Source organism: Bidens hawaiensis, unplaced genomic scaffold (assembly GCF_021521415.1).
Source record: "Bidens hawaiensis isolate Kalapana, Puna unplaced genomic scaffold, B.hawaiensis_p1.1 tig00014730_1, whole genome shotgun sequence".
NCBI lineage: Eukaryota > Viridiplantae > Streptophyta > Magnoliopsida > Asterales > Asteraceae > Bidens > Bidens hawaiensis.
Window position 1 is genome coordinate 592567 of NW_027492295.1, and position 72089 is coordinate 664655.

General features: G+C 35.9%; 3 protein-coding genes and 1 pseudogene across 3 annotated transcripts; 2 read left to right on the forward strand and 2 right to left on the reverse strand.

Moving 5' to 3' along the window:
* The first annotated feature begins 9437 nt into the window (after positions 1 to 9437).
* LOC143547548 (ras-related protein RABB1c-like) lies at positions 9438 to 13417 on the forward strand. The gene is made up of 6 exons (XM_077038948.1): positions 9438 to 9493; positions 11365 to 11504; positions 11743 to 11825; positions 11891 to 12095; positions 12970 to 13038; positions 13137 to 13417. Exons 1-6 carry the CDS (start codon positions 9448 to 9450, stop codon positions 13224 to 13226), a joined length of 633 nt encoding a protein of 210 aa, XP_076895063.1. The 5' UTR covers positions 9438 to 9447; the 3' UTR covers positions 13227 to 13417.
* A 13655-nt stretch (positions 13418 to 27072) lies between these two features.
* LOC143547565 (glucose-1-phosphate adenylyltransferase small subunit, chloroplastic/amyloplastic-like) lies at positions 27073 to 32214 on the forward strand. The gene is made up of 8 exons (XM_077038962.1): positions 27073 to 27291; positions 29225 to 29521; positions 29592 to 30041; positions 30784 to 30887; positions 30997 to 31108; positions 31172 to 31270; positions 31347 to 31466; positions 32006 to 32214. The coding sequence occupies exons 1-8, from the start codon at positions 27073 to 27075 to the stop codon at positions 32120 to 32122; spliced, it is 1518 nt and encodes a 505-aa protein (XP_076895077.1). The 3' UTR covers positions 32123 to 32214.
* A 466-nt stretch (positions 32215 to 32680) lies between these two features.
* On the reverse strand, positions 32681 to 35981 carry LOC143547555 (receptor-like protein 7; annotated as a pseudogene).
* A 32754-nt stretch (positions 35982 to 68735) lies between these two features.
* On the reverse strand, positions 68736 to 69929 carry LOC143547556 (uncharacterized). Its single transcript, XM_077038954.1, has one exon. It carries the CDS (start codon positions 69927 to 69929, stop codon positions 68736 to 68738), a length of 1194 nt encoding a protein of 397 aa, XP_076895069.1.
* Positions 69930 to 72089: the final 2160 nt, after the last annotated feature.

Genomic DNA, 72089 nt, shown 5'->3' on the forward strand with positions numbered 1-72089 from the left:
TTCTTGAAATAAAAATGCGATCTCGGATATTGATTCCAGATATTACTTAAGCTTCAATAACACGATTAAAAAGTCTTTTACATGTAGTATTGTTCCATTACATAAACCACTTTTTTTTCAACATTTCTAAAAAGCATGAAAGGAACTCCAATTTTTAATACTAACTTATGATTTGACAATCCCAAAATTTTCAAAGTCAATTAGATTATAATGGTTTCATCATTCATACACGGATGCAACCTTGTTTAACCATCATTACAAAACAACTTTTATTAGATCATGATTAAGTATTTAAATCTGCATTTTTCATAGATTATTATTTCATAGTATTACATTTTTAAAATAAATGAATAAAGATATTGAAACAGAATGCCAATCAAAAGGAAAGCAACATTTAAAAAAATTCACCACTACTAAAAATATTTTGGTATAATCCATATAAACATGGACCTTAAATCTTTCATATTCATATTTCTTGTTAATCTTGTCATCCATTGGTTTTTTATATAGCAAAAATCGTAAGTTTTCTAATTAAGATCAGAAACTCCACAGGTGTTCAAAAAGTTACTAACCCATTGTCATGTGCTTCGGGTCAATTCTAGCATTCCAATTTTGCTTAATTTCATGAAACACTAAAAATATCTTAGCTAACCACATCAACAATCACATCCAAATGATGAGTTAAGTAGCCAAAAAGGCAACAGTTCGAACCATTATTATCATGACCCATCAATTCTGCTCTAGTTCAACTAATAGTTAAGAAGTCAAGCATGCTTCTTTTAAATGTTGCAAATATTATGTTCAAAGAACCTATCTGCATATTAATGAATAATGAAATTTGTTTGAGAGGTGAAGCTCACAAAAGAGGGGCTAACTTGCTATAAATGTGTTTTAATTCAACAAAAAGAAATAACACTTAGCTGCATGACTTTTACAACCAATCATACTCCCAAATCTTCATTAATTTCATTGTGTGTCCACAATGACACCAAAAAAGAACTCCATTTTCAAAACCTAAACTCTAATTACTACAAGACTTAAAAATACACCACAGGCACAAACCAAACAAACTTATAAAAAAACATGTTTAAACTTACAAAATGAGACTAAAAGAGTTGTTTTTCTCCTTTTTTTCGAAATGGAGTAGGAGAAAAAACTATTTACTAAAATAGGTAGTTCTAAAATTATTTACGAAAATAAGGTTTTCTTTTTACTTTTATTTGTAACAGTCTATTTATAAGTCATTTTCTTTTATTTTTATTCAATCAACCTATAAACATTTTTTCAATAGTTTCTTCTTCGATCAACTTATTATAGTTAATTTTTATGTTTTTTTTATCTCACTATTATAATGATTTTCTTTTTATATTTTTTTAAAACCATATAGGATACAATTAAAAGTAATAGAAATTATTAAATGAGATAAGAAGCATAAAAAAAGTTAAACAAACGTTAAAACTAAAAGGTCTCAATATCAAACTAATTCGTTCATAAACCGAAACCAAACTTAACCATATTTAGTAAGTTTAAACCGAACCAAATAACCGAATTCGCAGGTTACGAACAATGATTCGTTCGTAAACGAAAACCAGACCAAATTCAGTAAGTTTAAGCTGAGTTTGGTTTTTGGCACTATTTATCAAAATTTCAAATGACATACGGTAAAAACTCTATAAAATAATACACTTGAGACCACCAAAATTTATTAATTAAAAGAGTTATTAATTAATCGATAAATTAATAATTATTAATTTATATATTAATTAATATTTTATTAATTTATAGTAGAATACTTAGTTTACAAACACCTTTCAAGCTTCCACTTAATTATTGTATACAATGCATGTATATCAAATGAACGGCCCAATTTGAAAGAAACCTTCAATCTCCCACCTTATTATGCTTCTTGTGTTCAATGTATCACTTTATGGACATTAAAAATATTTTCTATATAAATACAAGATCAAAATAGGTTAACACAAACAAATCATACACACAACATGACTTCCTATCTTAAAGGTGTGAAAAAAACAACAATGACAGACGAGATTCGAAGAGCATTATGCAAGCACAACAAGGATAATCCAAGTCTCATTCAAAAGCAATTGCAAGAATGGGTTCATAGTAACTATGGTTTGTAGGTGAAATTGATTTCAACAAAAAAACAAAAGACAATTGAGTCATTTTTCAAGAAACCTTCATAAATCATTCATGTAATATGCTATATATAAGGAATTATTAATTAATATTTTATATAGGGTCTAAAGAAATTATCAAAAATGTATTATCTTATAATTTTAGCGAATTATTAATTTAGCACCCTATCCCCGAGTCGGGACCGGCAAAAAATATTATCTTAGAGAGTTTATTAAATAATCGAGTATTAATTTATCGAGTTTCTACTGTAATCAGTTTAAGCAAAAGTAATCTGCAATACCATTTTCCAATCTGAACTAATCAATGTAACTTCATTATAGAAAAGTATATAGCTGTGTTGATTTCTCAAGAAAATACAAACCAACTTTAGCTGTGTTGACATAATTAGATTAACCCACTGTGAGAAGCAATACTTCCACAATCCACACTTCAAATAATATGTCCGGTCTACGAACACAAACGGAGGACCATACAAAGAAATTTTAAGATTTGATGAATCAGCCAATTGAAGAAACGGATGTTTCCCTAACAGACGATGTCATCAGGGAGGCACGAAAATAGTTTTTTCTTTTTTTTTTTTGGGGTTTACACCGGTTAGTATGAAAACTGGATTCGGCAACATTAAGTAAAATTTGGTCAGATACTCAGATCCATGAATCCATGCGACTGTAAAGGCAGACGAATGTAAATGGATACAAAAATAGGAAGAAACGAAAATTCAGGGAGTTTGTTACGAAATATATGGAAAGAAATTAATTATATTCCAAACTGATATCCGATCTAGCAATTTCGGCTTTTTTAATACATAAAATTGATTTAATGATCAAACAAAAAATGTTGCCAAGTGGCACATAGTGACATAGATGGTCTAAATAGGTGCCATGTGGCATAACATCATTTTTATTTATTATAATAGTAGATTTTTGAGGGACATTGACATTACTGTTTATTGCGTGCATTTTGATGAAAGGTTTATTAATCTAAATCTTTATATTCTTTATGATCTTTATACTCTTTATCTATTATATTTTATGGTTTATTTATTTAGTCTGAAATGGATGGTTGTATTTTTAGGCGGCGTCTGATTTTTCGAATGTTAAAGTTTGATAATATAGGCATCTTTAATGTTCGTCGTCTTGATATGCAAATTTCTATCTTTACTTTTTCACTACAATACGACTTTGTGGTTCATCAAGGATTAGGTCCTAACTTCGACTTTCATTTGATGCTATATGGCCTAACTCTTGTGGTTTGTAAGGGCATTGGATTAGTCGTATTCATAGGTCAAAAGGTGCCATACAACATTTGGGGGGTGTTTGGGATTGATTATTTTCATCAACTTATAACTTATTAACTTTTTGAAAAGTAATAAAGTGTTTAGGATTGCTTATATTGTGAGATGAAAAGTTTCATAAGTTACACTTTTGTAACTTATTAACCTAATGAAAGTGATAAGGGGGTAAAATAAGGAATCCCAAACACACCCTTGGTATAAATTCTTTTGTATATAACAATCTATTTTATATGAATCTATTTTAATAAAAGTATGCAACTCTATATATATATATTAATAATTTTAATAAAAGTATCTAGGTGTTGCCTTTTCTTTTAGCAAGCCCTCTCCTCATTTGACGTTTTATCATTAACCAAATGAGAAATTCAAGACTCGACCAGATCGGTGGAGTTTCTGTTATACACATCTCAATTTTTTTAAAGGTTTATTTTTGCTTTAGTTAAACACATACAAGCATAGTAACCACAAGCTAACTTAAACTCCAAATCTGCAACCATAAACATACATATCTCAATCCAAGAGCCCAGCTATAAACTCCAATTCAAACAAACTATAAACCTATTAATCTCAGTTGAAATAGTCCAAATGCTAAAAAATAAATTAATGTAACAAACTAATATATACATATTAAATCAAAACAAAACTCGAGTGAAAAATAAAACAAATAGTTACAAAATAATTATAAAAAAAAATTTAATTAAACCTGCGTAATATGCGGACTAAAAGCTAGTTATTGATATAATTATTTAACTATTATACTTCCTTAATCAAATGAGTGATTCATGTTCTCTTGGAGGTAATGCTAAATAGGCTATATATTATGCAAAATCTGAGCAGCAAATCTTCAATTATTATTATTATTATTATTATTATTATTATTATTATTATTTATTAATTTCTTAAGTTTGATTAACTTGCATCACTTATTTGTCAAGTCTAAGACTAAGTAGTTAAGGTAAGAGAATGAGACAGTGTTTTAAAAACTGAAATTTTATTTGTATCGGATTTGATTTAAAAATAGTATAACTGGTTGAACTGTCACACCCTAACCTACCGCGGAATATGCCGGGACGCGACATAATTGTATCATAGCTCAAAAGACACTAAAATAAATCCACGTGTCAATATCTAAATTATTAAATTCATATTATTCAATTACGCAAAAGCACAAACATTGTCTAATAGAAATAAACATAACAATTTAATATAAAGAAATAAATAGACTTTGATTGATCATGCATCCTAAGGTCTAACTACTCTTTAATCTTTTGATTCTTCATCCAATGTAGCTACCTCCGTCATGCGGGAAAATACATAGTTTGTCAACATAAAGTTAAGCAAGTAATCACGGTTTTTGAATACATATAATATAAAAATGACAATTCCTTGCGATAATATGAAATACTACAACTAGCATAACAACAATATAACGATAATATAAACATTGTCTTTTCACTCGAATCTCATGGATAACGAGCTACTCCGACGGCGTACGATCATACTAATGAGGATGAGGATGAGGATGAAATACCAACCACCAATACATAAAATAAACACATAGTCGCATTTGCACGTATAACTAATTGAGCAATATCATACAACGCAAATAGTGGCATTGTAGTGAAAATGATTTAACGCATAACGCCCCCAAAATATAAAACGGTAAAAAGGAGGATGTGAATTACTTACCTTTAGTGAGCGGATTAATGAGGATGAGATAATAATAAATGAGGATAAACACGTTCAAGCCTTTGAGATACGTCAACAAATATGCCCTAATTGTTTAACGATACTATAATTAATAACGAGGAAAATAATTAATAGGACATAACGATTTGATTTTGATGGGATATTATTAGTTTCAATGTCATCATTTTGATTTTAATTGGTTTGAATGATTTGGCGTCTTTTAGGTTTTATAACATTATATTATTATTAATTATTATTATCATTGTTATTACTATTTATTACTATTTATTATTATTATTATTATTATTATTATTATTATTATTATTATTATTATTAACGTTAACGATATATTTCATCTATGCTCAATTACATGGATTTTAAATAACTAATAGCCGATCTTAAGTGTTAATAACATTAGATATATAAATGAAACATTAATTATTAAAATTTCATATGAATATATATATATATATATATATATATATATATATATATATATTGTCGAAAAGTAAATACTAGTTTTGATGACAAGTTACGTAATAGATGGATTAAGCAATTTACTACTTGAACGTCAATAAGTTATTAGATCGGTGTACTTAAACGAGTGGTAAAACATTTTAAGTATATTTATTATAAAATTATATTTATACTCATTATATATATATATATGTATATATAAAAGAACGTTGTGAAACTAGGGCCGAGATGAGGGGAAATAGTCATCCCGAGGTTCGGTTTATTAAAATATCATTTAACTAATATTATATATACATAATATTAATAGAAAAACATTTAAAAATGCATTTTAAAGATAAATACAAAAACCGAGCCTGGGGAGGCTCGAACCCGCGCCCCAGGCCGGTTCTGGCACATACACGAGCACACAAACCACCAGGCCAGACTGCCTATCTGTTAACAACATGAAAACCATTAATTATAAACACCCAACATGTTCATCCCCAAATCCATTATAAACCCTAGACCTTAAATCCGTTTAATTAATTGATTTCGATTAGAATTAGGTTAGGGTTTTGGTTAACGATCAAAAACGAACTGAATGCATGTTATTAATACCTTGTATGACAACGGATTGAAGGATAATGGCCACTTAGGGTTACGTTCCAAGTTGAACACGAATTGGATCTTAGCAGCGATGAAGGAACCAATTAGCTTAGGGCTTATGGTTGTGATGTTGTAGGGATTTTGTGTGCACGATTAATTGAATTATTATTGCTTTTATATAGCAGTTTAGAGGTCGGTCAATCGCGATTCGTTTAGGCCGTAATTAGTTATGATTTTTTTGATTCGTTTTCTATAATTACAGTGTCGGTGTGAAGCGTTTTGGTTAACGAAAGATTTGGTGAGATCAATTTTGTATTAACAAGCCCGAGAATTGAGGTTCAAGAAAGGGGGGTATTAACGATGGGGGATAGAGAAGGGAAGGAAAGAGGAATATTGGATTATAATAGTATTTGCACTTAGGTCCCTGTTCTTTGATATTGGATACAAAAATCAGATTTTTGTTGTTTAAGGGTTAGTTTTGCATATCTTGGATAGTTAAACAAATATAAAAGGAATAATTAAAATAAAAAAAATCCTTTATTAATAATTCTACGAATCGGGTCGGGTACAGAACATGAAACGGAAAAAAAAACCGAAATGTTACATGAACCGTGCTTAATGGTTTACCCTATATTTCCATACATATACAAATTCAACTTAAAAAGTTACAAAAAGTACATTAATAAACATCACACATGAATAATGATCGAGTTAAATAAAAAGTTTGTACTTTGTATACGAGCATAATCAATTACAAAAGATTTAAAGAAACAAGCCTTGGGTTTGCATAATACAAAATTGGTTGATTAGTCAACCGTCGTCTGTGTTTACTCGTTTCAATTGTATCTGCTAGGTTAAAAGTTATTTAAAAAATAAAAATTGGCAGCAAAAAAATTTCAAAAATCTCTTATGTTTTAAACCGGTTTAAACCAGTATTTAAAAAAATAGTGGTACAATGTTCAAGAAATCCATCCAAAAATACCGAGCTCTAAATACCGATTGCTTTACCAAAAGCTGGTGTATCCGGTTCAACCGCCGGTACGTACCGATTTTTAAAACAAGAGAAAATTATGAAAATAATCTTTTTTTAAGAGAGAGAGAGTTTGAAAATAGTCATTGAAAATTGCAACTTCCATTAATGGTCCCTTCAAACTCATCGGAGCCGACGCATAGGGAATCCATCCGATGGATTTCATTACCCACTAATAAATTGCTAAGTGTCCCACAACCCACCTACCAAGATGCTTTTCCCTCCAAATTAATCGGTCCAGATAATGTTAGGTTGAAACCCAACTCCTCTAAAACCATCTCCCAAGCTACCTTTCATGTTGTTTTTATCTCTTACGTGAGATTTCAAAAAAGTTGATTTTTTTGGTTTTTGAAATTCATCTTCTCGGATGAATTTCAAGTGAATTTTAGTCTTTTGACATAAAACTCATATTCATCTTCATCTTTCGACCATGAATGTAAAACCCACTTTCCGGCTACCGCCACTACCACCGTCACTCCACTGCCGGCAAAAACCCACCTCAAAAACCAACACCACTTCACCTGCCGGCAAAAACCCACCACCACCACTCCACCGCCTGGTGGTTTTTGCCAGCGGGTGGAGTGGTGGTGGGTTTTTGCCGGCAGGTGGAGTGATGGTGGTTTTTGAGGTGGGTTTTTGCTAGTGGTGGTGCAGTTGGCCGGAAAGTGGGTTTTACGTTCATGGTCGGAAGATGAAGATGAAGATGAAGATGAATATGGTTTTATGTCAAAAAAACCAAATTCACTTGAAATTCATCTGAGAAGATGAATTTCAAAAAACAAAAAAAATCAACTTTTTTGAAATCTCACGTAAGAGATAAAAACAACATGAAAGGTAGCTTGGGAGATGGTTTTAGAGGAGATGGTTTTCAACCTAACATTATCTGGACCGATTAATTTGAAAGGAAAAGCATCTTGGTAAATGGGTTGTTGGACAGTTGTCATTATATTACCGGGTAATGAAATCCATCGGATGGATTCCCTATGCGTCAGCTTCGATGAGTTCGAAGGAACCATTAATGGAAGTTGTAATTTTCAAGACCTGTTGTTAGACTCTCTCTCTTAAAAAAGACTATTTTCAGAATTTTTCTTTAAAACAATGAGTGAGACATTCAAAGATTATATATATTAAAAACCAAAATTTACTTCTCATACTAGATTTACAATTCATAAAATCATCAACTTTCAACCACTCATTTTGATGCTAAAAAAGTTTTCAATTGATAGCTAAGCTGTTAAAGTTGACCTAACAAATAAGTACAACAAAATTAATTTTTGATTGTATGCTGTAAATTTGCATGATCTATTTTTCATGACATTTTAAGTTATCAGTTTCTTGGTGTAAAATTGTATTAATAATGCCTTTTTACACCTTTCGTTGGTATTTTAAGATTGTAGGTATTAATTTTTTTAAACTTAAATTGCTACTCTAACGTTACGACTTTTTTGTAAGATTACAAAAAACTTTTGGCAGCAGCACTCTTTGAAAATACTTAAGAAGACTATAAATTTTGGGCCAGGGCGTGTAACAAGTCGGTTTGGCTACAATAGTATCCATTCTGCATGTCGTAGACATCGTAAAACCAAACCATAACACTCGCATGCAGCAACGCGTGGGTAAAAATCTTGTTTCATATAAAAAGGAAGAGATATTAGGTTTAAGCCGTATCTGTAACAAAATAGAGATTCCAGGTTGGGCTTAGGGTCTTCTCACCTATGTTGTGTTTCCTTCCAACGGTGGCTCTTGTAGAGGTGCACAAACCGGTTCCAAATCTTAAACTAGTTCGGTTTGGTCAACAAAAGTCAAACTATTTATGATCAGTTTCAATTCGGGTTAAAACCGATTTCTTGACCAGTTCGCGATTGGTTTTGACTCACTCTTGACCGATTTTGACCAGTTTTCAGTTCGTTAACCGTTTTGAAACCGATTTCGGCAGTGAGAGTTATAAGCCGGTTCTAAACCCACGGCTTCAATTGGTTTTGTTTTGATAAACCGATTTTTTGGAACCTCTGGTGTCTGATACTTATGGAATAAAGATGATCGTGTGGGTCGCTAGCCCGTAAACAAAGAAAACTTAACTACATACATATTGTTATATTCTCTCTCTGGAACATATACGAAGGAAGGAGGACCTAAAATAAAATCCCCAAATCGGTGCAGCTTATATCGATCTTAAACTATTTATTATTCAAGGGTCTGTGAAGTAGCCATCATCATGTCATATGCTTACCTGTTCAAGTACATCATCATCGGAGATACTGGTAATCACTTCTGTTCTCTTTCAATTTCATCTTTCACTTGTGTTGAGTTTGGTGTTAATCGAGTTGTTTATGTGTTTTTAGATCTTAATTATTATGAAATTGATATGGGTTTTAGTTGGTTGGTTTTATTATTAGTAAATGCTGCGAATTGATGTTTGAATTGTTTATTTTTATTTATTAAAGTTGGAGTCTTGATGACCTATTTTTGAACTTTACTTGGCTCGATTAGGCTCGAGGTTGGCTCGTTATGACTTTCGAGAGCTCGAGCTCAGCTCGTTTACTATTTGTTGATTGATATACGTTTTTAGTTATTTTTATGTATTTTGAGAAAAACGTTATCACGACCCACCCGTAAAAGGTTCAGTCCGTGACACTAAGTTTGGATCAAGCTCGTGTAGTACCTTAAACGAGCCAAAGCACGGTTGTGCGGTGTGAAATTAATGCATAAAAGTCTAAAAGATGTAAAACTTAAAAATACACAGCTCGGGCTTGATAAGCAAACGAGCTTTATTTGAGTCTCGGGCTTGGCTCGAGCTTGGCTGTTCAGTGTGAACCTAATACATAGAAGTCCAAAAGAGGTGAAACTTAAAAGTACGCAAAGCTCGTTAAGGATGAATGAGCCTAAGGGAGCTTCTCATGCAAGGCTCGAGCTTCGGGTCAATAGAAAAACGAGCTTTGTTTGAGGCTCAAGCTCGAAAAAGCTTGAATTGTTTCAGCTTTTTTATCAATTTGAGCTTGAGTAGCTCACAAGCAGCTCGGTTCGTTTGTATTCCTAAACACAATTAGTATTTCAATATAAGCAATAAATCTAAAATTGAAAAATAATATTGAAGTGTTGATTTTATTTATCAAGCCTAAAATTTTGATGACCTAATTTTGAAGGTGTAAACAAACCGAGCTGAGCCCGAGCTCGACTCATTTTGACTTATGAGAGCTTGAGCTTGGCTTGTTTATTATTTATTAATAATTTTGTATACTTTTTTTTAATTGTTTTTATATACTTTTGAGAAAAACTTTAAACTTTCCTGAACTCAGCTCAAGCTCGTGGTAGTACCTTAAACGGGCTAGAGCCAAAGCTTGGCTTGAGCTCGGTTATGTATTATGAAATTATACATAGAATAGAAGTCCATAAGAGGCCAAACGTAAAAAATACGGAAGGCTCATTAAGGTTTGACGAGCCTAAACAAGCTTCCCATACAAGGCTCGACTCTCAAGCTCCATAACTAAACGAGCTTTTTATCGATCCGAGCTCGAGTAGCTCGTGAGCAGCGTGGCTTCTTCACACAATTAGTATTTCAATATAAGCAATGTATCTGGAAATTGAACAATAATTTCTTCGAAAACTTGACTTAAATCTGTGTCATGATTCATGATATTGTTAAACCAAATATGCTTGTAAAACAAATCTAGGACTTCAATGATCTACATTTATTTGCATTTGGGGTAGGTTAGTATTTTTGATTAGTTTTATCATTGCTTTAGGATAATTTTTACTTGTTCAAGTTATATTCAAGGAAAATAATATAATTTGAGTGAAAGAAGTTTATTTACTGTATTAAATGATGTGATCAACCTTTTGGTGGATCGATTTAGGTTAACGTTGTGTAAATTGATGCTCATTAAATTATAGATTTTATATATGAAGCTTAAGATCCTTGTTCTATTTGGATGGTTTCCAGAATCTGCTAATTTTAAAACTTATAGTTGATACAAATTTCTATTTGGATATAACCGTTAAAACAAAATCTTGAACAATACATAAATGTATGCCACTTCACTGTGATGAGCTAACAAACACATATTCTTGATAGCTTTGATCTTGCCTTGATGATAAAAAATCAACTAATGTGAATGGTTTTATTATTATTCAGGGGTTGGAAAATCATGCCTGCTTTTACAGTTCACAGACAAGCGTTTTCAACCCGTTCATGATTTGACAATTGGTGTTGAATTTGGGGCGAGAATGATCACAATTGATAACAAACCAATAAAACTTCAGATCTGGGACACGGTTTGTTTGTTACATCTTTCTTGATAACATGTTTAAATTAAAAATGAGTTAAATTCCATTTCCGTATCTGAGGTTTGCCCATTGTAAAATGACTGTAATGCCCCTAAACTTAACAAAAAAATTTAACTGAGTTAGTGAAAAGGACGAAAAGGGTTAAAATGGGCAAACCTCAGAGATTAAAACCGAACTTAAAGGAATAGAGTATTTAAATATATTTTATTTATTAATTTTCTATCAGGCGGGTCAAGAATCATTTAGATCTATTACGAGATCTTACTACCGAGGTGCTGCTGGTGCACTTCTGGTTTATGATATCACCAGGTATGAATTTATGATCGTTTTTTTTAAGAAAGTAAGAAAGTGCTTATAATTATTTTAAAATGCAGGAGGGAAACTTTTAATCACCTTGCTAGCTGGTTAGAGGACGCGAGACAGCATGCAAATGCAAACATGACTATAATGCTAATTGGTAACAAGTGCGATCTGGCACATAGAAGAGCGGTTAGCACAGAAGAAGGAGAACAGTTTGCAAAGGAACATGGTTTAATATTCATGGAAGCTTCTGCAAAAACTGCTCAGAATGTTGAAGAGGTAAGGCTCGTGTTTTGCTATGTTACTAAATACTAAACTAATAAAAAGTTAAATGTATGATGAAACAATACTTGACGGTTAAGTAATAATAAATTTAAGTTTAAAAGTTTTGGTTAGTTTACTAGATAAGGGTTGTAAATTATATTTAAATTTGGTTTTTAATATTATTCCGATTTATATATTTAAGTCAATACGCATAGAAAACTATAAAATACTAGATTTAACTGAACAATACAAGTGAAACTATTAAGATCTTGTTATTAATCAAAATTGACTCGAATTAGAGCTCAAGCAATCAATAAGAATGTCTGGGCGTGCGGCTAAATTATTGATTTAAAATTTTTAGTAATACTGAAATGATGATTATTTTTGTTTGTTATGTATAATATATAATATGTATATATAAAGGGGCGTTCGTTTTAGAACCAATAATATGTTGAAAACTGCATAATGCATTTGTACCCATTGCTTTGAAATTAATATAACCAACTTTGTTTCTCTCTTCCATCATGTGTAATAATCATTTTTGCATTATTATGTACAAGTGCGTTATGCGGTTCTCAGCATATTATTAGCTCTTAAAAAAAAAGTGAATATGTTTTGTATATGAATATCATTTGAGGGTAGCTTTGTCATTTACTTAATTCTATAATTACTTATATGCAATCACAAAATTACTTGTAAATAAATTACAAAACTACCCTCAAATAATATTAAATATATAAAATAAATAAATCGAATGATTGGTTGTTAAGAGTCGTAAAACCCTTAAATTATTTGCAAATTCTGACATGATCCTGATTATACATATGATAAACTAAAATAATGTGGCTAGTTGTATTTTTGTCTTCTAATGTTTGGTAATATTTTTCAGGCATTCATTAACACAGCTGGAACAATCTATAAAAAGATTCAGGATGGGGTTTTTGATGTATCAAATGAGGCAAGTGTTACTAATTTTTTTTATTTTATTTTTTGTCATTTTATATTAGAAAAATGATCATTTACTAATATATTTTATACTATGGGTATGGATGGCAGTCTTATGGAATCAAAGTTGGATATGGTGGCATTCCCGGGCCTTCCGGTTCCAGCGGATCGGCTTCTCAATCTGGTGGTTGCTGCAGTTAAATCATTCTTTGGTTGTGGCTACATGAACAACTCTTTTCTGATTAATATTTAAGACGCGCGCAAAAGTTATAGACATTGGTAAATATTTGTGTTTGGGTCTTTTTGTAATTGTGTTTCAACTATTTGTGTTAATATGTGGTTTGTTTTATCACATTTGGAGCTTTGAATATGCATCACTGTTTTTGTGTGGGGTTGTCTTTGGAAACTTTAAATTCAAATTCTTATAGGCTGTTTTTTTAAGAGTCTTGAGACCAGAATATTTGTTGTCTTTGGTGGCTATAGCGGTGCACGAAAGCGCTTTTTAGGTTAAACCGAAACGATTTTTTTTGTATTGGGTTGGATTGAACCGCAACCGGTTTTAGGGTTGGTTCCGGATCCGATTTGGTTGTGCACAAACCGGGTATTCTCAGGAACCGGAACCAGTTTCGGGTATAGTTGGGTATTTGATCGGGTTTCGGGTAGGGTTGAGTCGGGTTTTGACCGGGTATTGGTAGAACCGGTTCCACTGGGTCGGTTCTGGTTCCGGGTACAGTTCTGGGGTAAACCCAAAGCCCCGTCCATATCTGCGGGTAGGGTAGGGTCGGGTCCGGTTCCGGGTAAGAACCGCTGGGTTGAGTCCGGAACCGGTTTTTGTTGCACCTCTACTAATGGGCATTGTTTGGTCTTGACTTGTTTGTATCATGTTTTGTTTTTAGTTGTTTTTTCCCTTGAAATTGTTAGTTTCGTCTTGACTTGTTTGTATCAATGTTTTGATAACTAGATTCGTAATTGGCCTGACTGATTTTTAAAACCTTATGATGTAAAACTTGGTTCGAAAAAGTACGTAAATCTTACGAAAAAAATGAGTATTTCTTTTAACAACGTTTGGAACTACTTTTAATACCTTTGTTAGTATTGGTTAAAATCTACTATAAGTGACTCATTGAATTAATGAAATGAATAGGTCACAAGTAAGCCTTCCTGAGATAGGATGTCAACTACTTGACTGTTAATATTGATTTTGACGTTCCAAACCTGACTTATATATAAACACCATCAAAGAAAATACCCATTGATATGGAATAACCACCTTGAGTAGAGTTTTGAATCTTCAATCCTTAACCATCACCTCATGCAATGTTGTAAATTAACTATATTAATGACTGTTAGTTGAAAGTTACATATCAATAATCATTCAAACAGAAAAAAAAAATAGAAACTAATAATGCCGATATATTTGTAAAATTTAAATGATTATATATATTATTTTTAGAAGGAAAATAAAAGAGAAACAAAAATGAAGAGAATTCCGTTTGTGGAAGAGAGCAAAAAGAAGATTTGAGAATCCTTAATTTAGTTATCAAAGGAATATAAACACTTACACAAGCATAGTTTAGTCAACAAAGTAATTAAGACAATTAAATATATTTTTACTGAAAAACTTGTATTTAGTTAAAGTATAATAATGTTATTCTTAAAAAAATCTAATCTTCTATCTTCTATTTCTACACGACAATGTTGTAAAAATCGTTAATCCCTAGACGGTCGGTGGGGTGAGGACTAGCGATTAATCGTATCAGATTTAAATGTATAATTTTCAGCTTTATACACACACAATTTTATACATACACAAATACATTTTGGCTGGAAATTGACAGGAATCTTACTGGATACCGTTGGTTTTGGCTGGAATCTCGCCAGAAACCGTTGATTTTTGTCGGAATCTACCCGGAAATCGCTGATTTTGGTCGGAATCTCGCCGGAAACCGTCGATTTTGGCCGGATTGACCATTAACCGATTAGCAAATCAGAGATTAATCGGCATAGTCGGGATTTTTGCAACACTGTCTATATCTAATAAATAAAAATAGTGGGACACGTGTTAGCTTTATATAACACCTGAAATTTGGTTTTCCTTATTTCTCCTCAGTTAAAATATTAGATGCCACGTATCAACTTCCCTTTCAGTCATTTCAATTTCTCGCATCTCTTTCTTATTAAAAAATCATGATTTTTTTTAATTTGATAAATAATACGAATACACCATAAAACATATTTTTAATTGGCTGTAAAATGTATTTAAAAAATATATGATATATTATTAAACCAATTATTTAACCGAGATAAAATAATATTCTTATCCCTTGAATTCAGAGATGCATGTCTCGTTATAACGGAACAGGACAGTTCCCCTTCATTATAATAATATATTCTCGAATATACCTTTTCCGTGTCGTTAGTCGTTACCCTCACTCAAAAGTAACGAGGTCATGGATCACATTAATTAATATAGAAGTAGTAATATTAATATATATGACGGCGTTACAATAATAATAATAATTTAAATGCCTAACTAAAAAAAAAGTGTATCCAATTAACTTTTAAATCCCCGTATTGCCCTCCATTAATCACATGCGACGTTTAAAGCATAAATAATGTTACAGTTGATTAAAAAATGGATCATTTGGTAAACACGTTTCATAGATTTGATAATCAGTTTGAAAGTTATAGAATTTTTATTTAATATTTGTTATACTGTAACGACTTTAGTGTTTATCAACTATCACTTAAAAGTTGGTTAAATTAATGTTAAAGAACTTTAAGTATCACTCTTAGTAAAAGGTTTCCTTAAGTTGGAGGCCTAAAACGAAACGAGAATTTGGGACCTTTTCCGAATGTTATTGTTACAAAGCAAAACAAATAACCACTAATATGTTTGTCTTTTCAAGTAACTTAAGAGTCATTCGGTATAACTGCGGTCTAAATTGAAGGCCCTATCCAAATGGTGGCCTAAAGCTCTAGCTTGAGTTTACTCGCCGTAAAGTTAACCCTGAACAAAAGTACAAATCTAGTGGTATAGGAACATAAACTATAGTGTACACATCACCTATCATGGTTGAAGGTATGAACCAGTTTAAGAATAGACCGAATCAATCTGGAGGTCAAAAGTGAGATGAAATGCAAACCCAGAGTTAGCGTGTTAGCAGTCAATAGGATTATGAATGATCCAAGTTTCGATCAAGAAATTAAAACCGGACAAGACCTATTCGGTTGAGAATGAGAAAGTAACTTACGTATCTCTAACCATTAAATACATCATTAATTGATTTACCAATTTTTATACAAGAATAGTGTGCTTAAACCCACCATTACATGCCTTATAGTAATTTTAAGGCTATCTTTGAGAGTTTTGTAGCCTTGTAGGTGAAAAAGGACTTGTTTAACATATCTCAAATCAATCTAAGTCAACCTAGTATTACTCATTCTTTAATTTTGAACCACACTAAACCAGACCAATAAAGCAAATTTATCCAAAAAGAAAGGCCGAACACCCATCACTGCTCACCGTTTACCGCTCGTTTGGAACTTGCTCGAAAAATCCTTTCGATTTCGGCGCGGTTCAGTTTAAAAACAAGCCAAGCATGAGCAAAGCCTCGCTCAGTTTGGTTTGGTTTGTTTTGCTCGAATTATTTTTATTTATTTGTTATATATATATAAATAGGAAAGTTAACGTACAATGAAATTAGCATGCTAATCATGAGAATCAAGTAAAGTAATTATCATAGAGTAATTATGTAATTACACTATGATGTAATTACATAATTATCTACTTGTATATATAATTGCTCGACTTGATTTTCATGATTAGCACGCTAATTTCATTTGTATTTGATCCAAACCCCTCTTTTATAAAGTTATATATATATATATATATATATATATATATAGTATACTATTTTTGTAAAGCTTTTAAAATTCTCCTCTTTTGTATTGACTTCACAGTTCAAATTTAAACCCTAGCCGCTTGCTTTATATATGTATTCTTGTTAAGTTTGTGATTTATACATTTTAAAGTTGGAAGTTTATACATTTGTAGAGTTGAAAGTCTTGAATTAATAATATTTTAGAGTTTTAGAAATTTAAATTTGAAAACTTTGTACAAACTCAAAACCAAGCCAAGCCAAGCCAAGCCAAGTCACTCGTTTCTTCAAATTCAATCCGTTCAGTTTAACTCGCTGAAGAGCTAGGTCCCAGCAGAGCCCAGTTGGACCCGCAAGACTCACCTTGAAGTAGGACGTCTGCGCAAGGACCAACTGCTTCCGCAGGACCCACCATGCCCAGAGATGAAGACCTTACGCGCAGTACGCCAGCTGTTCCCGCAGGGAAAGCCTCCCAATGGTGAAGTACCCCGCCTGTTCCCGTAGCTGCGGATACAAGCCATCAGGGAAGGCTACCCGCACTAATAGCAAGGCTACACGCACAAGGCACTAACTCTTGATACTTCAGTAATGTCACCTGAAGGAATGAGCAAGGCGGGAATACTCCCGCCCAAATGAGCCAGTCCGTATGCTTCTGGAAGATCTTTTGTACTATACCTGCCAAGGTATGGGCAAAATAGACAAGATCTGACCAAAACAGCCAATGAACCAATCACAGGGTGACATCTCACCTACAACAGTACGAGGAGCACCCTCTAGTACTGTTTGTCACTATTAGCCGCTGCCTACTCACCAACCCTCACTGTGGGACGTGCGTAGCCTACAGTTGGTGGAACAGTGCATAGCCGGCAGTAAAGGAACAGTATACAGCCGGCCTTGTCACTATCAGCCGCAGCCTATCCACCAACCAGCATGGCTTGTGCGTAGCCCACTGTTGGTAGAACAGGAATACTATTCAGCCGGCTGTACCTTCTTGGAAACCTACCTTCGGCTATAAATACTCCAACACCTTGGAATGGTAAGGACATTATCTGATATCTCATTATCTTATCTTCTCTAGCAATATCTTAATATACACTTATATTCAGAGCAATCTAGTCTGATTCTCACACCGGAGGGTGGTCACAAGGAGGAACCCCCCCCCCCTTCTCAGTGACGAGCTTACGGTGTCTGTTTTGCAGGTCACCTGAAGAACAACTTTCCTTGCTGGACCTCATCCTCGTGGGAAACATCTATTTAACCCCCAGATTATCCGTAATCTGCCCGGGGTCGATTAGTGTTTCTTCATTGGCGCCATCCTTGCATAAAAGCTAGAACTAATTCTTAGTTTTTTCAAAATTTCTGAAGAAATGGTTAACGTTACTCCGGTCCCAAGGCCAGTAAGTGACCAAGAAACCCCGGTAACCACAACCCCAGCAACTGGGGGGAACACCGGCGGTTATACAAATTTTACGAACACTACCCCAGTTACCCAAGCCGGGACAAGTGCAGTAAACAATATTTCACTGGGGTTCACTGATGCCCAGTTGGAGAAACGGGCGAGGCTCCCTCGCCAAACACTCGATCAAGTTAAGGCGTGGGCCGAAGCACGTCAGAAAGAGTTCCAAGCTGAGTTGGATGAACGCTTGCGTTCACTTCAACAGGCTGACGAATTCGGCAGTACTCGCCAACATCTCAACATGAACAGTGAGTGCGAGTACTCGGACGATGAGCGGGAAGAATCCGATACCGACGCAAACCCTCGCCATAAGGCGAAAGGGAAGCGTAAGGAAACGGATTTCCAACCAACAAGGAATTTTGGAGAAACCTTTAAACCAACGAACGCGGGGAGAAACCCACGTGACTTCTCCAAAACCTTTAGACCAACTGCTGCAAATGCAGGAAAGTCCAAGTTTGCAAGGGACATTGCGGAAGCAATCGCCCCGAGAAGTGCCAAACAAATGTCCAACATCGGCACTTATGATGGTCTATCCGACCCAGACGATCACTTGAACAGATTCATTGCGGGGGCAACCGTCAGCAACTGGACGGAACCCACGTGGTGTTATATGTTCCAGATGACACTGGTTGGAGCGGCCAGGGCATGGTTCGATCGTTTACCGGTCCACCACATCTATGATTGGGCGGACTTTCAGAACAAGTTCAGCCAACACTTCAGCCAACAGAGGAAATATACTGAAGAACAGTGGACGATCCTCAACTGCGTTAGAGAGGAGGATGAATCTTTACTAGACTTCATCACTCGCTTCAACTCCAAAAAGCTGAGTCTGGGCAACATAAGTGAAGATCTTGTTCGCGCCGCTTTCATCCAGGGCGCCGAATACCCAGAGCTTATCCGCACGTTGACGGGTAAGGACGGCATGCCATCCACATGGGATGCCATCATGACGGCGGCCAAGCGCTTTGCCGAGACAGAGAAGCAACTGGGTAGGGATCTTCCCCAGGGTACACACCTCTACACGCAGAAGACCAGAGAAAACAATGTTCGGATCGCCCGGCAGAACAAAAAGAGGAAGCTAGGTATTTGGCAGTCAAGGGTAAACTTTGACACCTCATCTAGCTCTCGCCCTCTTGTTGGCGGAAGGGATAACACACACCCTTCAAGCCGAAAACACCAGTGGACGCCACTCACCAAAAGCGTCACGGAGATATTTGCCACCGAAAAACTACCATGGCCAAAAGCTCCAATGATCCGGCAGCGACCTAATGCGGATCAAAGCAAATCCTGTGACTTCCACGGGACAAAGGGTCATAGTACGGAGGAGTGTACATCCTTGAAGGATATTGTTGAAACATTCGTCAAGGATGGAAGATTTGCACACCTTGTGGCATCAATCAAGAAGGGAGGAAGGAATGATAACCGGTACAGAGTCAACGGACGAAAGCCCGTTGACATCAGCATCAACATGGTTCATGGCAACATCAGAGGAAGAAAAAGGCGAACGACAGAACCATGCGCGTGGAAGGAAGCTGAGGTGCACTTCCCGCGAGTGCCAGGAGGACCCAGCAAAGAAGGCCCTATCGTCATCAAAAGCCAGCTGGGGCACTACATCACTTCCCGCACTCTTGCTGACAACGGCGCCTCGTCAATGGTGATATACAGGCAGTTCTTCGACAAGCTAGATGACGAAGACAAGGAACGCCTGGAAACGGTCTACGCCTCGATGGAAGGGTTCGACGGCAGCACAAACACCCCCCTGGGTATCCTATCTTTCCCCGTCACTCTTACGGACGGGAAACACTCCCGCACAGAAGATGTGGACTTTGTCGTGATGAGGAAGCCACACCACACATGCGACATTCTCTTCGGGAGAGACGGGATGGCAAGATTCAACGCCGTGGTATCTTCAGTCCACGGCATGATGGGATGGCCAACAGCTGAGGGTGTAGCGATGATCACCGGCATTCCCCAGAATTTGGTGAGCGATAACGGCACCAACTTTGCTGACAATAAGCTACAAAAGTGGCTGGAAGAACTTCAAATCACTCACACCTTTACCTCAGTGGCGCACCCGCAGGGTAATGGTGAGGTAGAAAGAGCAAATAAGAGCATCGTCGAAGGCATAAAGAAAAGACTCTTGGAACACAGATCCGGCTGGGTGGACGAGCTTCCGCACGTCCTTTGGGCAAACAGAACGCTGAAAAAGGCCAGTAAGGGAGAAACCCCGTTCAGCCTCACTTATGGCACTGAAGCCATGGTCCCGGTCGAAATTGGTTTACCCTCACCAAGGGTCTTGATTCAGCCAGAAGACAATGATGCGGAAAGACGGTTAGACCTTATGCTAACCGAGGAACCCAGAGACTTAGCCGCAGCGCGTGAAGAGAACTACAAGCGGCAAATGCAAAAGTACTACGACACGCGGGTAAAACTCTGCAACTTCAATGTAGGAGACTACATACTGCGTAACAACGAGGCTTCGAACCAACAATGCCCAGGAAAACTGGCCCCGGTCTGGGAAGGGACATACATTATCAAAGAAGTTCTGAGAAAGGGCGCATACCGGCTCGAAAGGCTCGATGGCACTCCCATCCCAAGAACATGGAATGGAGCTCAATTACGCAAATGTTACATGTAGATCAATTCCAAACTTGTAAAGAAAAGGCCTAGAGCCACTTCTAATGGAAATGATTCTCCTTTCACATTGTGTTGATAGCCTTACCTTTATACTTATGAACTTCCCACACTGATATGCCGGTATTCACCGCATAAATATGGGAAGAAGTAAGTCGTTACGTGTGGAAGGCGGCAAAACCCGCATAAACACATAAAACGGTAAAAATTTCAAAAGAAAAGATGAGGAAAACTTCCACGCATGACAGATATAAGTAAAGTTTAGCCATCCTACTAAGTGAAAGTGACGGTCATACCCGCACAATCACGAAAGAGGAAGCGAAACTTAAACTTATAATCTGCCACGTTAAAAAGTTAACTTATCTAAGTACTAAAGAAATTGCTAAGTTAAATCAAAATATGCGTAAAATAAACAAGGCAAGGAATTAGCAAATAATCTTTATTCCATCGAAATTCAAATATTACAGATTGCTGGGTACATACCCGCATACAAAAGAAGCTATACAAAAATAAAAATCTACTCTAATGGTGGAAAGGGATCTTCAGGATCAAGCTTCAGGACCACTTCCACTTGGACCCGCACAATCAGTAGAGCGTGGCGGTTCAAGGAAAGCTTTAAGGATAGCTAGCCCATCATCAGCAGCAGCAACTTCGTTCACCTTCTCCACCACCGGATGCGGGAAGGCGGCATACTGGTTCACTGCTTGGTCATATAAAGCTTCAGTATCCACATCAAATAAAGGGAAGTTGGAAGGCGGGATGCCTTTCTCAACGAACCCTAGACCAAGCAGGAAGCCGGCCTTTTCCCCATCCTCATGAGAAGCGTTGAGGGCTGCGCTCATGGCATCGTCGTATGATGTGTCCGTGAAGACTCGATGCACAACCTACAAGAAAAAATACAAGTATCAAAACCTTTTCTATTTACAAAGAAAAGCGTAAAGATATTATGAAATTACGCATACCTGAGACAACGCTTCTCGAAGAAGCCATTCCTTGGCAACCAGAGCCTCCTGGAGGGCGGCTTGAGCTTGGTTACGGGCGCGTTCGGCTTCACTTTTATTAAGGTTGGCAAGCAACACTTCCTTTGCAGCAGCCTCTTCAACGCCCTTTAGCTTCCGCTCAGTGTGGTCAAGCACGCCCCTCTGGTCCAAGATCTCTTGGAGCTTCTTGGCGTCTTCCATAGCCAAGGCATCATGAGCCTGCTGGAGCCTCTCTAGCTTGGCTTTAAGCTCCTCGTTCTCAATGCGTATAGGCTCAGCAACAACTTCAGCCTTGGTGGTCCTCTCAGTTGCGTTCCGTGCAGTTTCCTTGGCCAGCCGAAGCTGTTCGTTAACAGCTTGGGCAGCCTTGGAACGGGCCTCGAGACGGGCCTGAACTTCAACTTCAAGGGCCTTGAAGGCCTTCTCCTTTTCCGCAGCCATTGCGGTAAGCCTCTTGTTCTCCTCCCGGACAGCCCGCGCCTGAGCTACTTCTTGGATACGAGCTGCTTTTAACATGTCGTTTCACGACAAAGCAGCTCGACGCGCGGCTGCATCCGGGCCAGGAGAATCCGAAGCTCATTGGTTAGCCTACCCTCCTGGTAGCTAGCCATTGCTTCCCCCAACGCACCACTGGGAGCTGCGTGACGAGCCCACTCCACGCACTCCACAGGCGTGCGAAGGGTTGTTCCTCGGAGGATGTTCCATCGTGGAACATACACTTCATTGGAATCCGACACTGCAAAAAACAAAAAGCAGTTAGGAAAAGATGATATATATAAAAAAAAGGCCAAAAAGAACCCTACGCACCTGTAGGGTCGACAACAGGCCGATAGCCGCCAAACCCATCACCTGAACCCAAGGGAAATCCATCCAAGAGGTCAGGCAGATGGGAAGGAGGCAGAGGTTGGCGAGAAGCCCCAAGCATACCTGAAGGATCGACCGTCGTTGCCGATGACGGAGGAGGCATGGTGGAGGCCGCCGTGGTAGAAACCAACGGAGGTGAACTCACCGTAGGTGAACTCACAACCGTGGTCGCCGCTGCGGAGGAGCCCGCAGAAATAGTCACCGCCGGCTCAGTGAAAGATTCAGTAAATATGGCACTGACAGCCGACGGAGATGTCGTCACAGTTGGAACAGTTGGCTCATCTGGGTGAGCAACTGAACCAACTGAAGCAGGCGCAGACGCCTGGGTCATCGCCTCAGGTAGGTTGACCAAACCTACCGTCATGGGTCCGGAGGTGCTCCTCCCCGCTCCACCCTGGAATGCGGTAGCATCCACGCCTGCACAAAGAAGATATATAAGTATAATGATGGAAAGCTATGAAGTTAAAAGTAAAGGAAGTTTGTACTTACGGGTTTTCTTGAGCCTAAAAGTGCGAACAGGCGGGGACGAACCCGATGGAGCCGGCCTCTTTACGCCGCTCACCGTCGTCATCCTGGGCTGCCCGGAGGTGACAGTCGTCGCAGCCTCCGGAGCAGTGGTCTTATCACCACCAGGGTTCCCCGCCACCTCCTCGCTTTCGGTTTCTGAATCAGACCGATTCACCGGATCGGCAGTGGAGGCAACCTTCGCCTTCCCCTTCCCGCCGGCAGCCTTCTTTTTCCGCACCAAAGGAGGACCATCTGCGGATTCCTCATCAGATGACAAGATTAGAGGAATTCCAGCAGAGGTTTCAGCATTGAGAGGTCGAGGGTTGAATAACTCCTTACCTGGCCGCCTGGCGCTCAGGATCTCGTGGCCTGGCGGGTAGACCTCCACGAACCGATCCTCCGTCTGTTCAAGGATGGGCAACTCGTTCTCATCTAGAGCACGAGTACCCATCCGAGCGGGACCATCAGCCTCCCGCGGATGCAGGAGCGACTGCAAGTCATTCCCCTCTGAAATAAAAAAATAAACAGTTAGAAGAAAAACCTATATCAACAAAGAAGACAGAGCATACCGTAAGGGACAGAGTTCAAACCGTATTCGAGGACGATGGGAACCTGCGACGCCTCCTTCCACACCCGGCTCATCCCAAGCATCACCATCCCAGACTCCGCAAAGCGGTACACCGGAGTCTGGACCCGGGAGATCTTGGCGAACCACTCCGCCTCCTGGTAGTTGAGGGCGTGAAGGGCGGGGAGTTCTCTCCCATTCTTAAAGGTCATCGCAAGGGGGACGACGCGAGCGGAGATATAAAAAAACTCACGCTTTCACGACCGAAGACTGCGCTCGGTAGCGCAGATCTTCAACCCCTTGATCCGATTGACCAAGGTGTACCACCCCTGGATGCACCTCCAGGAGTAGAAGGTCATCAACCGATCTACGTGGGGCTCCACGCCAAGAATGAGGCACACCCACTCAAAGTGGCGGATCTTGGCGATCGCCATCGGGTGTACCTCCGTCAGATGCACACAGTGCCTCTCCAAGACACGGTATACAAACTTCGTCAATGGGAACCTGAGATTCCCATAAATGAATAATGCAGCGTACACCCCTATCTTGCCCTTGGGGGCATCGTACACCGTCTGGTGTGGCTCCGGAAACTCAGGCTCGAACGGCTCGAGCATGAACTTCCGGACGACGTACCGATAGAGGTCGGCCGGAAGAGCACACTGGCACTCGCCAGCAGTACTCTTGTCATCCTTATCGGAAGTGGACGACGGATTCTCGACGAATACGTCAGACTCCTCGGCAAAAGAAGACATGTTTCAGATGTACAGAAACGATTTCAGAAGAATCTCGACGGAATAGTGAGTATTCGCCGGAAATCGTTTAGAAGATGAAGAGAGAAGTGAAAGTGTGGATTACAAAGGACCCCCTCCCCCTTTATATACTCATCACAATTAATGCGATGAATTTAATGCGGAAGAGAGAGAAATCGCAGGTGCAATGAAACTATGACACGTGGTAAAGAGCAAGCTGGCAACAGCTGTTGAAAGGACGCGTGCCATTAATTTCGCGGCCACGCGCCCGAAAAATCGCGCCCACGCGCCTGAAAAAGCGCCTGGAATGACCATATACTGTCACGTCGCCATAACTTCCTGCACGTCCTGACACTGTCAGAAGAAACCGTCGGACGACGTTTCAATAGTTTGGACTGTTCTTACCCTTTCACCAACTTTTCGAATTTCAAAGATTCAAAAGTAAGCGGGAAAATACCCCTTACCTTGGCAATCAAGAAACTATAAGACAGGTGCGAGTACAGTGTTAAGGCAAAACCCTTCACATACTTGGCACCTGCAGGGAATTGAAGCCAAGAATACCTCGGCAACCAAGTAACCATAAGACGGGTGCGAGTACAGTGTCAAGGCAAAACCCTTCACATACTTAGCACCCGCAGGGAATTGAAGCCAGGAATACCTTGGAAGTAAAGTAACTATAAGACGAGTACGGGTACAGTGTCAAGGCAAAACCCTTCACATACCTAGCACTCCGCAGGGAATTGAAACCAAGAAGGATCTTCTGGGCAGTGCTTGCGGAAACGGGAATAACATCCCCGCATAGCGGGAACGTCGAGAACTAGACTGTTTGAACCTCCAAGATGGAATTGGTTGTTTAAACATAATTGATCACTATTTTCAAAACTACCAAAACCTCATGGAGAATCTACACAAGTGGAACTCAACGCTCCTGACTTGCGAGGAGGTTACAGACCTACCCGCATCACACCCAAAGATCAAGCAGAAAAGTCGGAAATTTCTACGTGGCATTAGGAAAACCGCGGGAAGAATCCCCACGGAAAACCTTAAAACTAAAAACCCTTTTCAAAACCCCTTGCTAAAGTCCAAAAGTTCACCTCACTTATTAATAATTCATGAGAAGAACATTGGACTGGGGGGACTTGAAGAGGTAGGTCCCAGCAGAGCCCAGTTGGACCCGCAAGACTCACCTTGAAGTGGGACGTCTGCGCAAGGACCAACTGCTTCCGCAGGACCCACCATGCCCAGAGATGAAGACCTTACGCTCAGTACGCCAGCTGTTCCCGCAGGGAAAGCCTCCCAATGGTGAAGTACCCCGCCTGTTCCCGCAGCTGCGGATACAAGCCATCAGGGAAGGCTACCCGCACTAATAGCAAGGCTACACGCACAAGGCACTAACTCTTGATACTTCAGTAATGTCACCTGAAGGAATGAGCAAGGCGGGAATACTCCCGCCCAAATGAGCCAGTCCGTATGCTTCTGGAAGATCTTTTGTACTATACCTGCCAAGGTATGGGCAAAATAGACAAGATCTGACCAAAACAGCCCATGAACCAATCACAGGGTGACAGCTCACCGACAACAGTACGAGGAGCACCCTCTAGTACTGTTTGTCACTATTAGCCGCTGCCTACTCACCAACCCTCACTGTGGGACGTGCGTAGCCTACAGTTGGTGGAACAGTGCATAGCCGGCAGTAAAGGAACAGTATACAGCCGGCATTGTCACTATCAGCCGCAGCCTATCCACCAACCAGCATGGCTTGTGCGTAGCCCACTGTTGGTAGAACAGGAATACTATTCAGCCGGCTGTACCTTCTTGGAAACCTACCTTCGGCTATAAATACTCCAACACCTTGGAATGGTAAGGACATTATCTGATATCTCATTATCTTATCTTCTCTAGCAATATCTTAATATACACTTATATTCAGAGCAATCTAGTCTGATTCTCACACCGGAGGGTGGTCACAAGGAGGAACCCCCCCCCCCTTCTCAGTGACGAGCTTACGGTGTCTGTTTTGCAGGTCACCTGAAGAACAACTTTCCTTGCTGGACCTCATCCTCGTGGGAAACATCTATTTAACCCCCAGATTATCCGTAATCTGCCCGGGGTCGATTAGTGTTTCTTCACTCGCTTTTAAACCAAACCAGCAAACTTGTGTTCAGTTCAGCTTAGTTCGTGAACAACCCGATCATTTAATAAAAGGTTAACAAAATAATTATCAAGGGCAAAACGGGAATAAACGAAACACATTACTCACTCTAGATATCCCCAAGGGAGTAGTTAGTTTACTTTATTATATTACCAGATCTATCATATCATATTACTCACTCATCCCACACACTTCACGAGTACTTCACTCTCTCTTTCACACTTTCACCTCACCACCTGATCACCACCATCATTCATCAATGGCAGCAGCAGCAATTGGATCACTAACTCCACCGCATTTCACCGCCCGGAACATGACGTCATCATCCTTATCATTCTCTTCCTCTAACCTTTCCGGCGACAAAATATCGTTCGCCACACGACGTCGTTCTGCAACCAGACGCCACGTCGTCGTCTCGCCGAAGTCCGTTTCGGATTCCAAAAACTCGCAGACGTGCCTTGATCCTGACGCTAGTCAGGTATGGATTATGGATTATGAATTATATTTTGTTTTTTTTATATGATCGTGTTGTGGTTTTAGGTTAGTGGTGATTTGAGCTTGAATTCTGTTTAGAACTAGTAGGGTAAGTACACGTTAATTAGCTTAACCTTTATTATTATTATTATTATTATTATTATTATTATTATTATTATTATTATTATTATTATTATTATTATTATTATTATTATTATTATTATTATTATTATTATTATTATTATTATTATTATTATTATTATTATTATTATTATTATTATTATTATTATTATTATTATTATTATTATTATTATTATTATTATTATTATTATTATTATTATTATTATTATTATTATTATTATTATTATTATTATTATTATTATTATTATTATTATTATTATTATTATTATTATTATTATTATTATTATTATTATTATTATTATTATTATTATTATTATTATTATTATTATTATTATTATTATTATTATTATTATTATTATTAGTTATAACTGTATGTAACCTGATATCTGTTTACTGTTAATGTTATATTTAGCTTTATTATAAGTTATAATTATAATTGTGTGTAACCTAGTTTGATATATTAGTTAGATAATGACTGTTAGTCGGTTGATTAGCCGTTAAATAGTTAATAGTTGTGACTTATCATTTTCCTCTGTTTATTCTCGGTGTGATCGTGTCATGATTTTAGGTTATACTCTCGGTGTAGTGATTTAGGTTGAGTTTTAGGTAATTTGAAGTCAAATTCTGTTTAGATCTAGTTTAGTGCAATTAGGCTAATTCGCTTAACTAGATTATTATAATTATTATTATTTTTAATATATGTAACCTAATATCTGTTAATATTAAATTTAACTTTATTGTTATTATTATTATTTATTGTGTGTAACCTAATTTGAGAGATTAGTTAATGTCTGCCAGTCGGTTGATTAGCCGTTAAAACAGTTAATAGTTGTGACTTATCATTTTCCTCTGTTTTATTTATTCTATCTTTCAGTATGATCGTTATAAGCTTTTAGGCTATATTCTGTTTTAGCTATTTAGGTTAAGTTGTAGGAAATTTGAGCCGAAGCTATGTTTAGATCTAGTATAGGATATCATTGTTAATATGAAACTTAACTTTATTATAATTCTTATTTATTATTGTATGTAAACTAGTTTGATACGTTAGTTAGATAATGACTGCTAGTCGGTTAATTAGCCGTTAAACGGTTGATTAACTGTATATGTGTATGTATTGATAAACGTTATTGGTGCTGTATTGCATATATGTTTATGTATTGAATAACTACCAAGTTATTCGATACTTATCATAATCGTTTAACCTGTGTTACTTGTATTCTCGTTTGTTTTGCTATGTCATACTCCATTTTAGCGATTTTCATTCAATTTTAGTAGATTTGAGCTTGAATTCTGTTTAGATCTTAGTTGAGTAAAGTTATGTTGCTATTTGTAGTAGATGTGTTCAGTTAATTTGTTCACGTACAGTATTATGAAGGTTCTAGAAAGTTGTTTGGATGCAAATTTACTAGAAATTTGCCAGAAGTAGAGGATCAGAGGTCATGGAGGAAATAATGATTAATATCATTAATTCACAAAAGGTGATACATGATTTAACATCTAGGCGAATCCTATATCGTTTATGGACAACAGAGTTCATGCGTTCATAATAAATGGAAGAAAATCAGATAAACTGTGATTTTTTAGGGATAATTTGTCAGTTGTTTAATGTCCTCCTTATATATGTTTCCTCATATGATATATCTAGTTAATTTAATAGTGGATGCAATCAAACATTGAACTTTGTATCTTTGCAAGATCTTTGTTTTCTTTTTTTATTACATTACAAATAATATTATCACAATGAGGTTTCATTTTTGTGCAACATGTTAAATCATTGTTTAATTGCTTGCATGAAGAGTGTTTTGGGGATCATACTTGGAGGTGGAGCTGGTACGCGCCTTTATCCTTTAACAAAAAAGAGAGCAAAGCCTGCTGTTCCTTTAGGAGCAAACTACAGGCTTATCGACATCCCTGTCAGCAACTGTTTAAACAGCAACATATCAAAGATTTATGTTCTCACACAATTCAACTCTGCATCCCTCAATCGCCACCTGTCACGCGCGTACGCAAGTAACATGGGTGGTTACAAGAATGAGGGATTTGTTGAAGTCCTTGCTGCTCAACAAAGTCCCGAAAATCCAAACTGGTTTCAAGTAATTATACTTGATCTGCATTTCCCATATTAATCTTGGTTATTTCATAATATGTGTTAATCGTTTACAGGGTACTGCTGATGCTGTAAGGCAATATTTATGGCTGTTTGAAGAGCATAATGTTCTAGAGTTTCTCATCCTTGCTGGAGACCATTTATACCGTATGGATTATGAGAGATTTATTCAAGCTCACAGAGAAACGGATGCTGACATCACTGTTGCTGCTCTGCCAATGGATGAAAAACGTGCTACAGCGTTTGGTTTGATGAAGATTGATGAAGAAGGGCGTATAATTGAGTTTGCTGAGAAACCGAAAGGTGAACAACTGAAAGCCATGAAAGTTGATACTACAATTTTGGGACTTGACGAGGAGAGAGCTAAAGAAATGCCTTATATTGCTAGTATGGGTATTTATGTTGTTAGTAAAGACGTGATGTTGAATTTGCTTAAAGATAAGTTCCCTGGAGCTAATGATTTTGGAAGTGAAGTGATTCCTGGAGCAACTTCTATTGGGCTAAGGGCATATTTCTTTCTTTAGTTTTTGCTTAAATTAATTATTTAAAAATAAATAGGGAATTGTTGAAACCGACCGAACCACCTAAACGAAATAAGCCGGCTGGTTTGATATCCAGACGTTCGGTTCATTGTTTGGTTTTGGTGATTTGCTGCTTTTAACGATTCGGTTCGGTTTTGAACCGGCCGTGTAAAACAAAACAATCTTTTTTTATTATTTATATATCTTTTGCATTTTTAGAATATGTAGTTATGTACATGTTTTATAATCATGAACCATTATTATCATTTTTAACTTTTTTTAATAATAATTTTTTTTTCTTAAAACAAATAATATAAAATGAGGTAAAACCGGCTGGTCTTGCCCACCATCCAAGCCGCTGCCGGTTTGGTTTGTGGTTCTCCGAATCTGTAGGCAGCGGTTCCGCTTGGAATCCCACCAAAATCGGCTGAACCGGACCGGTTGATCATGAACTCTCCTATTAGTAACTCCTGATAAAAAATTATAATAATACAAAATCTATGATTAAACAACAGTATCTATTACATTTAACTTATATGTGTCAGAGAATATATATATGTTACTAAGAATGTATTTAATTAAAAATAATGTAAGGGACATATTTTATTGTTGTCAGATTTACTGATATTTTATTGTTATCAGATTACAGATAGCAATAAGACTATTTTATTTTTATTTTTTTGCAAAAGCCTGTGAACTAATAACTTATATATATATATATATACAGGTGCAAGCTTATCTTTATGATGGATACTGGGAAGACATTGGTACAATTGAGGCTTTTTATAATGCCAATTTAGGAATTACAAAAAAACCAGTACCAGATTTCAGGTAATATTATTATTATTATTATTATTATTTATTTATGTATTTATTTTCAACATTATTAATGTTTCTTTATTACTCATCAAACTCTTGTGTTCTTGAATGTTTAATGCAGCTTCTATGATCGTTCGGCTCCTATTTACACCCAACCGCGATACTTGCCTCCTTCCAAGATGCTCGATGCTGATGTCACCGATAGCGTTATCGGTGAAGGGTGTGTAATTAAGGTTAGAAACCAATGTATTAAATATGATTGAAAATATTGTATTATAACAATAATGGATACGCAGAACTGCAAGATTCATCATTCTGTCGTTGGGCTTCGATCTTGCATAGCTGAAGGTGCGGTAATTGAAGATTCATTGCTTATGGGAGCAGATTATTACGAGGTAATAGTTACATCATGAATATTTTTTAGTATTATATATTCTTTTATTAAAGCTGATACATATTTTTGTGGTCTAGACTGATGCAGACAGAAGGCTCCTTGCTGCAAAAGGTAGTGTTCCGATTGGTATTGGAAAGAACACTCATATCAAACGAGCAATCATTGACAAGAACGCACGCATTGGGGACAACGTGAAGGTAACTCGTAATAATATGCTTTAGTTCAATGTAGTTATGTGGCGAGTTTATCACATTTAATTATCAATATGTCGACTCGTGCCAAATGAATCAAATCACACGAAATAGAAACAAAATTTAGTTATTCTTTTTGTTATTTTTGCAATCAAGTTTAACTCGATATTAATCAAGTCACAGAATATTACTAGTTGAGTATTTGATGCCCACATCAGATGCCACCTATGCAAATAATACTCTGTGAAAAAAAAGAGAATAAATTTATTTATAAGTTTGAAAAAGTGCTGCTTTTTCCCAATAGGATGTCTTAACAATTTTTGAAAAACCAGTAGAAAGTTGGCCCGGTTTTACGGGTCATTCTTTGAAACAGTCGATAAGTAAAATGCAAATCAGTTGATAAAATTGGTAACAAAATGAAAGTTGGTTTAAATTTGTGCCCGATAAAAAGTTGGTACCCGTCACCCAACCAACCAGACACTTCAGTATTGTTACTTTTAAATTACTACCATTTCATTTTAGCATCTTTTATTTTGTGATGACAGATTATAAACAGCGATAACATTCAAGAAGCCGCAAGAGAAACAGAAGGGTACTTCATTAAAAGCGGGATCGTGACAGTTATCAAAGACGCGTTGATTCCTTCTGGCAGCATAATTTGAAAGATTGTACAATCTTGATAGCCATTGGTGAGGATTCGACTGGAGGTACATTACAGTATCTTGTTACAGAACTATGCAATATGGTACCAGAAGAAGAAGCATCGCGCCCGATGAAATGTGAAAATTATTATTTATTTAATAAAAATTGAACTTAATGTTGGTGAGGTTATATATGGCTTTGAGTAATATATCTCTGTTTTACTTGTACTTTTCGTGCTTCTACTAAAAAAAGCCTCATATTCAAATTAACGAGTTCTAAACAACTGTATTTTAGTTCTTCATTTTAACAAACACACCAGTGACTGTCAAATGATTCGGCTGCATATTGGAACTGTTTTTGAAAGATGATTTTGTTGTTGAAATTTCTGATATAAGTACATTAAATGACACTGTATTTGGTTTCGAACCTACGTTAACCATCTTGGTAATTAACATAAAACAATTGTTCTTGTCGCTGTTTCTTGCATACCGAGAAACCAATGTGTTATAGGTGATTTCATCTGCTAATAATACTTCATTTTGCATGTTCCAAAAAAAACCACAATGCATTTTTTTTATCTACCCTTCTGTAACATTACCTGCCAACATTGTACTCCAGAAAGCAATTTAATAACTTGCTCTTGTTCTTTACATGTTTAAAAACCATCTCCATACAATCAATACTTCCACATTTTGCATACGCGCCAACTAAAGATGAGGTATATATTTCCCCAAAGTTCGGTTTATATAGCATACCCAAACTCATACAGAAAACTAAAAAGCATTAGATATTCAGAATATTGTTGTAAGAACAACCAATATAGCACACATTTTTTGAGGCACGGAATACACGATATAAAACATATAATTATGAAGACGCATAAAGTATTATTCATCTTGGAAACTAAAATCAGAAGGACATTACATTTGTCTTTCTTCATCCCGAATCGTTCAAGGAGCCAATCACCATACCTTGCATATACAAAGTTCCCAATAAGAATTCCAATTACCAAACCACTTCCAACTCCTAATAATATCACCATCCAATCAATTATGTTTCGGGGAAGAAGGGACTCATACTCATTGCTGCCTGCTGCTGGAAGTATTGTTTGCTGCTGGAAGTATTGTTGATACCTTTGAATTTTCACATTCTTGGGATAACGGCTGCCCACACAATACCGGATTGCCCAGGTAGGAATTATTCTCAAACGTATTGAACTGTTTCCCCTGTGGTATATGCCCATCAAGGTGGTTGAAGGACACATTAAAAAAAGCAAGGAACCCAAGTTGCAACATTTGTTGTGGGATTTGTCTTGATAGCTCATTTTGGGAAATATCCAAAGATTCAAGATTCTTTAAGTTTCCCAAGGATGGAAAGATACGACCGGTAAAATGGTTGTAGGAAAGATTAAGGGATTCAAGTCCATAAAGATCCTTGAGTGATTGTGGGATCGGCCCTTCAAAGTTGTTACATGAGAGATCGATGGCTATGAATATGTTCAAAATCTTTTGGTATTCTCTCTTGACACCTTTGTTTGTTAACGTCATCGAGTATGGAAACTGATAATTCAAAAATGAATTGGGTTCCCATAGCAGATGATCTACCAAGATAAACAGATTTCATTGCGTTCCAAGTTTGGAATGACATATCAGGTAATTGACCACTAAATCATTGTTGGAAATGTCAATGATCCGTAAGTTGAGAAAATGTAATCTGATAGTTGAGAGACCTTGAATTGAACCATAAAGCTTGTTGGACCTCAAAAGGAGAACTTGCAGATGGGAAGAAGTCCCAATCAAAGCGGGAAAATATCTTTAAAAGAGTTTTCTGCAAGAGAGAGAAACTCTAAATTGGTACAATTAGCCAAAGATTTTGACACCTGACCAGTAAATTGATTTTCGCTCAAATCAATCTCCTTCAAAAGGCTTCCACGCATACATGTATTTATCATCGGCCCATGAAAATTATTTCGCTTCAGATCTAAAACTGACAACGAATTGTTTAAGTTGCCTAAACACGGAGGAAGGATTCCAGTCATCTTGTTAGAAGACAAATCTAGGAGTTGAAGGGATTTCAGTTCACATATCCATGGTGGTATTTCTCCTATAAGATTGTTGTTTGAAACATCATAAAAACTTATGGTCTGTGGAGGAATTGGAAGTTTCCCTTGTAGCTGATTATATGGCATTACAAACACATCCAAATAAATCCATGGGAGAAAATTAGGATGCTCTTGAAAGCCAGTGATATAGTTGTCCGCAAGGCTGATCACTTGTAATGTTTGTTGGTTGTTATTCAAAAACCAATTTGGTATGAGGCCTTCAATCCCATTGCCATCGAGACGTATAACTTTCATCTTCCTTTTGAAGAGCAAAAAAGCTGGGAATTCCTTCAACTTGCAAACTGACATACTTACAAGTTCCAATTCTGGTAGGGTTTCATTGGTGTAGTTGGTGGTGGTTACAAATGACAAACTAATACCATCAACATCCAATCCTTTGAGCTTGTTGAGTGCTAAAAATGAATCTAGGCCCACTGTACCGCTAAAATAGTTATGACCTATATAAAGATTTTTGAGACTTTTGAAATTCAAAAACATACTCAAAATTTGTCCTTGTAATTGATTAAACTGAAGGTTTATAGTTGTTAGTTGGGTGAGGTTCATAAATGAAGGTGGGATATGACCAATAATAAAATTACGAGACATTGAGAAATAGCTAAGTTTGGTTAGGTTTGCAACTAGGGGTAGGATTTCACCTTGTATGCTCATATAATCTAGATTCAATTTATTAAGCTTAGTAAGTACGTTAATCCAATCGTACACATTTCCTTTCTCAAAATCATTATAAGCAAGCGCCAAAACAGTGAGTTTCGAAAGACTTGCCAATGAAGGGACTAATCCAGTGAACTCATTTTTATAAAGAGACAAGTAAGTTAGTTGTGTCAAGTTAGGGAGTGAACCTGGAATACGCCCTGAGAAATGACAACTTTCAATAGACAAGTATTCCAAACGGTTTAGGTTTCTTATCGATTCTGGTATAATCCCAGTAAAACCTGTTAAATCCAGTATGAGATACTCAAGTAAGGTGTCGTTATGAAATTCAGGCAAGGAACCAAGGAGGTTGGAATTGTTTCCAATGCTAAGATATTTCAATTTCGGTAAGTGAAAAATTTCCGAGGGAAATTCGTCTCGAAGCTCACAGCCATCGAGTTCCATAGACCTCAAGGAAGAAAAATTGGCCAAGAAATGAGGTACGGAGGAACTAAGGTCCACCCCAGAGAGATGGACGTTTTCGAGTCTAGTCATGTTTTTCACAAATACTCTAGACCATGGCTTTGAAGCTTTAGGGGATTGTTTGATAGATCTAACGAAGAGAGTTGTGTCAAGTGTGAAAGTTCATTTGGGATTTGGCCACTAAATCCAGAAAAATAGAGATCAAGACTTCTTAATTGCTTAAGACGTGCAATCTCCGAGGGGATATGAGATTCAAAAAAGTCATTCATCGAGAGATTTAACATCTGAAGATGAACAAGCTTGAATAGGGTGCTAGTAGAGTTGATAACTCCAGTGAGAGAGCTTCTACTCCAATCAAGCCCGATCACATGGTCCTTATTGCTACACACCACACCATCCCACAAACAACAATCAGAATCTGATCTATTGCTTTTGGACTTCCTCCAAGAATCGAGCTTTTGAAACCGTCCAAAATCATTATTTTGATGAGAAACAGTTTGCTTAAATTCATACAAAGCTAAACATTCTTCATTATTGCTTAATAGCGTTGCGGTGCAAGTGAGAACGACTAATAAGTACACAAGGAAGAAGGTTTGGGAGACGATGAAAGCCATGAAGTATTGAAGAGAGTACTTAAATTTAATTGTGTGTGATGTTACACACACATATGCATGTATGTATGCACGTATAATAGAAAGAGGCAAGAAAACCTGAAGTAACCTCAAAATACAATTTAGCCAACAAATTATTATCACCACAATTAAACAAACAACATCTAAAACTAAAGATAGTGTAAAAGTTGCTATCGCTACATCTAGAGTAAGACAAGAGATGACTTAAAACTTAAAAGTCAGTCTCGAATGTTTGGAATCTAGCCACCAATTATCATAACCACATATTTCTGAAAAAAATCTAGAAAGTAAATCTCTTTCCATCTTCACAATATTTTGTACTATGTTATAAACTAGCTATTGTATCCAATTAAACAAAACAGGTTAGAACGTGATTAAGAACGGGCTAGTGTTAGAACACATCTTAAGCAAAACAAGTTCGAGTCAAAACAAATTCTAAGCAACATGAATTCACGTCAATCTTGACTGCTTTGAAAAGGTATCAGTTTTGGTATCAAAATGGGCTAGGCCCTCAATGGTGGGAAAAAACCCAAACACCTAGAATGGCGGGTTGAAATGAGTCGTTAAGAGAAAAAGTACTAGAAATGAATCATTTTAGAATAAAGAAAAAAACATTCACAAACTCACTCCTATCCCTACTTAAAATAATTTGTTTTTAGATTAAAAAAACAAAAAAGAATTGATCCACGGTTTAACCGAGCCATTATAATAAAAAAAAGTACGTACCCACCTTCACTCAACTAGACCTCGTGCTGAAATGAGTTGTTTTGCTTGAAAAGTACCAACCCCCACCCTACCGTGGGGGCGGTGACAAGTAGGCGAAGACAAACAATGTTTATTGGTGATGCTAACCTATTTTAACATTTTAATTATAAGTTAAAAGTTTTATTATAGCTACTGGTTTTGGCTAAATGATTAACGGTAACCCAATTTGAGTCATTAACTGTAAGTCCCAACGGGGTGGATCTAACAACTAAACTTGATGCTAGCGGAATATCACACCAAGCACCTTGGTCTCGGATCTTGAAGTTTATTTTCGGTTCTTAGTGAGAGAGAAGAGAGAGAGAGAGAGAATGGTGAGATAAGATTTTGGCAAAAGACTTATGTTCTCATGGCATGCTTCCCTATTTATAGGAAGCATGCATGAGAAGTGGTTTCATATCATAATGCCCAATGGACCATGTTTACATGGCCTTGGGCCCAAACATACATAGACTCAAAATACATAAATAAGCCCAATATAAAGTTCAAATACAAAAGACTTAATGCATACAAAACGAGACCTAACAATCTCCCTCTAGTCTTTAGTATTGGAATCCGTCGGTATCATACTCTAAATAACCGTCCTCAGAAAGTGGAAGTTCAACAAGTCTCCTGACGAACTTGTTGAATGCATCAACTATCTTGTCGGTGTTCTGACGGCCTATGTCCTCGACTCTTCCCAGGGGCGAGTTGTAAAGCTTCAAAATGTCTTCTTTGCAGAGACCCATCAACTCGTGCTCGTCAAACACTCTCAAATCATGCTTAGTCTTGCAGTGAATAACAGCTTCGCCCATTTTATTGTCATACTCCCAACTAGTAAAATCATGGAGAAGATTTGGAGAAAATGGTTTTCCATGATAGATGATGTTGCTATCCTTGGGAGCTCCATATCTCCACATCACCCTTCTTTTCCCAGTTTCCGGATCAATTTCTCTTGGGTTCTTGAACTTCCGGCCTTTTTTTAACTCAAAATCTTTATATCCCACCTTCGCCTGATGCCTCAGATGACGTGTGACCCAACCGTCCAAATTTTCATCATAGTCACCAGACCCAGAGCTTTTCTGAGATAGTTAATGTCAAGCTCAAGTAGTGTGTGTAACTCCTCGTGGGTGAGATAGATGAGTGATGTTCGGTTTATTTGTACATATTTATGTGTGTTAACTTACTCGTTTTACTCGTTTAGTTTACTTCATACATGTTTATTGTGTTTCAGGTCCCAGGTACTTAACGTGCTTAATTTGGACCTGTACGAGCATGGAATGAAGACCCGGGATGTCCAGCACGCTTAACGAGACAATTATTTGAAGTTGCTGAGAAGAGAGACCCATCGCGTAGCACGATGGGTGTTGAAGGTGGGGCATCGCGCTACGCGATGCCCTGTATTTTACTGGCGTTGACTTTGGTCCATCGCGTCAGGAGAGAGGATCATCGCGCAGAATCGTGAAAGTTAAGGTTTTGTTTTATATTACGTTTTGACGACCCTAGACGCCATTCAACACCTTCCAGGCGATTTTCAGAGCATAAGAGAGAGCCCCCATCACTTCCAATCATCTCTAAGCATCATACATGGCCTACCAGATCATAACCGAAGTCCGAGAGATGCCGATGCGCGGCTAGTTCCTTCGAGTCATACCTGGGATGTAGAGTATTGTATCTTTCAGTTTTTTCATGTATTAAGAACGAATTGATTGTAACTATCTTTGATGTTAATCTATGAGTATTGATGTCTAGTATTATTGTGCACAACGTCAGTTTAGGTTTATTTCGATTGGAATGATTAGTGTGCCAGTTGCTATGATAATTGCTTGTAGGATTGTTTTGACTTGTTAATTGCAAGAAAGCATATGTTTGCCCTTAGTTGAGTCACACTGGCAGGGACCGTTTGATAACCAGTGCCGTGTGTTAGCGAGCGTGGATGCCTAAGGTTTAACTGGTTAGTCAGTTTGTAGTTGACACAAGATAGTTTATCTGTTAAGTTGCATGAGTTTGCTGTTAGGTTATGTACTTGGATTCCCGGGTGTGATTTGCTTTGTTGATTGATTGAATCTTTGATTATTTGTTTAGCTATTAATATTAAAACCAACTTGTTTGCTAGTGTGATCAACACTTAGTTAATTGAATATCTTCATAATGTTAGGTTTCATTGTCACTGCACACTTATCACATACACCTCGTGGTTCGACACCCTACTTACCCTAGCTTGCTTAGGTGATTAGGAACACTGATTTAATTTTTTTTGACTAGATAACGACAGTCTAGCATCAATGAGATCTCCGCTATATCTTCTAATAACCCAACAACTGTTCTCCCGGTTGTATTTTGCATATACAATCAACGAGTCATCGTGATACGGGTAATTGAGTAAGCGGGTGCTGGAATTACTTGTCACAATGTGAGTCTTTCTTTTCTTCTTCTGTGGAGCTTGAGACAAGTTAGCAGTAGAGACAGTCCCAGGATCTGTTGCTGGTGAGAATGTTGCTTGAACTTGTGCAGGAGGCATGTCTGGATTTGGCGAGTAGTTTATATAGTCGTCGTCTTCAACTTCCTCAGCCTGATGAGATTGAACCGGTTGAAGAGTTTTCCTGGCTTCAATTTATTCATCCATCACACCTGCAATATCACCTACAGGAAACAACTCGTTATAAATGTTTTCAATTCTGGAGTCGCCATCCCTCACTTTGCTAGCAGTTGCAGTGGGATCATCATGATGCTCTTGATCTTGTGGAGGCGATTGAGTGTGACCTCCACCTCCACCTGCAGCACCGTCTCCACCATTACCACCATCTCCTCCACCATTGTCACCATCATCATCAAAACTGTCGTGGACATTGTCGTCCACATCATCATCGTCTTCATCATCCTTATCATCGCTGTCATCATCACTATCTTCTTCGTCGTCACCATCTCCACCTTCGTCATCACCACCAGCTTGGGGTTGAGGTTGTTCAACGTGAGATATCCCCAAGCTGGTTCTAACCGCGCTACCTGCCTGGCCGACCTGTGGTGCAATAAGACCCACAGTCGCCTCTCCTTCTGAACCAACAACCTGTTCGACTCGCATGGCCACACTTGGACCTACGGTAGGTTGTGGTTCTCTTAACCTTGAAGATTGCCTTGTTATTTTCCAACTTCCAAATACAGAATCAAGTTTGTCCTCCATAGCATGAAATCATCATCACGCATACCCATGAGATCTGAGGCAGCTTGGTACTTGCTCACCAATTCCTTATTTGTCTTCAACTATAGCTCGTTAAGACGCTCATGCTCATCAATCTTGGCTCGGATAGCCTCAATCTCGGTTCTGAGTTCTGTGTTTTCAGCAATGAGTGTGCCGAGTGAGAAGGACGATGCTAACTGTCCCTCGATCATAGATAGCCTGGAGTTGATGGCTTCCTTCTCAATATCCCACTTAGTTGTTGCATCATTAATCTTCTTGAACAGACGATTCTCAAGAGCAGTGGCAGATGGTATGTTCTTTTCAAGTGTTTCCACTCGATCTCCCATTCTCGAGTGAGCTGCCCTCAGATTTGCATTCCTCAAAGCTTCATGGTTCAGAAGCTCTTGCTGATTCTCAATTCGACCTTGGAGTTTCTTGATCCAAGATCCTTGATTGTCTATCAAAACATTTGCAGCTCTCTTTGCTCTTCTAAGATCTCAACAGTTACCAACTTTGCTTTCTCCTTGGCATCCTCAACTTCTTTCTTCTTCTGATTTTTGATAAACTCAAGCAGCACCAATTCACGTTCTGCCCTTTTGGCGTTTGATTCCTCCAGGGCGATGATCCTATCAAGGATGGGATCAGTGTAGATGGGATCAGCGTACACTGGAGGTGTCAAGGACTTTCCTTTAGCTATTGGTTTTGGTGAGAAGATAGTAGTTGGTGGTGTATCAGATAGGATGGGTGGTGATGTTGTTTGGAATGGTAGTGTTATGGATTGGGTAGGCAATGGTAATGTTTTCATGGTTGGTGGTGTTGAGAATTGAGGTGTGGAGGCTTCGGGTTGTGTGGTTGATGATGCTGGTTGTGTTGGTGGAGAGGAAATAAATGTTTGGGTCCAAAGACTAGTGGACTTTATAGGTGAGCTGAAGATGGATGAAGTGAATGGTGAGGTAGGTAAGGGTTCAGTTGGTTTTGGTTGTTCATGTGGTGTTGTGGTTTGAGGTTGTTGTGGAGGTGGTGAGGGTGGAAGGTTTTCTAAGAATGTGGAAATGCGTTGGTCTTGTTGTGTGAGTGAAGGTTTGGGTGAGTAGTCTGGTGAGTCATGTAGCATGGTTTTGGTTGGTTTGGCTTTGGCTTTGATTCTGGTTTTCGGTTTCTTGTAAACGAGAATCTTAACTTTTGCTACGTCTAGGTCTTTTAGGGTTTTAGCTAAGGTTTTTGGTGAAACTATGTGTGGGTCAGGTGTAGAGAAAGGTTTACCTTTGCTGGAAAGCTTGACAATGAGCTTAGAGGACTTCTTGGAGTCTCCAAGCTTCCTCAAACGTTTCAAGGGCTGTTTCTCTATTTCCTCTTCTTCCTCAGCTAGAATAGAAGGACCACTAACAGAAGGCTTGTCGGTAGCCTTCCGCTTAAGATCATGTTTCGCCTCTGTTCTATCTTCACAGGCGCTTCATCAGACGAGTCATCTTGTTCAGCTTCAACCTCTGGCTCAGAAGGTACAAGCTCCCCACTTTCTACATCAGCCCCATCCCCAGCAGGCTTGATCTCCTCAAACAATCCAAACTTTGGTCCCGGCCTATCTCCTTGATAAATGTGGCCCTTCCCTTTCGTACTCAACATAAGCCCAAAATCTGTCTGCGTGATTGCATTAACATGGTAAGGCTCAAGCAACGACTTCTTATCCTTTGCTTTCTTATGAGCTGGCCTGGGTACCTTGGGAATCATATCATCTAGTAATAGCTGCACGAATCTGGGATACATAAGCCATGTTGACTCATTAGTTGCGTTCGCCAGCATGCACAAGAACAGCATCCGGGAATAATTGAACTTCTCCTGATGTGTTAGTGCATACATGATCCGTACCCAATCTGCACGCATACTATCAAATCCACCACGCAAGTCTGATAGGCTGTGAATCACCACATGAAATAGGAATCTCCAATATGGCGGCAGATGCTTCTTCTCCAAGCTCTTCCATTCCGTATCATAACCCATATCTGTCACAAACCCACTAAGCTTGGCCCTGTCACCTTTCTCAAACAGATAATTTGGCTCATCCACAATCTTCAATGCTCGCCTGATGTCTTCCTCCTTAATGTTTAATGTCTTTCCCGCCACCTTGGTGTTGATTGAAAGAGAGTCCTCTACAGGTGTTGCATTTGCCCAGAATTCTGTAACCCACTTTGAGTAAATGGCAGGGTTAGCAGAAATGGCATACTCAAGGAGTGACTGCCTTAGCCCCTTGATCATGGATGTAAGCACCTTTTCTTTTCTGTCTTTCGGCTCCTCAATAGGACAAAATAAGTTATGTGCCTGACATCAAACCTTAAGATCATGAGAATCATCATTTTTAACTTAAACAAACACAAGATGAGCTATATACAAAGCTTTAAGTATGCACAAAGTATTTAACTTAATTATTTACTTATAGTTATATTCAATTTAGTTTTAATAAGTTAAAGTTGATTTAAGTCTATTTAAAAGTTAATAGGTCCATAACATATTAAGTTTGTATGTCCATTGAAGTCCAAAAGTCAAACAGTCTTTTTATAACCAAACAATCTAGTAGCTATCTCAGTTCAGATTTCAGAAAATTTTGCTAAGTCCACAAAATTCGCATGGGCTTTCATTTGCTTCGCAAGACTGTGCGAAGCGAACAAGAAATAGATTCGCATCGCAAGGGCATGCGAAGCGAATGAGATTTCTTATTCGCTTCTCATGATCCAAGCGAAGCGAAACAGAAGGGAATTCGCATCGCATGGTTTGAGCGACGTGAATGAGAAATTTCTTTCGCATCGCAATTTTGTGCAAAGCGAAGTAGATTTCCCATTCGCTTCGCACGTGTATGCGAAGCGAACAAAATCTTAATTGCAAAAAAACTTTCACTTATCCCCTTTTTGATTCTTTTGCTTTCCATGTGATCTCATGGACCCGAATTGATGATCTGGAAACTTTGGGACCTTAACCCTTTCATAGACACAGCCAATTGGACCTTGAAATGTCTGAAAACGTAGATCTACAAACTGTACAATAATTGAACCTAAAAGTTAAATATAAAGATGATTGACATGACCTTAGGTCATAACGACAGTTGCATAGCATGATAGCAACAACAATTTTGAAGATCTACCACTAGATCTAGCTGATGGTTCATACGAACCGTCGTTAGATCTGGATGAAACCCAGAAACAAGAAGATGAACAGGTATCATGTTATACCGTAGGTGTGGGTTCCATTTTGTGATAATAGTGTGATAACCAAGGCTAGATCTTTTGTGATTCTTTATAAAAGGATTAGGGTTTGAGAGAAAAGTAGAGTGATAAAGTGAGAGAGTTTGGTAAAGTGAAATGGTGAATAGTGAAAGATATTTTAGGTGGTCCTTATATATATAGGGTCAGCATATCTCGCGATAAGGTCAAAACATCACGAGCATTCACCGAAAATACACTCTCAGTCCTCGGTCTTTAAAATTGTTTACGAACTCAAACCCGAAAAATATTTAACCACCGAATTCGTTGTTTTTCAAATTTTCTTTTGTCGGTCCATAACCGTTAACGTTTGCAAAAACGATCTCTTTCACAAAATAAAATAAAGTAAAATGAAATAAGAAAAAAAATAAAATAAAATAAAACAAAAATTAAAAATAGAAGTAAAAATAAGATCAGAAATAAAATGAAAATGAAAATTTAAAATATTAATATAGATAATATATTACACAACAAAATTAAAAAAAAAATAAAACATATGTAAAAACAAGGTTAATATTGAATTAATTTACATAAATATTTTCATTGATTTGATTAATCAATTGATAAGAACGATCGCAACATGGAATCATATTGATTTGCAAAGCTCTAGATCGCGTTTCCATTTTGATATTATTGTGAGACAAGTTCATCATCGATTGTAGATATTGTCCACCTGTTTAACTTGACAAGTGTTTTGATGTCAACGTGATACATTTGAGGTTCAATTAGGCACGGTACTTATGTGGTCCCACTTAATCAGACATGTTGCTGATACCATCATATCTCGGGCCTAGTTTGTGTTGACATATCACCTCAACTTGACTTAAACATTTCTTAGTTGATCACAGTACTCTTATTAACACACTTGACACTTTAATTTTGTACACCTAACTCGATCTAGAAAGATTAAAATAAAGCAGAAGTCAGGGCCTTAACAATCAGGTCGGATAATACCATATTATCGCGCAGAGAAAGTACAAGGCTTGAACAAAAGAAAGAAAATAAAAAAAAGCAGAGGACTCAAGGCCTTAACAATCAGATCTTGTATGACTACAAATATAGAAAGTCCAAGGCTTGAGTTAAAATAAATGAAGAAATAAAGCAGAAGTTAAAATTCCTATGATTGACTCCTTTTCTGACTCTTTTTCTTGAATTTTCTTTTTCTTTTCTGACTTTTTTGTTTTTCTTTTCTTGACGCTTTTCTTGACTTAATAAAAATTAAAAATTGACACTGATTTCATAAGATAACTGTGATAAGGTAAAGAGAGGCTTGGGTATGATATGTGTAATTACATTTCATCCTTCCTTGATATGACTTCAACGGAATCATGCAACCACTTCATAAATGTGTAAGTACTGGCGAGAATTTATGTTTATATCACCCAACACTTACTTGTTTGTCAAGCCTATCTACACATCCATGAGTGACCTTGTAGCCTTTTGATCTACTCTTTTCATGCGCTAGGATCATTAAATGCCAATGTACTATCATTTTCCATAAAGCTAGATCAAATTCTTGATTGAAAATTTTAAATATCCGACTCCCTCTAAACAAGAGCTCCCACTAAACGGGACGATTCTTTTTGAATTTTCTTAAATATTTATTAAATAGCAGTAAAGATGAAATTATTATATTATATATAAAAATAAAATCTTTTTGTTAAGTTAAGTGACTCGATTTTGTTTTTCTTAAAGTAAATTGAAAATCCTTTTGGTAACTCATTTTCTCTGTCTAAAATTGTGTCATAGTTAAAAACTATTTACAATTTTAAAACAAGAGATTTACTCAAAAGAAATAATGCCCAAAGATTCAATGAGAAATAAAAATCGAGCACGACTAAAAGCTTTGGTAAAGAGATCAGCAAAGCTAAAATCAGTATGGACCCTTTTTATGTTGACAAGCTTACGATCAAAACAATCACGAATAAAGTGTATTCAGATGTCGATGTGTTTTGTCTTAGAGTGCTGGACCGGGTTTTTAACAATCGCAACGGCAGCCTCATTATCACATTTGATCGTGGTATCATAGAAATTCAAATTGTAATCCAGCAGCTGATGCTAGATCCAAATGACTTGTGAACAGCAACTGGATGCGGCGATGTACTCGGCTTCAGCTGTTGAGGTGGACACAGTGACTTGCTTCTTGCACTGCCATGAGATCATCCTGTCTCCTAGAAATTGACATCCACTTGATGTTGACTTTCGGTCTAAATTGCATCCCCCGTAATCATTGTCAATAAATGCATGAAGTTCCAGGGGAGACTCTTGATACCATAGTCCCAAACGAGGTCTTCCTTTCAAGTATCTAAAAAATACGTTTGATAGCGGTCATGTGAGATTCTCTTGGATCTGACTGATACCTGGCACACTGGAAAACAGGGAACATGATGTCTGGTATGCTTGCAGTGAGATACATCAGTGAGCCAATCATTGACCTATACAGGTGCTGATCAACTGGCTTTCTCGATGGATCAGGAGCGAGAACAGGTCGTGTAGTGATTGGTGTCATAAACGCAGATGAGTCCTTGAACCCGAACTTCTGAACAATGTCGTGAACGTACTTTTCCTGGTGAATCAAAGTCCCGTCCTTCTTTTGTTCAACTTGTAAACCCAGGAAGAAAGTCATTTCTCCCAAAGAGCTCATCTCGAATAGCTGTTGCGTGACCTAAGTAAACTCCTTGCACAGATTCTCATTCATGGACCCGAAAATAATGTCATCAACATACACTTGGACTAGAATCAGATCACCCTTAACCTTCTTGACAAAGAGTGTTTGATCAACAATGCCTCTTTTGTACCCATTCTTCACTAAATGATCAACCAGAGTGGCATACCATGCACGGGGTGCTTGGTGAAGACCATAAAGTGCTTTGTCAAGTCGATAGACATGGTCAGGATGGTCTGGATCCTCAAAACCTGGAGGTTGGCTGACGTAAATTTCTTCTCTCACCTTTCCGTACAAGAAAGCGGTCTTCCCGTCCATTTGGTATACTTTGAAGATCATATACGAGGCATAGGCCAAAAAGATACGAATTGCCTCTAATCTGGCCACAGGTGCATAAACTTCATCATAATCAAGTCCCTCGCGTTGCCAAAAACCTTGTACAACAAGCCGGGCTTTGTTTCTAATGATAACCCCCTTGTCGTCCTTTTTATTTCGAAACACCCACTTTGTTCCAATCGGTCTCTTATTATCTGGTTTCTTTACTAGCCTCCAAACATTCGGCTTCTTGAACTGTAATAGCTCCTCTTGCATGGCTTCAACCTAAGAATTTTCTTTCAATGCGACTCGGTAGTCTTTGGGTTCAACCTGTGAAATAAAACAAGCAAAAAGATATCTATTAATGTTGCCAGAAGTGCTAGGTGTTTGAATGCCAGCTAATGGATCTCCAATGATATTCTCAGTCGGATGTCTTCGGTGGATCGGCAATTGAGGAATTTGCTCGACATGCTCGACTGGTGTTGCTTCAATCTCAATGGATAAGCTCTCTATGGGATGAAAAACGGTTGACACATTGACAGGAGCACTCGGTTGACGATCACTGACATCTTCTTGTTGATCAACCCGATGTTCTTGAGCAATGGGACCCTCCCATAGGTTCTCATAAAATGGCACAACAATGGCTGGAACTGAAGTTGAGTCGGCGTTGCCAGCTTCAGTTGTAGCTGGTTCATTCTGCACATTTGCTTCATCTATCTCCTCAGCAGATCCATGATTTTCTTCTTCAGAGGGAGGTGTAGGAACAAACTTAACTACACTTGGTTCTGCTTGAGCATTCACTACTTGATCAGTCTGATCATTCTCCACATTGTCGGCTGACACATACGAATCGGTATCTGAATCAGAGGTGTCTTCGACTGTGGGCATGTCAGTGGTATCTGCAAAAGGCACTTCACTGACCGCAGCAGGTGCATTCAGTACAGGTGCAGGTGCAGCTACATGAACATCTTCCAGACTTCTCAATACGACATGCATCAATATTGACTGATCATCTTCAGATAGATTGAACTGGTGTAGTCACAATAGTGGGAACAAGTGAAACAGCCAGTGTTACGCACATCCCTCGAAATTGCTTGAACAACCCTTCATAATCAAACATCCAATTCGGATAGGTGTGTGCATCAGTAGGATTCAATTATTGCCAATCAATGTTGAATGATTCCAAGATTACTCTTGTTTTCTTTTTATAAACCCGATAAGCGCTTTTGTCAGCAGCATAGCCCACAAAATAGCACTCATCAGCCTTTTTTGCAAACTTGGAAGTTGATACGACATTTGTTTGGAGCACAGTGTAGGGACATCCAAACGTTCTGAAGAAATTGACCCTTGGCTTTGTTCTATAGAAGACTTCATACGGAGTCTTGTTCAATCTTTTGTTCAGTAGCACACGGTTCTGGGTAAAACAAGCGGCGTTTATGGCTTTACCCCAGAAAAATAACGGAAGTTTTGAATATGACAACATTGTTCTTGCAGCTTCAACCAATATATGATTTCGTCTTTTAGCCACCCCATTTTGTTCGGGAGTGTAAGTGACACTAAATGACGAAGGATCCCTTTGTTGTGACAAAACTCATTAACAACCTTATTGCAGAATTTTGTTTCGTTGTCGCTTCTGGTACACTTGACTCTTTTATCCGTTTGATTCTCCACCAAAACAATGAACCTGAGTAGAAATTGAGCTGTCTCATCCTTATGCCCTAGAAGAAAAGTCCAACTGAAACGCGAAAAATCATCAGTAATAACCAGACAATAGGCTTTTCGACCTATTTCCAAAGGTTGAATTGGACCGAAAAGATCCATGTGTAACAGTTGGAGAGTGGAGTTTATGGAATTGACAGTCTTGGGTCTGTGAGGAAGTTTGTGCTGTTTGCATTTAGAGCAAGATAAAAATTTTTCAGCACAATGAAAGGATTTTACAGGCAAACCCTCATGTGGTCACCTTTAACCAACTTATTTAAGTTCTTAACGTTAACGTGACCCAAGCGTCGATGCCATAAGGATGAGTCGTTCTCCGAGGCCTTGGACAGTAAACAAGCAGCAGTCCGCATAGAATAATTACTTCTCATGTCTAAAATGTACGCATCATTATGCCTCGGAGTACGCATCAAAATCCACTCATCAGGGACTTTAAAACTTGGTTTGAGAATTAGACACTCATTTTCTGTAAAGAGAGTTGAGAAATGCTTATCATAGATTTGGGAGACACTGAGCAGATTGTGGTTGAGCTGTTCCACAAGATTGACTTCATCAAATCTCATGGTACCATTTGAGACCTTTCCTTGTTTCGTTATTTCTCCACCTACATCACCAGCAAAGGAGACATGTCCGCCGTCGAATGGTTTCACATCAAACAGCAGTGACTCATCTCCAGTCATGTGTCGGGTGCAACCACTATCCAAGTACCAGATACTGTTGACAGGCCTTCCTGGCTGACCCTACACACATGAACAGCTAGTTAGTAGAAGGGTCCTGAGACCTAGTTGTCTCGGGAAGATTAAACAGAAAATCACCAAGTTTAATTTTATGATTCTTGAAAATATAATATTTTGGTGAATCAGAATCTGAAGAGCAATCCCTCGAGGAACATGAGTTGTAATTTCCTCAGTTTTGAAAAGGTTTTCTGGATTGCCTTCGCTTTCGTTTGGTTTTAACAACAAAATCTTCTGGATTTGCTTTTGTGAAAACCTTTGGCGGATTCTTAGGTTTTTCAGCTTCAGAACCCTTTGCCAACCTTTTCCTTTCTCTTTGGGTTAGCCAAAAAGGTTTCTTTGTTTTCTCACCTCTTTTAGGTTTGAAATCCGTCTTACTGGCAGTGGAGTGAGTTTGGTTAGGCATTTTCTTAGCTTTAGAAGCATCCTTAGAGAATGTCTGACCAAACTTACTGTTTAAGTCTCTCTGTTGTCTGTGCCAGTTCTTGCAATGTCTCGCAAGATGAGAAGGGTTTCCACAGACGAAACAACACTTTCTTTGGTTATTTGTATCAACCTCTTGTTCACTGAAGTATGTGTGATTTGACATGTAAGCTGATGTGGGAGGGTTAACTTGGCTGTAATTTCTGTCTGACCTATGCTCATGATAATTTGAGAATTGAGCATGAGAGTAACTTGAATGCCTAGGTTTATGGCATGAGTAGTAGTAGTCACAATCAGACTGGTTATAATGTTGAGGATGTTTGTTGCAATTTGTATTTTGAGGAAACAAAGTTTTCTTTCATGGCACGTATGTACAAGATGTGCTTGGTTTTTCGTTTTCAAAATTTGATTTCTAGTTTATTAAATTCTCAACATGATAACCAGTTGATGAGCAGCTAGGACCATTCTGTCCATTAACCCTGTCTTCAATTGTTTCATTATAAACTGTTTCACAATCAGAATTAGAAGAAAAACATTCCTTTTCATTTGAATAATTTCCACAATTTTCACTAGTCATAGTTTCACTAAATACATCATTTGATACAAACTCTAAACTTCCTAACATTGATTCACAAATTTTATTACAGACCGGATTGTTAATGGATTTGTTTAGTTCCACACAAGATTCAAAACGTGGTTCTAACTCGTCATTCTGCTTACAACCCAAGTTAACTTTCCCACATCCACTTTTTTTTACATCACCTGCTTCATAAGACACATTGATTTTAGATTTTACTGGAGCGACAGTTTGTGAAACCGCAGGAATAAATTTCACTGGTTTTGGTATTCTACCAACCCCGTATGACATTTCTTCCTCGGGAGAAATATTATAGCTGAAGTGGGGCAAACTGGTATAATTATCATTTAAAAGCAGAGGTACAATAGTATAATCGTACCCCAGCACAGCCTTCAGCTTAGTACTTCTCTGGGCTCCAATAATATCATTTAACTTCTCTGATGATGTCTCAAATCTTTCAACAATTTTTAGTCTGAGATTTGCTACATCATCACGATGAGTCTCAATCTTCTCAATGTAAATCTTATCAGCTTTTACATACTCAGCATTTAATTCCTTAAGTTTTGAAACTTCCTTCAAAAATTCATCATGATTGTATCTATAAAAAGCAACCTTATTAATGCACGCTTGAGAGCAAAGATTGTGATTTACCTCATCACCAGGTGATGCATCAGAAACTGTGGTTGAAGATGAAGATCCTTCATTGTTGGAAGAGAAAGCCATGCCTGCCATGTTCAAAGGATTCTTTAACTCCTGAAATTGATCATCCCAATCCACAGTTGTTTGGACCTCTGATTGAGAGACAAGGGCTCTAGTGTTTGAGCTTGAGTTGCCCTTGTGTGGATGACTTCCAATTCTTGGAACTGAACTGCTTGGCTTCTGCAGCACATGCTTCTTTCCAGCTGACTTGCTATTTTCCTCATCAGTCACTTCTGTCACCAGAATGTCATTTGCTAGTTTGGGAGGATTGGTGCATTCTCTTGAGAAGTGACCCATCTCACCGCAGTTATAACACCGAAGTTTCTCTTTATCAAAACCAATCCTTTTTCCGTCAGAGTCCTAAAAACTATCTTTTCCATGCGTTTTCATGAAGTTTGTAGCTCTGTGTACTGCCATAGCCATTTGATATTTGATGTCCATCTTCTCGAGATCCTTATTGTTGATGTCTTTTAGATCTCCTTATTCAAATTGTGGTGGCAACAAATTTCCTTGCAGTAGCTCTTCATGGCTTGACAAGAAAGCATGAACCAGTGCTACATTCGAGTCATTCAACATTGTAAGAGCCTCACAGTAGGTTGAACTTTGACTTGGCATTTTCTTAGAAGAGGAATTGATTCCATGAGTTTTTAAAGCTTGTTCTACAGCACTGTCAACTGCCTTTTGGAATGAGCTGGGACTTGCAGACACTGACTGATTTCCAGTTGAAATAAAAGCTGTTTTCTGAGGAGGTACTGATGAGGAATAATTTGAAGTGGTCACATGATACATGTTCTGCTGAGACTTGCTTATGAATGCAGTGGACATTGCTGAGCTTGGATTCATTCCTGCTTGATTAAGAGAACTTAGATGATTGTTAATTCTCATTTGCTCATCCATCTCAAATGACTTGATAGTGGATATCAAATCTGTGTTTGAGATGGCATTCATGTTTGTTGTTCTCTTAATGGTTATTGTATTGGTGCTCCAGGTGTAAGGCAAAGAGTTCATCAGTTTGTGGTTGACTTCTGAGTTCAAAATGTTCACATCAGCAGCTTTGATTCTTACTAATAACTTCTCAAATCTTTTGATTAAGTCCCCTACACTTTCTCCTTGACGATAATTAAACATATTGAACTCTTCTTTCAACAATGCCTTCTTGTTTTCCCTTATCTCAGCATTTCCTTCAATTTTCTCAACTAGACCATCCCATAATCCCTTGGCAGTGGTATGTTGAGTTTCAGTGATTTCATTTGAGAGACAGACAGTCAAAATGAGACATGCTTTCTTGTCTTGTTCCACCAAGGTCCTATCATTTTGATCATAACTTTCAATGGGCTTGGGTTGTTGCCCATTTGGAGTGGTTACCATAGGAGTATGAGGACCCACTTCATAACATCTCAGAGTCAGAGTCAGTCAAAGCAATGAAGTTCACAAACCTTCATTTGAAATCCAGAAAATTATCTTCTAAAGTCATGAACTTGGGAGGTTTTGTGGTGGTTCCTACTTGATTCTCAAGCAGCATATAGCTCTTCAACAACTTGGAATCGGCTGTAGTCATCATTCAAATAAGTTCTAAACACCAAAAGTCTTCAAACAAATGAGATTTTTACCAAATAGAACTAAAAATTCACAAAGGATGCGAAGAAATTTTTTTTTGATGCGATGCGAAATTATGGTGCGAAGCGAAACTTGGATGCGAAGATCAAGCGAAGTGAAGTTTCTTGAAGTGAAGCAAAGTTTCTTGAAGAGAAGTGAAAATCAAGCGAAGCGAAATATGATGCGAACTTTGATGCGATGCGAAGCGAAAACCCAGGTGATGCGAATTTTCAAGCGAAGCGAATTTCAGTGCGAAGCTCTTGCGATGCAAAATTTTTCTATCTTCTAGAAGCAATCCTTTTAGGGATCTGTTTACCTAACTTTTCAGATCTTGTCTAGGGTTAGTACAACAACCCCATAGTGCATGCGAATGCGAACTTTAAACACGCATTTTTTAACAACTTTAAACACTTATTTCTTGAGTTTAACACCTTTTGAACTTATTATTTCTACCAAGAACAATTTCTAAGTCATTTTTGTGAAACTTTGAACCCGAATCTTTTTGTGTTTTTGTGGCTTTTCTTTGCAAGAACACTTTCTTTTCACCTTCTCAAGATTAAAACCCAAGGTTATGATTCAAAAACCTCAACTAGTGAGCCGAAGCTCTGATACCAATTGTAGGTCCCAACAGGGTGGATCTAACAACTATTCTTGGATCAACCAAACTTGATGCTAGCGGAGTATCACATCAAACACCTTGGTCTCGGATCTTGAAGTTTATTTTCGGTTCTTAGTGAGAGAGAAGAGAGAGAGAGAGAGAGAATGGTAAGATAAGATTTTGGCAAAAGATTTATGTTCTCATGGCATGCTTTCCTATTTATAGGAATCATTCATGAGAAGTGGCTTCATATCATAATGCCCAATGGCTTGTTTATATGGCCTTGGGCCCAAACATACATTGACTCAAAATACATAAATAAGCCTAATATAAAATGAATACAAAACAAAACCTAACATTAACTAATTTACAGTGTCCCAGCTTACCCCATTCATTAACTTAAAGTGATTATAGAATAACTCAATTTTAAGTTATAAACCCATCTACAATTCTGTTTTACCTAACTTACCCCATTTTTGAACAATGAATCTTAATTGCTACTTTAGATTTACCGACACTTTTAACTTGAGCTTTGTTCTTTCTAAATTTCGAGATTTGATATTATATATCAAATTTAGGTTCATGCGATTTATTGTAATGTTTAATCTGTCAGAATATATATATATATATATATATATATATATATATATATATATATATAGATCGGATTAAATCATGTAAGAACTTTTTAGGAATTGAGAACTATGAGAACGATTTTGGATCCCAAAATACCAAAAAAAAAAAAAGAAAATCATAAAACAAACAAAAACACAAGAATAAAAAAATTAAAAAAAACCAAAATTCTTATTTATCATTCTGGTTTCTAAAAAAAAGAAAGAAAAATTCTCGGTTTAGCTAAATTATACATATATGTATAATAAGTATATATATGTACACATATGCTTTTTTATACACATATGTATAATATAAGGTAAATGATAATGTAGATATGCTTAGATTACGTAATTAGAGATTAAACGAAATTATCCACATTCGTATAGGTATAATACGAATTATTATTATTTTTTTGGTTTTTATGAAACGGAATGAAATATAAGAATTTTGGTTTTTTTTTACCTTTTGAAAATATTTGTTTTTTTTTGTTTCATAATTTTTTAAATATTCTTTTAGATGTTTTTTTAGTGGTCGAAAATGTTTCTCAAAATTCTCAATTTGCAAAGAGTTCTTTTAGGATCCTTGCACACACACACACACACACACACATATATATATAGGGGATGGATCATACGAGAAGTTAAGTTATAGCGAGAACTGCGAGAAATCAATATAAACCATTGATTAACATCAGCTATTTGTAATCAATGGATTAGATTGGTTAAGGTAAACTAGTAATTATTAAGATATTAATTTACCAAAAATTTAATGAATAAGGGTAGTTAGGTCTTTGATTTGTAGAGTGTTTAGTATGAAACTTAAGTAATTAATAGCATTTATTTGTTGTTATTACTAACTTTTAAAAGTTACATATAATTTATTTAATTGTTATTTTTTAATTAATATTATTAATCAAACTAATGTTAAACAAATATTATTTTAATCTAATACTACAATATCTTCAATTGTATTTATTCAAATGCGTCAAATATTATGTATTGCCTACACAGATTAGTATATTGTGTAGGTGGAGTCAAGAATGCATACATGAAAGTTTTACAATTGTTGGCTATCAATATGATACATTATTTATTATATGTGGTTTAATGTGAAAAATAAAAAAATTATTTATTTTATACTGTGTAGGAATAATATATGTATTGTGTATGTGGTATCACGATGTGTAAGTGAAAATTTTACAAGTGTAAATTATTAGCATTATCCGTTATTTGTTATATGTACTTAAATGTAATAAAGAAACGGTTATTTTGTATTGTGTAGGTTGATATATGTATCATGTAGGTGGTAATTCGGATTTTGTATGCGCAACTTTTATCATGTATATATTCATTTATGTACTATGTATGTTCATATATATGTACTGTGTAAGTGGTATTTTGAATTTTCTGTGTACTTTTTATCATATGTAGGTTCATGTATGTACTCTGTAGGTCATAGGGGTATCGTGTGTGTGGTATTTTGAACTATGTATGTGTAATTTTATCATGTGTAGGTTCATATCTGTACTATGTAAGAGGTATTTTGAATTGTGTACGTGTAATTTTTATTGTGTGTAGGTTCATTTATGTACTGTGTAGGTGGTATTTCAAAGTGTCTATGTATAATTTAGATAAAAATCTTGAAATTAAAAATAAAATGAAATAGATAAATATTTGTTTGTTGATAAGTTGGATGTGTATTATATTTATTTTAAAATTTTTAATTGAGTAACATCCTACAAATATTTAAGGAAAATAAAAATAAATTGTTATTTGAACCTCCTGTGACATATATTAGTTACCATATTCACAAATTAATAGAGATTACAACTATACTCTTCTAAACAAATTAAAATATAAAATTAAAAGAAAAATTGTGATTGGTTATAATGACTTCTCGTACTTCTCTCCATAAAAACACTTCTGAAAAGAACCAAATCCTATATATATATATGGTAAGGTTAAAATAAAACCCATTTGAGTTGTGAAAATCCGCGAAAACCTTATGTAACATCGGTTTTTTTTTGGTTACATGTAATATATGTTGTAATATTTAATACAAAACATCGAAACATCAAAAAAAAATGTTTTGCTATTTTTTAACATTTTTTTACTAATTTTTATATATGTTTTCAGGAGAGAGAAAAAGTTATATTTATATTTACATTTTTTATTCACTTTAATTGTGGACCATAAGATTTAAACATTAACTAAAAACATGTGGTTCAGAATGAGTTTCTAGAGTTTTCACAACTCAATTGGGTTTTCATTTTATACTTATCCTATATATATATATAATTATGGACCACAAGATTTAAACATTAATTAAAAAACATGTGATTAAGAATGAGTTTCTAGAGTTTTCACAACTCAATTGGGTTCTCATTTTATACTTATCCTCTCTCTCTCTATATATATATATATATATATATCAAGAATTTTTTTTTGTTTTTTAGAAACCGGGATGATAAATAAGAATTTTGGTTTTTTTACTTTTTTTATTTTTGTGTTTTTTTTTGTTTTATGATTTTTTTTTTATTTTTGGGTTTTTTTATGGTCCAAAATGGTTCTCAATTCCCAAAATGTTCTCACATGATCTTGATCATATATATATATATATATATATATATATATATATATATATATACTAGCTTTTGAACTTGTGTATTACACGGGTTTTGTCAAATGATAAAGATAAATAAGGTTTATTATTTCAGTTGTGATTCTCAAAATACATGTGAATTAATTTAATGTAAACTTAATGGAAAAAACAAACAGGGTTAACAAAAAGTACTAAAATAATGTAATTTTAGAAACACTAGGTGTTGATTTGCAAGAAATTTAAAAAAATGTACTGAAGTTGTGTAGTTGGTCAAACCTTAGGTATGAAAATGACACTTGATTCAATAATGAATATAATCCACACTATGTTATGACCCATTTGATAAAATAGTTTTGACCCATGACCCATGAATAACTAGAATGAATGATATGAGAGATTAGGAATTAGGTGAAATATAGGCCTCACACCTAAGCTTCTAACATTTTCTTTTATTAGTATTGTAAGATAACATGTAAGATAAAATTAGATATATATATATATATATACACTAGCTTTAAAACCCCATGTATTACACGCTATAAGTTAATGCATAAATTACAATGAATAATTTAATAAATAATTTAATAGAAATAAAATAAAAGATAATTAATGTAATTAGCAATACCACTGTAAGCAGCATTTAAAACAATGAGGCATTTGGATATGAAGGATGTAGTATGTTTACAATATAATTGATAGCATTAATAATTCAATTAATAGAGATTGATCAATTAATACAGCATGTTGAATTTGTAATCAATACTATATTTAGAACAAATATATATTTTTTGTTTTATATCAATAGAAGAGAAGTGATTTAGGCGGGAATTTGATAGTGAAGATTAACCTCAGAATGCCATGTGTCCAGATTATTTTCTTTTGTAACTATACTAGCTTTAGAACCCATGTATTACACGGGATTTGTCAATGTGTAAATTATTGCAATGAATTGTTTGAATAAAAAAAACTAAATGTTAAACATAAAATATAATTATGTAAAAAATGTATTATAAATATATTCAAATATATATACTACAAGTACTAAAAGGTTTAGAATTAACAAAAGGTAAAAAAGGATTACTTTGTAACGTCTTGAAGGAAATTGTCATAAGCATGAAAGTAAAGTAACAGTTAGTCTCTCAAAAGTAAACGTTCCGTTAAATAAAATAAGCTATCAAAAGAACTAATGATTCTAACCACACAATACATTTTCTCTGACATTGGGCCAAACATACATTTATTGTTGTGTATTTTTAATAAAATTAGTTGTAAGATAACGAAAACATAAAGTTCGATATTAAAGCAATATATGAATGCATGAAGTTGACTTACAAGATGTGACAAGTCTATATGTTTCAAATTTGTAAATAATTACACTTCAATCTCATCAGTGGCAGTACTCCAATTGCCACGTCCAGCATCTTCACGTTTTTATCCATTATTGCAAACCATAAGTCATAATTAAAAACATTTGACAATTTATTATTATTATTTTATCAATTTAGAAAAAAAGCTACAAATAAAAGAGCTCACCCGCGGCCAATGCCACTATGGCGTTAAAGTTTTAAAAGTTTGTAAAAGTTTGAAAACAAAAGAAGTTGATTATGAGTCTATTGAAACATTGATTTTCGTTGGGATGTTTGATATGTGATTGTATAATAAATCAAAATAAGAGACTTGAATAAAAAAAAATACAATAATGAAAGTGTGATACACTTGATATAATCTAGAAGAAATTGATCATTGCAGTAGTAATATTCTCAATTAAAATTGTATATTGATATATATATAAGGCGGATTAGAGAGTAGTATGTAAAAACAATTCGGATTTTGTTATATGAACTAAATATTAGGTTAATTAGCTATTAATGTTACAAATCCGTTAAATTCATTTTTTTTTCTTTTGTGTTTTAAATCCGATTTTTACATATGAAAATATTTTTTAAATTAGAAAATATACATGCATACTTATTTTTTTGTTACGTTACAAAATATAGATATTTAGAAAAGTTAAGATAGTAAGGAGAGTGATTTAATTTTTAAATAAGCACGTAATATAAGAAATCATATATTATTATTATTTTTTTTATTATTATTATTATTGGTACATTCTTTTTATGTTATTATGCATGACATTATTATATTTATTATAAATTAAAATTAAGATTGACTAAATATTTCAATTCTATTTTTAGTTTTTTATTTTCTCATGTAAATTGCAATAAACATTATTTGTTTTATTAGGAATTGTCCAATTTTAGAATATATGATCTTTATTTATATGAAAAGTTTATAGAATGTCTATAAAAAAATTAAGAATTTGAGTGGGAAAAATTAGTCAAGAAGGAATATGGGACTGACACGTCATCCTCATTATTTTCTTTTATTAGTATATATATATATATATATATATATAAGAGATGGATCAAATACAAATAAAAAATCCGTACTAAACATATAAACTGAACAAAACCACCACACAACATCTCCATCTTCTTCCTCATTCAACCACCAGACCCCATCTCTATCTTCTTCCTCATCCACTACAAAATCACCAGACTCCAATCACTCCACCACCAACCTCCGCCACCTTTCCTTCAACCAAGACTCCGTTGCCTCGCCGTCGACACCAACCACATCTCTCGTATCTACAACTGCCGACAAATCCGGTGAGACTTTGACTCCGGTGGCGGCACGCCGTCGTTTTCTACTGCAACATACTCGCTCCAATCGGAAGTTAAATCCCTACATCTCTGGTAAGACCGGATTATCATGATGATGTTAGAGAAGAATCAGAAGATAAATGTTTACGATTTCGCCGATGAAGCTTTTTATGGCATATTGAAACAAGAAAATGCGTGATTTGCCAATCGATTTGTAGTTACAGGTTTTTGAAGCAGACAATTTGAGAAAGAAGAAGAAACAGATTTAATAATTACTCTGCTAATAAAATAATTACTCTAGTTAAAACAAGTAAAGTAATAAAATTACTCTACATAGTTACAAACAGAGTAATAAAATTACTCTATTTGTAAACTATAATTACTCTATTTGTACACTGTATAGAGTAATTAAATTACACTACAAACATGATTTCCACTTATTTACAAATATGTCACCGCCTCCAGTTTTGTTCTAGTTCGTACGTTTCGCACACTTTATCTATTTGTATGTTATCTTTACCCTATATATATATACACATATATATACATATATATATGTATATATATATATATATAACATCTTGTCTCATACATTGAATCTTCAAATTTTGTGCTTGTATGGTGTACTTGTGGTACACACTTATACTATGAGACTAGTACAAAACCCACGCGATGCTACGACAACGATCAGTACTCGTTTATGTTAGTTTATCAATTCTTTTTATGTAGTACTTATGTTAGTTTTCTTATTCATGTTATATTCTATGAACGTTTATTACATTAATTGTTTTTATTCTTATATATGTTAATTTGTTGTACTTGCGCTCGAATTCGCGTCGCTTTGCAACTATAACATGCAGTTTTTGTTGTATAAATGTCATCGCTATTGATACTGTATAATAAAATGTAAGTTGATAAAATTGGTAACAAAATGAAAGTTGGTTTATGCTTGTGCCCGATAAAAAATTGGTACCCGTCACCCAACCTAGTAGCATCTTTTCTTTTGTGATGCACTACTAGAAAAAACACCTTTAATGAATGCGTGTCATTAAAGGGTATAGATAACATACAAATGTGTGTCAATGATAGCCCAATCATAAAATGAATATGACACGCACCTGCGTGTCATGTTTTATGATACACATTCATGAAACTCTTTCATGACTCGCAATTATGACATATATATATATGACATCCGTTTATGCGTGTCATGGTTTTAAGTGTTTTTAAAAAATATATTTATACATATATAATAAATATATTATTTATTTATTATTATTTTTCATAATTACTCTACATTAATGACAACTAAATTCTCACAACACAAATAAAATGCATAAATAGAAAAACAATCTATTTCATAAATTAATCATCCTTAGTCAAATTTTACAAAGAGTACACTTTAGGATAGGATTTCACAATAAAATAAACAAAATCAAACTCTATTGACCCGTAATTAGCTAATTGCCCTTCCTCATTAGCAACTTTGTTGTTAAGTACAACACTTTGAGCACTGAATAGGAAGTTTTGCTTTTACTCCATATCATCATCCTTTTCATTGCCAATTTCTGATTCAAGTGCATATTATTATTAACAACAGAAATATGCATATTGTATGTTAATAAAAAATCTTGGTTGCATACCAGTTTCTTTAGATCCAATGAGCATAAATGTCTGTTGCCTGAAAATAAACCAAACTTGTTATTCTGCAGATGTGACATTGTTAGAGCCTACTGATAATATTAAAGTGTATCTTGATCAAACTAAATTTTACATATTTAAACAAAGATTCACCTGTTGCAAATTCACCTCTCCCGTTACTCGTACTTTCCAACAACCTGTGTAGACATGCCCCACCTTCTCTGAGCAAAGATTTGGGCCTAAAACTCTTGGTTGCAGCAGCAAAGACTCGGTCAACGTTCAAGCAACAAATGATTAAAATGATTAGCAGTATAATGCCTTCAAATATTACTGAAATTATAAAGGACAAAAAAAAAAAAAAAAAAACTTACTTGAACAATAACAGAAATATCTAAAAAAGTAGGAGCATCAACATTGAAAAGCAATTTCCGAGCTTCCTACCTGAAGAAGGACATAATAGCACATGTGAAACAATAGTTAGAATATTATGTGCAATAGATAAAATTGTAAATAAACTAACTTTACCTCAATTAATTGTTCAAGCTTTTGCCTTCTTAAGCAATGCCAAAACTCATGTATAATATGGAGATTTGACTCAACTTCCTCTTGCTCCAAGACAAAACCATAATATATGTCCAATTCAAATTTAACAAATTAATAATAATATTATATGGGGCTCAATATGTACACATAAAAAATATTTTGTTTCGTTTACCTCTAATGTATCTTCTTTTTCCCTTTTGACTTTTTGGTAGAACACGAAAACACTACTACAAAAACAGCCAAAAGGTGTGGTGAATTTTGCCAAAAGGTGCGGTTCTAGGACCGCACCAAATAGATGCGAATCTTTAGATAAAGGAACCGCACCTTTTAAAAAACCGCATCATCTAACCTGCATATTCACAGCCGCACCTTTTACATCCTAATCTGAACCGCATATTTTAGTCGCACCTTTTACATCCTAATCTGAATAACCAAACCGCATCTTATAACATATAAACTAACCGCACCTTTTAGCTTAAATTCTTTTTTTTTAATTATTTTCTGGAAACAACAATATACAAAACCAAACAATATATGTAGCTACAAGCTGCATCTACATACACATATATACAATATTTTATAGATGCAAAACCAAATAACATATTTAAAAAAGGTTTCAAAATGTACAAAAACATGTTTCAAGGTACCACAAATGCAATCCAAATACAAAAATCATGTTTCAAATATTCAGTTCAAAAAACTCTAATTTTCATCCTTGCAACCCGAAAGAGCCGTATTCAATCTTCATACTTGCAATGCAAATTCGAATCCGAAGTCTTCATACTTGCCTAACAAAACAACATATCCAAAGTATTCATATATATGCATTTCAGTCAGAAGTTAATCAAACTCAAGCCCTACTCATATATAAGCGAGTTTGAACTTTACGCTTTAGATATATATGAACATAAAATAGTAGAATCTGGGATAACCTTGGGACGCTTTTAGAAAGTTCATGCCCAGCCCGCAAACAGTCAAACTCCAAACACCTTATTAATCCAACGATCCATTAAGTCTACGACCATAAAGTCAATTTCCTTATGAGAAGTAATCCCTCCTTTATTCCATAACTGAAACAAATAATAAAAGTATCTAAATGTACACAAATAAATAGAAAAGTTGATATTTTATATATTTATGCAAAAAACACCTTGCCTTTTCAACAAAATTGTATTGAATGGTCTCCACAAATTCTCGCACGTGTTTAATGATCATATAGCCGCATTCCCAACCTTCTTGTTGTTGGTTGCACTGCAATTAATTCACAATTAATTATTTTAAGCACTTGTAATAAGTAATAACTTGATATAAAAGTATAAAACATACACTCACCACTGTCCATGTAAATTTTCTCCCAAAACCGTTATCAGCTAGACCCGAAATGGTGTAGCTCTCCTCACTTTTCCCCCATTTTAAAGAATCAACAATATAGGCGGTTGAGGTGCCCGGTTCAAAGATAAAAAGCGTCCAATGACCACTAAAATGTAGAAATTATGAACAATTAAATATGTATGTGCATGACTATATGTATATGAATATATGTATGCGTATGTATTGACGAAAACGTATATATTACCTGTTAGCAAATGGTGAAAGAAAATATCTTTTGTTTCCATGATATTTGAATATTTCTTTGATGTGTTCCACAACAGCATCCGGATTTATGTCACATTCTGTACCTTTAATTCGGCTAGGATCAAGGAATGCGCATTCGGATTTGGGCAAGAGAAAAAAATACCTTGAATATATAGATATGAGATAAAAGTTAGTAATTAAGTAAATTATATCCAAATAACTAAATATGTTTTGTACCATATTTAAAAATAACTTACATTGTAAACGAATGTATAATGCTGAAATCAAGCCATTCCTTTGAAAATATTCTTAACAACTCTGAATATGGGATTGCATTTGCAACTCGTATGGGATACATCCCTTGAGGTGAAGAAATGCAAATGGAATGGCGTGTACCGACAAATTTGTGTAAATGACCAAACATAACTCGAATGATACCCTTTTTTTTCTTTAATTTCTCCAATATGGGTTCCAAATCAGGATCTTCCCACTTATCATGTTCGGGATCATTTACTAGTGTAATTTGTGGTTCGGGCTCAGGCTCAAGCTCGGGTTCGGGTGCCCTTACAGTAGCATATGACGTGATTTGTTGCTGGTCCATGGATAATAACTAAATATGATTATAAAAACATTAGTACATATATAAAAATATATGTTTATATTATATAAATTGATATATAAACAAGTTTTTGAAAACTAACCACGTTTAAAAACCCGTCTTTGAAAGGATATAGATTTTCCGTTTGATTTTGGTCGTCTTCATCAACCTAAAAACAAACCAATCGTTGAAAAATCGAACAAAGAAACAATATAAAGAAGAGTAAATGGGTCGGCTACCAAATGATAGGACGTCATGTTTTCGTCATGGAATTGTGATGAGCCATGATGCACTTCATTAACCTAAATTTACAAACAAATTATTATAATATGAACAAATCAAACTAAATTAAAAAATAATTATTAGATTAAATGGGTTGACCTTCTGTGGACGGTAACTTGAAGTGTCCGAGGTATCATCAATCATCTATTTGTGGCGAAGCATCCACTCTCGGGGCACTAGATGAGCTAGGTGTCCCTTGGTTCGCAAGCTACAATTTAACAAAGAAAATATTATAGTAACTATTACTATATTGATATACTAAAATATATTTTAATATAAAAAATACCCTTATCGCATCTCTTGGCCATTGAATGATCTGGTCAACCATTTCTTCAACTCTTTAAGTTCACTCGTCCTTGCCACTTTGTAGACTTTCAACATCTTAAATTCATCAACGACATCATCCACCGTAACCTTGACACAACCCTCCATTATTGTTTTACAATGTAGAATTGTATCAGTGCTCGGCCAGACCATACCATCAGCCACTTTCTCTAGTGAATCACCCACTTTTAGTAACAACTCACAACTGGTGTGGCTCTGAAAAATCATTCAAAATTTTTAATATATATAACATTTTAATATAGCAAATTATAAATATATTACCTTAATAGGTGGATAGTCAACTCGTATATTAGGTCTCGCATCCACCTGTGGTACCAACACTTTATCATGATTCACATTCTGAAACAATCCACCATGAGCTTTTGTATAACCTATAATACAATATAACAAGCAAATTAATTATAGATTATTATGCTATCTATGAATTCAAGCCCTCATAATGGCTATGACGTTCAGAAAAGAAAAGAAGAGCTAAATAAATTACAGATTTAATAATGATTTTGGTACTTGTAATTAGTTACAACAGAAATGCCGTTTCATGGGCAGGTTGCATTGGGTTTACTATTAATTTTGGTAGGTCAAACTGGGCAGCCATTCAGTTCTGAAAATAGCAAAGTGGGTCACACCAGGCGGATTAACATTAAGGCGTTCTGGAAAAGAAGTCATTTATTTAGATCCACCCGTTCTAACCCACACCCATTTTGACCTGAACTCTTTCTAACATAAATCAAAATAACCTTTTTTTAAGCTGGCCCGTTCTGACCCGCACCCGTTTTGGCCCGTTCTGACCCGCACCCGTTTTGGCCCGTTCCATCAGCACCATTTAAGAAGTTTTGTTTTGATATAAAAGGATTTTACTTTTGCGAATGTTATATAAGTATTACATTGCTAGAAAAGGCCACTTTCAAACAATACAAAAAGGATTTGAAAAAATAGAATATGTGTACAGGATGCAAATCAAGTATATAACTTTAATAAATAGTAAACAAAGACTAGAATATGTAATCACATCAACTTTGGTCAATCTGACAAGTATCATAGTATTTTAATCCATCTATCAATATCACTTGTGTAAAAGTAGAAATCACTTTTTGCATACTCCTACACTCCCACATAAATAGTATAATACTATAAATCTATAACATGTAATCACCACGTAGTTCAACATTTTAGAAGCATCAGAGAATACGAATATCAGAACAGTTTAGTGACATGTAAGGCAATCCTGTCAAAGTAACATCTAAAAAAGATTACAAATAATAATAATGCAGATCTTTGAAGGAAACACACACAGTCATTACCGATAATCTTGGATAAGGTCCTTGATCGTCCCCCATGCTCGGGTCCAATAACTCGAACTAGCGGGTCTTCCTTATTTTTAGAATAGCTCCCATCCGCTATCATACTTTTCTCCACTCGTTTCTATAAAAAAGATATGCTTAAACATTCGGCTATAATAATTACAAATCAAACTAAATTCATTTTCATATAATTAAATAACATAATCATTTACCAAAGTGCCGGCCTTCTCAATTGCAACATCATCAAGTGAATACAACTTGGTCTCTTTGTCTTTTGTTGCGTGACCCATTATAAACAACTTTGAACATTGTTTAGTATTCCTTTAAGTATGGGGTAGCTTGATTCAAGTTGAGGCCATACAGTTTTCATCTTCGTTCTCATACCACTCCATCCATCGCGCCCTACATGAAGTTTGTGTTTTTTCTTGGCATTGCTAGCTTTAGCTTTCTCTCTTATTTCCTTCATACAATCAACAAATTGTTATTAACTCAAAATTACTAATAATAATAAACAGCTCAAAAATACATGATATTCCTCGCTTGTCCTTTGTTTATAGAACTCCTCCCAGTCCTCAATTTCGATAAATTTATATACTTTGTAAGCTTTCTTGGTATCGGGCGTTGCGTTGTATATATAGTCTCTAGCAAGCCTATGTCTAAAGTTGATGCCAAGTCTTATAGCCCACTTCCTCATATACGCTCTCGGGGCATCAGTATCGATTATCCAATATTCTAAAGTTTAAATAACATCAAGTTAAAAATATTAATTAATTTAAAGGTATTCTATATTTCTTATAACTTAAAATATAATTCGTACCTTTACTTCTAACCACAGATTATAAAAATCTTTATCCTCAAATTTGGACATTTGAATATGACATGGAAAGAGATGTTGAACCTTCATCCTATAGAATGACCTGAAACGTCCCACTGTTTTTGGGTCATCACCAGTGGGCTGATTATTTTCATCGAAGTTTATAGCTATCTTCTGATCGGGTATCTTCTTAAAACAAGCAGGGCCACGCTTGGTTGTTGATTTTCTTTTCGTACTCTTACCTTTGGTTGGTTTTTTTGCCATGCTACATATGATAAGTGAATTAAAGACAAATACACATATGAAAGAATCATAACCCGACAAACAACACATGAACTTAATTATACCGGGACCAGATACAATATTTAAATCCTCAACCACACCAACCAAATTATATAAATAGAGCAAAGGGGCTGTGATTTTCAAGAACAAAAACAATAAAAGAAGACTTTACAATGGCAGTGGATTGAAGAAGATGAGACTTTTATTCAATTTTATTTTCAAGAATGAAAAATGAACTTACTCTCTGGTGTGTGATTGAGGACGAGCGGCGGGGTCTGGCGTCTACCTTCAAGGGTGGAGAGGACGACTGATGAGGGCGGAGAGAACGACCGGCGAGGCAGTAGAGGCTAGGGCTGGCTGTAACTGCTCTATTAAAAACCTTAGTATTACTGAAGCTACTAACTAATTAAGTTAATATATTTTAAGGGGAAATTAAATTTCTTTTGGAGGGAATAGGTAAAACTTTTGGAGGGAAATAGGTAAAAACTTGGGGGGAAATGGGTAAAATTATTTAAGGGTGTAGACTCAGCTCGTCTGATATTAATGAAGCTTGAATTTGAGCTCGAATCGAAAGTTCAAAGATTCAGCTCGGCTTGAATAAGCCGAAGGACTTAATTTGATACAAGCTCGACTCAAGTTAATTTTCAATTAAAGTTAATAAATTTTAAATATAAAATTAATAAACTCACTACGATAAATAAAATGTTTAAATGAAATAATACAAACAATCGACAATGTCTCATTAACATGGATAATTAAACACGTCATTTTTTATCTTCGTCATTCTCGTTTATTCTGCATTAAAAAAATAAACAGACTATTATACTAAAAAATAAGAATAAATTATATTAATAAATTGGTTATATCAAACCTTCATCAACGTAAACCCCATTGATGTCATCACGCAAGTTTGTGGTGTGCATAAAGTTGTCGTAATTAACCGGTTCAGTATCGACTGAAAAAGGTGGAAGATCATCAAAGTGGTTGTATTCATCGTCGTTAACAACATTATCAACACCAAGAATGCGCCGTTTACCTTGCAATACAATGTGGTATGCTGGTTTGCTCGGGTTCTTGACATAGAAAACTTGTGAGACATGTCTTGCCATAACGAATGGTTCGGATTTATAGCCGTGAGTTGCAAGGTCGACAAGTGTAAAACCATATTTGTCAACTTGAACGCCTGTACGGTTATTTACCCACTTACATTTGAATAAAGGAATATTGAAACCATGATAGTCCAAATCCCAAATTTCTTCTATAACACCGTAATAAGAATCTTTGGCGATTATTATCAATGTATCACGACGTTGTCTATTGAACTCGGTTATCGATGCTATAATTGTAACTCCACTATTCTGCACTACACTTTTTTTATCTTGATCACGGGTGTAAAATGTATAGCCGTTAATGTCGTACCCTTGATAAGTATGAACTATAAAATCTGGACCTTGTCCTAACCTTTTTACGGCTTCATCAACATCAGTTTCTCTCACCTTCCTTTTCATCCACTTCGACAACTCTTTGTTTTGAGTTTTTATGTACCATATATCATCCTTACCCGGGTGTGTCAACCGTAACATTTGCATGTGTTCATTAACATATGGATCAAGAAATGTCATGTGTTTAAGGACCACTAAATGTGCATCATGTAAATCTTCGTGAGATGGCGAGAATGTTTTGAAACCAACTCTAGCATGACCATCAAGTCGTCCGGAGTGACGAGTTTTACGAATACCAACACTGTCAAGACCCTCCATATAGCCTGTGAAAAAAAAAGGTTATTATATTGTTACTTAAAACTAATACATGTAATAAATTATTGATAGCATTACCTTGGCAGAACTCAATCACCTCTTCAGAAGTATACCCTTCAATAATACTGCGCTCTGGTCGATGATGATTTCTTACATAACCTTTCAAGACACTCATATATCTTTCAAAAGGGTACATGTATCGTAGGAACACAGGACCACAAGCCTTAATCTCTTGTACGATATGAGATATTAGGTGAACCATTATATCAAAAAATGATGGTGGAAAATACATCTCTAGTTCACAAAGGGTAACATAAATGTCTTTTTGCCATTTATCCAGTTGCTCTACATCAATAACCTTTGAGTGAATGTTGTTAAAAAATAAACAGAGCTTTGTGATTGTATGTCAGACGTTTTCTTGCAACACTCCACGAATTGCGATAGGAATCATATGTGTCATCAAAACATGACAATCATGAGACTTCATTCCGATCAATTTACGGTCTTTCATTGACACTAATTTTTTAATGTTTGAAGAATAGGTTGATGGAACCTTAATATCATGTAAACATTGACAAAACTGTCTTCTTTCTTCTTCTTCTGTTGTATTATAACAAGCGTGCGGTAGATAAATACGGTCGCCTCTTTTTTCCGGGTGAAGCTCTTTGCGTATATTTAGAAGTTTCATGTCTTTTCGAACCTTAATCCCATCTTTAGTTTTACCCTTAATATTTAATAATAAGCCTATCAAGCTGTCGCATACTTTTCTTTTCTATATGCATAACATCTAAACAGTGTCCAACCTTTAAATCTCTCCAATAAGGTAAATCCCAAAAGATTGACTTTTTTTTTCCAGATGGCTCCTTTCTCAACACGAGATCTTTTTCCTAACACAGTATTTAATTTTTTAACTCGCGAAAATGCATTGGACCGTTTCTTCATCGTCCCGGTCTCGATATTTCCATCAAACTCAACCGTTTTATTCCTAAAAATGTGACCCTTCAGAAGGAATCTTCGATGTCCCATGTATACATGTTTTCTGCAATTTGTTAACCTTGTCGCGCTTGTTTCATTTTCACAAACCGGGCAAGCTTTCTTACCCTTCGTAGTGTATCCCGACAAGTTACCATATGCTGGAAAATCATTTATAGTATAAAAAATCATGGCATGCAATTGAAAGTGTTCTTTCCATAAGCATCATATAAGTTTACACCTAAATCCCAAAGGGTTTTTAAGTCATCAATCAATAGAGACAATTACACGTCAATATTATTACCAGGCTGTTTCGGACCCTGAATCAACAACGACATCATAATGTATTTCCTTTTCATGCATAACCACGGTGGAAGATTATAGATGCATAAAAGAACCGGCCATATACTATAAATACTACTCATGCCCCCGAAAGGATTAAACCCGTCTGAACTAAGACCAAACCGTATGTTTCTTGTCTCCTTCCCGAATTCAGGATACTTGTTATCAATTGTTCGCCACTGAGGTGAATCCGCAATATGTTTTAGTTTTCCATCAATTACACGTTCATCTGAATGCCAACGTAATAATTTTGCTTCTTTTTCGTTTGAAAACAACCTTTTCAGTCTCGGTATGATAGGGAGATACCACAACATTTTAGCGGGCGGTCGTTTTTTTTTCACCTCATCGTCATCAACTTCATCCGAATCTTTTTTCTGTTTATACCTCGATGCACCGCACACAACGCATTTATGTTCATTTTCGTACCGCTTTCTATACAAAATACAATTATTTGGACACGCATGTATTCTTTCAACTTCCAATCCCATCGGACACATAAGCTTTTTTGCTCGGTATGTCAAAATTGGTAATTCATTGTCTTCCGGAAGCATGCGATCATGCAAAAACACTAATAGTTCCGTGAAACTTTTATCGCTCCATCCGTTTTTCGACTTTAAGTTACTCAAATTCAGCACCGCATCAAGTTTATTAAGTCTAGAACCGGTATATAACGGTTTTTCTACATCTTCAAATAGGTGTTGTAAATTTTCTATTTTATCATCGCCCATATTAGTCTCCATATCATGTAACATTTCATTTAAATTGTCATCGGGGCCATTCAAATGGTTATCATTCTCATCAAGGTTTGATGAGTCGTTGTACGTACTATTAAGGTTTGATGCGTCGTCGTTGTATGTAGCGTCATTAGCGGTCGACGACGTGCTAAAAGCAGCTAGTGATTCTCCATGCGTTGACCAACAATCGTACCTAGGCATTAAGCCATTTTCAAACAAATGTGCCTCTATTTCAGTGATATCCTCAAAATATTGAAATGTTTGACATACAGAACAAGGACAACAAATTGGCCGACTTCTTTTTTTTACGCGATTTGCTTCGGCGACACTAAGAAAACTTTGAACACCGGCTGCATAAATTTCAGATGTATGCAAAGCTTTGTACATCCAATCACGATCCATCTGGAAATAAAATATTCAAACAAGTGATAGGTAATATATAGACGAAAATTGTAACATTATAATATTTATAAAAATGATAGGTAATATAAAAGATTTTAGAAACGGCATAAGCTTATGAAAAACTATAGTCATTTAATAACATGCATATATAAAATTTAAGATCCCAAAAATAAAATAAAGAATAAAAATCCAATCAAATTCAAAAATTAAATAACATTAATCTGGTATAATAATTCTTAAAAGTTTGTTTAGAAATATTTACCAAATGGTGTTGTTAAGTAGCTTTTTATTTCTAATCCATACTCTTATTGGATAACTAAAAGGGACCCATGCCATATTTTTATTTTCTTTTTATTTTAAAAAATAGTGTTAACATAGATCTAAAATTAATAATATTTTACAAGTATGTTTATTCCTTTTTCTTTTTTTTTCTTTTTGAAATTCTAACTAAAAAAAACTTATCCGGTTCACAAATGTATATATATAAATAACCTATAAATAAAAACCAAACAAAAACCTTTTATAGCCATACGGAAAATTCCAAATAAACTCATGAGCTTTCTTCCTTAACATTAAAATTATTTATATTTAACATGATTAACTATCTTCTCTGTATACACATTCATTCACTCTTTATGTTCAATATCAAAAGTTTCATAGGGCCATAGAGGGATGTAGATTGCCGACAAAGAAGAAGACAAGATTTACTTTAATTAATTGCCTTTTGCATTTAAGTAAATAGTATAAATAATTAAAATTTCCGGTTATCCATGTTCAATAAAATAAATAATTTAGTAAACCATTTTTTTTCGCAAGTGCACAACGAAACATGACTAACATGCCTAGTACTATTATTTGTATACTATCAGTTATCAACTATTAAAACTATTAATTAGTATAGTGTTAATGAGGCGAGCCCGAGAAGAGCTCGAGCTTTTAAAATAAAGATCTAAACGAGCCGAGCTCGAGCCTAGTCGAACTCGGGCTCGACTTGTTTGCACCTCTACACACATGTGTGTGTATATATTATATATATAATACACAAATAAGCATAAATATGCATATACACTTACAAATAACAAAATATATATATGCACATACTTATAAACAAATCAACAGTTAATAAATGCAATAAAATTAAAATTTTCCATACCTTAATTAATTTGCTTGGTATTTGAATGATATTCTTGATCACTAAACAAACCGAACTTTATATCTGTATACGTTAAAATATATTTAACAATACATAAAAATATAAAAGTAAACTAAAATATACCTTCATTGGATCTTCATTATAATGGCCAAGTTTGAGTTACATATAATATGGAAGATGTAAGTTGTTTAAGTTGGAAGAAAAAAAAAAGATAAGGAGAATAAGAGATAATATATAGTTTGAAAGTTGAAATTAATTTAAATTATATATGTTATTATCCATGCGAACTGCACCTCTTTTGTTATCCACTATCAAAAGATGCGGGTGATGTTTGACCGCATCTTTTGTTTATTGTGAACCGCACCTCTTTTGTTATCCATTATCAAAAGGTGCGGGTGATGTTTGACCGCATCTTTTGTTTATTGTGAACCGCACCTTCTGTGCTAATTTAGTTTAAAAACCGTTTTTACGTTAAAAGGTGCGGTTGAATGGCTGAACCGCACCTTTTGTGTTTTACCTATCGCATCTTTTGCCTGTTTTTTTAGTAGTGAAATCATCTAATAACGAAAATCTTCAAACTGAATAGATTTTGCCAACATCTTTAGGAGACACAAAATTCACAACACTTTTACATACTACTCCATCAGCAGAAAACATATTAACCATCAATAACATGATGAGAATAAGTTTCCAGATAGGTATAATTTGTAATTTTTGGACGGGATTTGAATGGTTTTTATGATTTTATAAACACGTGTGTCAAAGATGATACGGGGAGTCGAATTCTGGTATGTCTTCCCGACATCATAACTTTTTATTGACAAGTCCAAATTGGTTGATTACACTTCTGAAACTTCACATTTTGAGTTAGGATTCCAATCCAATTGGAATCATTTAATTTGGTTTGGTATTGAATTTTAAACAAATAAAACACTTTTGCTGCGCACTGAAATAGTTGCACGTACCTTTCTATGTTGGAGGAATTTTTATGATTTTTTTGTGCATTG

Bases quoted from the DNA above. Each gene is read 5' to 3' on its own strand.
- LOC143547556 (XM_077038954.1), bottom strand. From the start codon at position 69,929: ATGGATCGTGATTGGATGTACAAAGCTTTGCATACATCTGAAATTTAT.
- LOC143547548 (XM_077038948.1), top strand. From the start codon at position 9,448: ATGTCATATGCTTACCTGTTCAAGTACATCATCATCGGAGATACTG. The intron at 11,826-11,890 runs GTATGAATTTAT...TTTAAAATGCAG, and splicing joins CTGGTTTATGATATCACCAG to GAGGGAAACTTTTAATCACC. The intron at 12,096-12,969 runs GTAAGGCTCGTG...AATATTTTTCAG, and splicing joins CTGCTCAGAATGTTGAAGAG to GCATTCATTAACACAGCTGG.
- LOC143547565 (XM_077038962.1), top strand. From the start codon at position 27,073: ATGGCAGCAGCAGCAATTGGATCACTAACTCCACCGCATTTCACCGCC. The intron at 30,888-30,996 runs GTAATATTATTA...TGTTTAATGCAG, and splicing joins AAACCAGTACCAGATTTCAG to CTTCTATGATCGTTCGGCTC. The intron at 31,467-32,005 runs GTAACTCGTAAT...TTGTGATGACAG, and splicing joins GCATTGGGGACAACGTGAAG to ATTATAAACAGCGATAACAT.